At 39.5% G+C, this 72089-nt stretch overlaps 1 protein-coding gene and 1 long non-coding RNA gene across 3 annotated transcripts in view; both read left to right on the forward strand.

Moving 5' to 3' along the window:
- Positions 1 to 27695: 27695 nt before the first annotated feature.
- LOC141587035 (uncharacterized) lies at positions 27696 to 48946 on the forward strand. 2 transcript variants are annotated; one of them, XM_074408450.1, is made up of 12 exons: positions 27696 to 27843; positions 32062 to 32195; positions 32486 to 32667; positions 32780 to 33155; positions 33232 to 33371; positions 33460 to 33537; positions 33665 to 33959; positions 34213 to 34412; positions 35088 to 35164; positions 45418 to 45519; positions 46562 to 46748; positions 48578 to 48946. In XM_074408450.1, the coding sequence occupies exons 2-12, from the start codon at positions 32063 to 32065 to the stop codon at positions 48662 to 48664; spliced, it is 1857 nt and encodes a 618-aa protein (XP_074264551.1). In that variant the 5' UTR covers positions 27696 to 27843; position 32062; the 3' UTR covers positions 48665 to 48946. The 2 variants fall into 2 exon arrangements, with proteins under 2 accessions (XP_074264551.1, XP_074264552.1); XM_074408451.1 differs by having other exon boundaries at positions 27838 to 29513.
- A 19347-nt stretch (positions 48947 to 68293) lies between these two features.
- The window catches only part of LOC141658879 (uncharacterized), a 4081-nt gene continuing 285 nt past the window's right edge, over positions 68294 to 72089 (forward strand). The window contains exons 1-3 of the long non-coding RNA XR_012549499.1: positions 68294 to 68393; positions 68503 to 68654; positions 71983 to 72089. The exon at positions 71983 to 72089 is cut by the window's right edge and continues 285 nt beyond it. This is a non-coding gene — a long non-coding RNA (uncharacterized LOC141658879). The remainder of the gene's footprint in view (positions 68394 to 68502; positions 68655 to 71982) is intronic.

The following is a 72089-nucleotide window of genomic DNA, read 5'->3' on the forward strand; positions in this document are numbered from 1 at the left end:
GCTTTTAGAATCATGGCCTATTTTATTTTTATTATGTAGCGTATTATTACTATTAGAAATTGAATGAAATAAAAAGGTTAAATAGTTATGAAACCGTTGTGATTTTCTATTTATTATTCTTGTCGAATTCCAAATGCAATGCAAATGTCCTTCTATTTACATTTTAAAATAATGGGTTGTATCCTGTAAAGGATTGCCTATGTATTCATTTAAAAAAATGAAATCAAACCCTTGCGCGTAGTTCGAGTAAATGTAAAAGAATAATTGTTCTAAGCAAGAGCTTGTAATGAACTTAGAAAATAAGCATGAGCTTTTTGCTTACTCTGAAGGTGCAGTTTAGTTTATTTGATGATATGAGGATGACAAATTTGTCAAAATGCAAGAGCATAGTGACATTAGCTTATTTCAGCTTAGCCAGGGGCCGTTTATTTAGTGCCACAAGAGCGACACGTGAGGTTACGCGAGGCGCGTTTTTGTTCCTATTCTAGGCATAGTACCGTTTTAGTTGGTCAAGGTTTGTTGGGTTTGAAAATTCATTCCCATCTAGGTCTGTGATTCTAACCGCACCCCCTGGAAGTATGAACTTGACTAGAAATGGCCCGGCCCAATTAGGTTTGAATTTTCCTCGTGGGTCGATAGGTAAAAGAGCTCTAACCGACTTGAGTACTAAGTCTCCTTCCTTGATGTTTCTTGGCTTAACCCTTTTGTTGAAAGCTCGTTTGATACGTGCTTGATATGTTTGGACATTATGCAAGGCGCGTAGCCTACATTCATCCAGGAGGATGAGTTCTTCATATCTATCCCTCTTCCAATCGACACGGGATTTGACTTTCGAGTAAAATACGCAAGGATGGTATCTCTAGCTCGACTGGTTGTACAGCTTCCATGCCGTAGGTCAAATAGAAAGGAGTAGCCCCAGTGGGCGTCCTAACAGATGTACGATGTCCCCACAAAGCAAAGGGTATATTGCTTGGCCAATCTCGATAGTTGTCAATCATTTTCTTGAGAATTGTGACAACGTTCTTGTTTGCTGCCTGTACGGCGCCATTAGTCTGTGGTCTATAGGGCGAAGAGTGGTGATGCCTAATTTTGTACTTGGCTAGCAATTGCTCCGTCTCAGCTTGGAAATGTGATCCATTATCACTAATGATCTCATGTGGGCAACCGTATCGACAGATGATGTTGTTTTGTATGAACTTTGCCACATTTTTGGCCGTGAGACTAGTGTAGGAAGCCGCTTCTACCCATTTGGTGAAATAGTCGATTGCCACTAGGATGAAACAGTGACCTCCTATTCCTACAAGGGGTTATCTTCCCGATTATGTCAATTCCCCAGGCAGAAAATGGCCAAGGAGATGTCATCGTATAGAGCAATGAAGGAGGGACATGTTGTACATTCCCGAAGATTTGGCAATTATGGCAATGTCTTACGTATTTGATGCAATCGGATTCCATTGTGGTCCAATAATACCCCAAACGTGTGATTTTCTTTGCCATCATGGGCCCACTCATGTGAGGACCGCATTCTCCATCGTGGACTTCTTCCATTACTTTCCGTGCCTGTGAATGATCAAGGCAACGTAGGATTACACCAAGAGGTGTTCTTTTGTACAACTCTCCTTGCATGAGAACGTATTGGGAAGCTAGTAGGCGTATAGCACGTTGTCCCCGTTTGTCCATATCAGGTGGATAGGTACCATTGAGCTTGAAATTCAGGATTGCTTGGAACCAGGGTTCCTGCGCGATTTCCTCTTCGTCGGTGATTTGATGGACATAAGCTGGCTCTGACCGTCGTTCGATGCACAAAGGCATTTCCACCATGTCATTTGGCATATTAATCAAAGATGCGAGATTTGCAAGAGCATCTGCAAATTGATTTTCTTCCCGAGGTAGGTGTAAATATGTCACGTGGTCAAAGAATTGGGCAACTTGGTCTATTCTAGCTTGATAAGGTGCTAGGCTTTCGCTTCGAATTTTCCAAGATCCTGTAACTTGATTGATGATCAGTGATGAATCCCCATGTACTCGGAGGTTTTTAATGCCTAAGCTCACTGCCGCTTGTAATCCGATGAGACAAGCTTCGTATTCTGCAGCATTGTTTGTCACCTCGAAGTCGAGTTTGACAGAGATTGGTGTATGCTCGCCTTCAGGAGAAATGAGCAAAACTCCTATTCCAAATCCCCTTAAGTTTGATGCCCCATCAAAGTAAAGGTCCCAGGAGTCTACATCAGTTTGGAGTATATCCTCGTCCGGAAATGACCAAGTGTCTATTGTTTGTGCATCATTGATGGGATTTTCTGCGAAGAATTCGGCAACAATAGCGCCCTTTTTTATAACTTTTAGAGGCACGTATTTGAGGTCAAATTCTGAGAGCATCAAAGTCCATCTTGCTAGGCGTCCGTTGAGGACGGGTTTCTCGAAGAGGTATTTGACTGGATCCATTTTGGAGTATATTTTGATGGAGTAGCTAAGCATGTAATGGCGTAGCTTCTTTGTTGCCCACACAAGAGCGAGGCATGTCTTTTCGAGTTGTGAGTATTTGCACTCGTACTCCAAGAATTTCTTACTAAGGTAGTAGATAGCCCTTTCTTCACTTCCTACAGTTTGAGCTAGCATGGCACCCATGGTCATTTTTTGATTCTTGTGAGATATAAACCAAGAGGTTGATCTCGTTGAGGTGGCATGAGCACGGGTGGTTTAGCCAATATTTCTTTGATTCGGTCGAATGCCTTTTGACAATCATCATCCCACATGGTGTGGTTTGTCTTCTTGAGCTTCTTGAAGATGGGCTCACAAATCATGGTGAGTTTCGATATGAATCGACTTATATATTGCACTTTTCCTAGGAATCCTCTGACTTCTTTTTCTGTTTGAGGTTGTGGCATTTCGATCAGAGCCTTGATCTTGGAAGGGTCTATTTCTATACCTCGTTGGCTAACGACGTATCCCAGAAGTTTGCCAGACGTTACTCCGAATGTGCATTTCTGAGGATTGAGCCTCATGTTATACTTTCTTAGCCTTGCGAAAAATTTGCGAAGGTTCGCAATATGCCCCTTTCTTTCCTTGGACTTGACAATCATGTCATCTACATATACCTCAACTTCTTTGTGCATCATGTCATGTAAGAGTGTAGTTGCGGTACGCTGATATGTAGCTCCGGCGTTGATTAACCCAAACGGCATGACCGTATAGCAATAGGTTCCCCATTGAGTGACAAAGGCGGTCTTATGCATGTCTTCTATGGCCATTTTAATTTGGTTATAACCCGCATACCCATCCATGAAGGATAGTAATGCGTGGTCTGCAATATTGTCCACCAATATGTCAATGTGTGGTAGAGGGAAGTCATCTTTAGGGCTTGCTTTGTTTAAGTCCCTAAAATCAACACAAACACAAATTCTCCCATCCTTTTTGGGTACAGGTACTATGTTGGCTACCCAGTCAGAATACTCGGAAACTTTGATGAACCCGGCTTTGAATTGCTTATCAACTTCTTCCTTAATCTTGAGAGCCCATTCCGTTCTCATTCGTCGAAGCTTCTGTTTGACAGGTTTGAAACCTGGCTTAATCGGGATTCTATGCTCGGCGATATCCCTGTCGATTCCTGGCATGTCTTTGTAGGACCAAGCGAAAATGTCTTTGAACTCGTTTAGGAGGTCTATGAAATCGGCCCTTTCGGTAGAGCTCAAGGTAGTCCATATCCTAAGTTCTTGGGGTTCTAGTTCGGTTCCTACATTGATGGGTTCGGTGTCCTCTATTACTGGTCCCCCTTCCCCTTCCTGTAGTATTTCTTTGGCTACGTAGGGAGGTATTTCGATTGAGTCTGGGTCTTGGTCATCCTCAGTATCATCGTAAAAAGAATTGCACTCAAGATAACACATAGTGTAAGCAGAACCTGATTTATTCATATTAAAGTTTGAGAAAAGTTGAAACAAAGAAGCCATCTGATCTGTGGTCAGTGGCGGCAAATTGACAGTAGTTGGGACATTTCCCGAACTACTGTGACTACTCGAGGCTAAGCTGGGAGAAACAAAGGGAGTGGGGATGACGACAGAAGGAGACTCCCTAGTGACTTCTCTAGACTCTAACTCTGACTCCGACTCCGACTCGAACTCATCGTCTTCTGGTTCTCCTTTGAACATCTCTCCTTCTCCAGTGGCGAGTTTGAAGAGTCTTCCTTGATTGTTGGTCCACTTGATTGATTTTCTCCATCCTTTCTGCTGACTTGCGTTGGTTTCTGTGATTAACGCGGTGGGGTTGAAGCGATCGTCTTGAAGTATCATGGTAATGATCTCATCCTGTGCGGCCCTAACAAATCGATCTTCTCCGAACAATAGACTAACAGCTTGTTCGTCCAAGCAAGGTGCTTGACGGGTTTTGACGGTAGGAACCGTTTCTGGAGGGATGAAGTAGCAATCGTGAAAGATCTCGATTCCGGCTAACTTCCTCTCGAGATAATGCCAAGGCTCGGGAAATCCGTGAAAGAGTTCTAGATTTCCTTCCTTAACAAAGTACCCATTTAGGGTAGGGAGATAGGGTCGCATTTGGACTCCTACGTGCTTACGGTTTTGAACTTGAGCAAGCATCTCGAGAACCTCTTCTTTAGTGGGTTTGTACCCTAGTCCAAGTGGTATCCTCTTTGAGTTGCCTTCCTTGTATGGTGCGAAGGTGTTTCTTCGAATAGGGTTCAAAGGTATTCCGGGGAAGTATCCCTGGGATTTGAGTATGTGGTTGACCACCAAGTTGGAGTAGGGATCATAGTATAAGGGTGCCAATTCGCTTTCTATGACACTTATGCTTTGGAAGCCCCCAAGTTCGTATACGGGATCTGCAAGGACTTGATTGTTTGGTTTCTTTTCGATTATTGCTTTGATGGGCGACGAAGTGATCGTCACCACTTTGCCATTTAGTGGGATCTTGATCTTTTGATGAAGGGTGGACGTCACCGCTTTGGAAGCGTGAATCCAAGGTCTTCCTAGGAGTATGTTGAAGGAAGCTTCGATGTCCACTATTTGGAAGTTAACCTTTCGCTCAATTGGCCCTGTGGCTATGGTTAGGTTAGCAAGTCCTACCACCTTTCGTCGTGTACCATCATATGCACGCACACCTTGATTGGTAGGGGTCCAATCCGACTCTTTCATGCCTAATTTGTATGCCGTTTTGAGGGGTATGACGTTGACCGCGGAGCCATCATCGACCAAGGTCATTGGCACATTCTTCTTTATACAAATGACAGTGATGTAAAGAGCTAGATTGTGACTAGCGCCAAAAAGTGACAAATCTTCGTCTGAGAAAGTAATAGGATTACTTAGCTTTGGTGATTCTTGGAAGACCAAGTTGACTACATCTTCGGGTGTCGAGTTATGTGCTACATTTAGTTTGGCCAAAGCTTGCAGTAAAGCTTGGCGATGTGGGAATGAACTTGCTACTAATTGCCAGACTGAAAGATCAGCCTTTGTCTTCTGTAATTGCTTGAGCAAATGATCAGTGGGATCTTCTTCGTTATCATTTGGTATGACAACGTTGGTTGGACCATTTTGAGTAGTGCTTTGATATGGACGTCCCGAACGAGTTAGGTGGTCCACATCTTGGTCTTCACCATTTTGGACTATTTCCTTGACTAGGGAGTTTTCGATGAGGTACTCGTCCTCATCATCGTCGGCCCAAACTCCATTGATTGTAGCTAGTTCCCTCATTCTCATGATTTCATCTTCTAGTCGTATGATTTGGTCGACTAATTTATCAACCACGGCGACTACTTCTTGCATAGTTGCGTTTTGAGAAAAGGTTAGTGGTACATGCTCCCTAGGTGTTGCGTTGGGATCGTGTAAAGCTGTCACCACATTTTCTAATTCCCAAACTTGCCTATCCACACTCCTTGCCCATGTGATGAAGTCGGAAACGGTAGGAGAGATAGTGGAGTAGAGCCCCTCATTCTCGATTGCGTGGATATCATTTTCGACTGGAGAAATGAGGTGTGAACAATCTAAGGTAGATTCGTCACTTGTAATCACTAGAACTCCAAGAGGATTCTGAGTGTTGTTGGGTTTGCCTCCCGGCGGTATTGGTAATCGACCATCTTCAATCATGTCTTGAAGCACATTTTTCAACTTGTAGCATTTTTCTGTGTCGTGCCCTTTGCCCCTATGGTATTCACAGTACGAGTTCTCGTCCCAGAATTTGGATTTCCTTTCGGGTTCGGGAGTAGGTCCAATGGGTTGAAGTTTGCCTTGCTTCATTAACCTTTTTAGAGCGTTGGAGTAAGTATCCCCAAGATTTGTGAATTTCCTTGGTGGGGTACTTTTCTTGGATGGCTCGAGAAGGTTAACTTCATCGATCTTGCTAGTGGAGCCGTATGAACGACTTGTTGAGCCTTGATATCCTCGACCTACCGTTTTGGACAAGAGTCCTTTACGGATGTCATCTTCAATCCTTGTCCCTAGTACGGTTAAGTCCTTGAAAGTCTTGATGTTTTGGTATCTCAAATGGTTGGCATAAATGGGTTTGAGATTATCCACAAACTTCTCCACAAGGGTAGCCTCATCCAGGCGTTCAACTAGTTGGGTACTAGTCTTCCTCCACCTACTTAGGAAGTCGGTGAATCCTTCTTTGTCATTTTGGGTAAGAACCTCTAGAGTGCGCATGTTAACTTGGATCTCGGCATTATCCGCATATTGCTTAGCAAACTCGATTGCGGCATCTTCCCAAGTAGCGACCTTATTGTGTTCTAAGGAGTAGAACCATTGCTTCGGGATGGTGTCAAGAGATGAAGGAAAGATCCTTAAGAACGTCTCGGGTTTGATGCCTTTGATAGACATGTAATCCTTGAAAGCACGGATGTGGTTCAAAGGGTTCTCGTGCCCTTTGAATTTAGGGATATCCGTCATATTGAAGTTGGTTGGCAATTTGGAATTGACGGCCTCATACTTACGATTATTCTCCCTGTAATTGTCATCCCCTTTAAGGTACATCAATTGCTCCTCTAAGTATTGGAGTCTTTTCTCGGCTACAATTAGTCCCATGGGAGGATTTTCGTCCCTGGATTCATCCGCGGAGTCACCTATTACTTCACTTTCATGAGGAGGCAACCTCCCCTCTACGGCATAGATCCGGCCCTCGATGGTCTCAAGGCAATCATGGACTTGGTCTTGGGTAACTTGGATTTGGGCTAACGCGGCTAGGATTCGATCATTACCATCTTGAAGTTGGTGGAGGTTTGTTTCGCTGGATCCAGGCATCTTGAAAACTGGATAAGAGATCGATGACGAATCAAAACACGATCGACCAATCTAACACACTTGCTAAAATAAGAAATGTTTTGACTCGTGAAGTGGGTGCGTGCCACTTGTGTTGAGTGAGCTTTGAAGAAAGGACAAAAATTTTGAAAATGTGTATCCTAGTCAACTATAGTGTAGTTGTAGGAGTGGACTCGAAGTGAGGTTTTGAAATGGGCTTGTGACCCGGATTTTGACTCGACAAACGGACGGAGTTTTGACTGGGTTTTGCGCTAATCAAATGGCCTTTTTCGAAATTTTGATTAAAAGAAAGGGATTTTGATTTTTACAAAAATCGTCATGGTTTTGTTTAGAAATAGTGATCACGTAAGGTACAAACATTCATACAAGCATTATAACGGGATGCTGAGTGCATTTAAAAGGGTTTTGGTTTAAAGGGTGGGTTGCCATACCGAACCCTCAAACCCGAAGTCTGTGGAGAGGCTCGTACCAAACAAGAGTAAGGCCGATTCCTAGTCCATTTCCTCAAGTAGTGAAGGCCCTTGATACAAACAAGAGTAAGCATCATGGTATGGATGACGTCAATCGCTATCCATCTTTAGGCCCAAATAAGAATTAGGACCGTTTAGACGGGACGATTGGTCGAATGGGTTGGGTTGGGCCTAGGAAGGCCGAATAAAACGGTCTAGGAAGACCGAGTTATGAAAACCGACAATTGTCTTGTACAAATTATTCCCTAACCTTGTTCAAGTTTCACCCTTGGCTACACGTAAGTGTAAGATCCCCAGCGGAGTCGCCAAACTGTGGACAGCGGGGGGCCCACGGGGGCGCTTGGGAGGAAGAGAACAAGCGTTTGCATTTTGTTGGAGTCGCCACCAATTTTTATGGGAAATTGGAACCGTTTGAATACCTCGTGCCATGTTAAGACATAAAGTAAAGACATGAACACCAAGCGATCGTTACCCTTAGCATTCTATGTCTAGAATGACTCTCGTGGATGCCAATGAACACGGATGTTCACAGAGATCTAGAGTAAGGGGTGAGGGTACGTATTAGGAAGCTCTTTTGATCGAACACCTAATCCCGCCCGCCTTGATAGCGGCCTCTACTAATGATTAGGGACATCATTTATACTTGATATATCGTCGATTATATGCATGCAATGCAACATCCAAATTTTAATCCTAACATGTGAGAATTAGGCTAAGTCGGTTAACGCGTAATTTAGCATACAATTAATGTCGAAGTAGGATTTAATGTTCAATTACATGTGAAGACATACAAATGATACAAGAAATATGATAAATAAAATTACAATAATTACAATGGAATAGGCGATTTATGTCGAAAATACCTTTAAAACGGATAATTTGAGAAAAAAAAGAATAAAGAAATGAATTTAACGAACAAAACAGAAAGTGATAATACGATTAATAGTTAATTATACGTAAGCTAATTAAACTAGGTCAAGTAACAATGGAGTTCAGGACGAACTCAACTCGAACAGGCAAGAGATCGCGCCCTTTGGAAGAGGTGCATCGATTCTTTGTCTTCCCAAGGGTGAATTCTGGCTGTGAAGCCGGAACTACAAATCGTTAATATTAATTGGTAAATTTCAAGATCGATTAATATATTTACTCGGATAGAAGTCATTAATGGGTTATTTACATGTGATTAAAGTCATAAAAACAATAAAACATGGATGAGACAGATTTAAGACGAATTATTTACATGGATGAACGATTAATTAATGACATGGGTGAATGAAATAGACTAAACATGATGAATTAATGACAAATTAATAATGAATGTGATGAACAAACAATGAATAACAGGTGCAAATATGTCAACGACGAATTCCAGAGACTCAATATTGATTGAATCGAACCTCTAAAACCCGAATTGAGTTTAATGACGAAAAGCCGCAAATATGGATTATAAGGGATTTAAGTCGGATTTTAATGACGAATTATATGTGAATGAATGACAAATAATATACATGTGAAATTAGTGATGATTATATCGAAGAATTAACAAGAACAAACGAAAAACGAATAAAAGCAAACAAATTAACAGAGGATTTAAGGAAGAAGAAAGGAAGCGAGAATCTGCGCGGCCTCACGAAGAGGCGCAGCGAGAATCGCGCTCCTTCAAGAGGCGCAGCGATTCTTTGCGTCCTTTCTCGACGGTTTGTCTTCTGAAAATCCGTAAAAAAGGGTTTTAAAACATGGTTTTAGAAATCGGATTTAAGAGGTATTTTCGACATAAACCTTACATTGATGATACAAAAAGGTAAATAACAATAATAAAAGAGAGATTTACACCCTCAGACTTACATGTTTGACGAAACGAGATGAACTTAGTTTACGATTAGTGATGCTCGACTCGAATGTAATGAAAGTGCCCTCGTAAGAGGAAAACGAATAGATTAATTAAGTTGATTGATGTGGAGTTGGTCAAATTGGTCGGTCATGCAAACGAGGCTGGTACTCAGAAGGATCCGAGCTTACGTGGTCGAATGTTCAAGCACGTAGACGCCAAAAAGTAAGAACAAAGGTCTAGAATGCAAAGGGAGAAGAGAAGGGCGGACACTCGCGTGAGAAATATGAGGAGCGAAGGCTCCTATTTATACTAATCACGTGAAGGAATTAGGGTTTCGGAGAGTCTTTGGAAGTTAATCTCGGAAAGATATGAAAAAGATACGAAAATTACGCAGAAAAGGACCTGGGAAGAGGCGCAGCAGTCATTGCGTCTCTTCGAACAGGCGCAGCACCTGCTGCGTCTGTTCCCAAGTGGTTTCCTCCCGCGGAAGAAAGATTTCCGTGTTTAAATTATGTAATAAAGGGATAATTCGGGTTTTCCTTAATATTTTGTGTAAATATCACGGGAAATTGTTTACCAAAGAATAAAGATTTGTGAAATATGGAATAGAAATATCCGGAACATTCCAGAACATTCTGACTCGGGATTTAACGGTTATCAGAAAATGAAGACGGTTTTAGGCCCGGACTCCAAATGTACTCTAATTACTGTCAAAACGTCCGTATTGGCGCGTAGATGACAACTAAGAGGTAGACATTAATATTTGAGCAATCACTTGATGATAAACTTACGAACTGTCACAAATCGTTCCGCGTACCAAACATGCGGCCCAATCATCACCGGGTGGTTTGCGAGAGGTGCAGAAATGAGGTATCTACAGCATGTTCTCAGGATTCCCACCTTGAATTGTCCCTTTCAAGTTGTGTTTTCTCCTGACATTTCAAACCTCCCGCCGGAATGCTCGCGCCTCTTCAGGACGGTCCAGGACATTTTGTGTTTTCTCACATTTCCTTGTTTTCGCGTTTTACGAAATCCGACACGGTTTCCATGACGCGGCTTTAAACATACGGATTTTTCTTTCTTTTTTAAAGGGGGAAGGGCTAGTCGCCCCGATCCGCGACGGATCGTTTCCATGTCAATCGAAATTCCGAAAATTTTTCACTTTTTCGCACTTTTTTCAGCAAAAAATAAAATCGAAAATTGATAACACGACATCAGTTTTCCTCAAAAATTCAAGCACTTACAAATCCGAGTCTTGATCTCACAAAAAATCAAAAATCAAATACACTCAAAAAAATCTATTCTAAAATTCACCCCTGGCGGTTTGAGTTTGAATTTTTTCGAGTAACAAATCAATTTCAACAATTTCGATGCAATTTAATTCCAGACACGAGTTAATTGCTCGAATTTTCAAATCAATCCTTTTGAAAAGTCCAAACGTGACGACTTGTCACGGAATTTTGAAAATATCATTTCAAATTTCGAATTTCAATTTTAACTTTGAGTCACCGTGATTAATTTCGCTTTGAAATACTTTCTACGTGTTTGCATATGTGCTACCTGTTGCCTATTTTCTACACTAACGATGCAGGAACTAGTGCGAAGCAAAAGGGGAATTGACAGCCGACAGCGCTCCTCCGAAACACAACACAAAAAAGCCAAAATCACAAAATAAACCATAATCCAAAAACACATATATACAAACCGCCTCACGCAAAATACATCGACACACGTTTGATACAAACGACTGACCATATAAACAGGAGTTAGTACCGACATCTATCATACAGACACTGGCCTAAAACAACAAACTGGGGGCTATCTGCCACCTACCGAACTAAGCACTCCCTATCCTCTCGATCAGAAAATAAAAGGAGCAACACGGGAAAGAAGGGAGTAACAACGGAAGCAGAGGTGGTTACCACGACGGTAATACCTCGCTCCTACTCCACGACAAAAAAAGAAGACAAGTCCGCGGACTTTGGATGATAAGGAGGCCAAGAACCATGATGCGGCGCACCACCCCGGTGTTGACCCCCAATCATCAGCCATCCTGTCTATGAGCCACAATGAAAAGGACAAGTCAGCCACGTCAGCCGCCTCCCCTCCTCTACGGAAGCATCCTCTACCACCACCTCGGCTCCAACAGCCTCCCCGGTCGCTTCTGCTCCTCCCAGATCATCCTCCTCCTTCAAGACCTCAACGACAGACCCTGTGGGTCCCAGACGATCCCCTACAACCAAAGGCAATCAAAGAACGTCAGCCAAAATTTCGGATTACGACGGCATAAAATGGACAAATCCAAAAAAAACTTGCAAAGCAGAACAAGGGCAATCCCGCCCAAACCCAACCAAACAAAACAATTTACAAAAAACGCACAAAAAAACGACTCGCCCTTCTTTTCAAGCAAAAGACGAGTCAAAACAACAACCACAACAAAAACGGCACCTCAGGACCCGCACAAGGTCCACCAACAAACCAAAATACATTCCCGGTGCAATGGGGTATCTTTCTACATCTCGAAAAGGCAATTTCTACGCCAATTTGAGCACAAACAGGTCAAAATTTCAAAATACGACCACAACGAGGCAACGTGATTTTATCACGTCTCAAATCGACCTAAACTACCAATAAGGTCCGTTTCAAAACAAACTGACTCAATTCAAGCCCAGACGGACGCTTATTTTGTCAGCCATAAGACCGTCACAGAAGGCAAAAATTCCCATTTTGCCCACAATACCAAACAAAGGTCCAAAATGGCAAACACGGTCTTTCCCGACTACAATACAACCTAGTGGGACCAATTACCCAAGCAAATAAACTTGGCATTGTGAAATGAGACGGTTTCTTCACCTCACTCACGTTTTTCGAGCATAAGGGACGTAAACGGGGACCAAAATGCAAACTAAAAGCACCCCTATACTCCTAAACAGGTTTCTAACCTAATGCAATCATCAATTTCACTCGAAATAGGCTCAATCAAAAACGCCCAAATCGATTTTAAGGGTATCAAATTTCGCCCTAATTCAATCAAAAAGACCAACAAATTCAAATGGATTCAAGAGGAAATAATACCTTGAGATGACAGGTTAATGATGGCACGAAATCAAGCAAGCAATAAGACCAACAATAGCGATTTTGTTTGGGTTTTATCGAGAGGATGAAGAAGGCGAAGTGAGAATGACAAGCAAGCCATTCTCGCGTCTTTTACAGAAAAATAGGGAAGCCCCCTTACCTCGCCAAGTAGCTCGCGCCTCAATGGGGTACTCCCTGCTTCATTCTGCGAAACTTTGGGCTTTGGCCCAATTTCCCATAACAAACCTTAAATCTTCGACGACGGCAATTAAAACCGTCATTTCAAAATAATAGTGAAAATTCAAAATTCACTATTTCTTCAAAATTCAGACGACGGCAATTAAAACCGTCATTTCAAAACATAATAGTGAAAATTCAAATTCACTATTCCTTCAAATGTCAACGGCGGCAACATAAACCGTCACTTCAAAAAAACATAATAGTGAAATTCAAATTCACTATTTCTTCAAATGTCAACGGCGGCAACATAAACCGTCCCTTCAAAAACAAATAGTGAAAATTCAAATTCACTATTCCTTCAAATATCGACGGCGGCAACATAAACCGTCACTTCAAAAACAATAATAGTGAAATTCAAAATTCACTATTTCCACGGCGGCATCAAGAGTCCGCTATTTCAAAACAAGCCCATCCAACGCGGCTATTCTCACGATCGATCAACCGACCCCACCATGGCTGGCAAGCCTTACAATGCACCGCGGCTGGTGAGCCCTCCTCATATACGCACCATGGCTGGTGAGCCTTATAACGCACCACGGCTGGCGAGCCCTCCTCATGTACGCACCATGGCTGGCGAGCCTTACTACGCACCGCGGCTGGCGAGCCCTCCTCATATACGCACCATGGCTGGCGAGCCTTACTACGCACCGCGGCTGGCGAGCCCTCCTCATATACGCACCATGGCTGGCGAGCCTTACAACGCACCGCGGCTGGCGAGCCCTCCTCATATACGCACCATGGCTGGCGAGCCTTACAACGCACCGCGGCTGGCGAGCCCTCCTCATGTACGCACCATGGCTGGCGAGCCTTACAACGCACCGCGGTTGGCGAGCCCTCCTCATATACGCACCGCGGCTGGCGAGCCCTCCTCATATATGCACCATGGCTGGCGAGCCTTACTACGCACCGCGGCTGGCGAGCCCTCCTCATATACGCACCATGGATGGCGAGCCTTACAACGCACCACGGCTGGCGAGCCCTACTCATGTACGCACCATGGTTGGCGAGCCTTACAACGCACCGCGGCGGGCGAGCCCCTTCATGTCCGCAGCACAGCTGGCGAGCCTTTGTCCGCAAGCAAGATACAACCCAAGGACGTATCCCGAAGATGACTCGAGTGTGACTCGTTATCAAGCTGGCGAGCCTTTGTCCGCAAACACGCGAGGAAATATCCGAAGATGCCTCAGGTATGACTCCTTCTTATGGCTGGCGAGCCTTTGTACGTAGTCTAACGGACTTTAAACGACCCTCACGGACAGTCGACAGACTCTAAACTGTTCCCGATGACAGGTCCTTGGCTCGTACCCTCAAGTCGCCTTGGCGTCGCCCTTCCCGACGGCAGGTCCTTGGCCCGGATCCTTTCGAGCTGCCTTGACGTCGCTTGGGTCTCCAGGTTGTAATCTTCGATTGACCTGGGGGCTCTACTTTGACTTTCGCCCTGTCCAAGCCTCAGTTAAAGTGGGGGCTCTGTAGATACCCAGTATCTACTGAGACTCCAACAAACACCCGATGGTTATCGGACTGCAACATGCTTTGGAATCGCGGCGTTTGATCGACAGTTTGTGTACAACTTTACGTCGGAAAACTTAAAACGATTTCGAAAATAAACATTTCAAAACTTTTCAAAAGTACCTAGAGTATTTAATGCATGACGACGGGGTCGCAATGACACTAACTAGAGTCAAAACCGACACCGGACCAAAAACCGACTCAAAATTCAAATCCCGACTCCAACAACGAGTCAAACCGAGTCAAACACAAAAAACAAAACCATTCAAATGCTTCTATGTTAAGATTTCCCGGGATCATGCATGGTCAAGTACCAAACATGTGCATACAAATCCTAGGATAGAACAAATCATGATTGCATTTGTGTGAAAGCGACAAGACACCTCGAAGACGTGCAACGTGGCTCGCGCCTCTTTGAGCAGCCCAGGTGGCCACGTCACTCAAAACTCACACAACCACTCATTTTCTTATAAATACCCCTCAAATGCAACCATTTGAAGGTTACGCGAGTGTCCGCCCCCTCTTTTCTCCCTTAAAATTCTAAACTCGACTTCCTAAGTCACAATCCGACACGTGTTTACGACCTACCGATCGTAAACACAAGCCTTACAAATTGTTTGGTACCGTCATCATGAATTAAATCACTTGACCGACCATTTCGACCACTACACCATCACTATACTTAACAAAACACTCTTTTTACTTACTAAAACGGTTTTAAACCGAGTCTTTTCCGACCAAACGAGTTGATACACTTACGTCGGTTTCTCGCCATAAGCCAAGCATGTAAGTATGAGGGTGTAAAAATCCTTTTTTATCATGTCTTTACTTGTTTCATGACTATAACATGCTAAATCATGCATAACATGGCCCAAAACATGGGAAGAATGAGCCAAAACCGGACTTTTTGGTTGAGGCAGCGGCTACTTACGTAGCACATAGGCTCGCGCCTAAAGCACCCTGCCCAGCCTTAAGTCCAATCCGTGTTTGGTCTCTTCTTTTCCTCTATTTTCATTTTCATATTTGTAATCGGTTTTTACCATTCCAAGTATTTTCAAACCATTTTCTACAAGTTTTAACCATAAAATATTTTTCACCCTTGGTTCTTAATACCATGGCGGTTTAATCCGTGTTTCGGTGATAATATTTGGTTAATTACATTTAAAAGGTATTTTAAAGCCTTTTATTTCATTTCTTTACATTTTGGAAGGTATTTTAAAGCCTTTCATCATTTCTTTACATTTTCAAAACAAATATATTAGTCACCAACACAAATTCATCCTTGGTTCTACATACCATGTCGGATTTTAACCCGAGTACGATGATGAGTATCGATTAATTATATTCAAATGAACTTAAAACAATTAGTTCATATTCATTTTCAAAACTATTCATGTCAAGCTTACAAAGTCGAACCCGACATCGAATACAGTCAAAACAATGACGATTATTCAAGTCTCGCTCTTCAAATCAACACAAATACGGCCTAAACGGTCCTTTCAAACCAAAAAGGGTTCAAATACCCATCTTTCAACACGTTTTATAAACGTTTTTCAATGGTCAGAACACGTCATATACCGTTGACTGACCCGCGCCTAAACAGGCCACTTCTTTTCCTATTTTCAAACCAGGAGAGACCCCCTTACATCGCCAATAGGCTCGCACCTATTTTGGCTGCCTGATGCAGGTCTGTCCTCCTTCCAGCATTGGTCTAGGACGATCCCGACTCCGGCTAACCCGGATATAGGACGGATCAGACGACTAATTTGCTCATTCAAAAACCGTATTTGCAAAATGCCTTACTAAGACAAATGGATCACGTTATGCGCCATAAACCTAATTTGGTAAATGGGTGTTTAATTTCCGTCTTACATGCAAATCAACCGTAAATCCAACTCGACATCCTATACTTGATACTTGGATTAAATCAACCGACTTATACAGCTCTCACATGTTAGGTTTAAACTATTGGATGCGCATTCATGCATTTAAACCGTTTTATCAACTTTTGTATTCAACCAACCAAGATCGATCAGTAGAGGCCGCTACCGCGGGCGGGATTGGGTGTCTGATTAAAGGGCTTCCCAATACGTACCTTCACCTCTTACTCAGAAACTTTGGATAGTGGACGACCTTATCCAGGGCGTACGAGAGTCATTCTAGAGATAGGATGCTAAAGAGGGACGATTCCTTATCTTTAGTATCTATGTCAAACACTGCTTTGTGCTTCGTTTGACTGAGGTATAAAGTGGATTCGAACGGGTTCCAAGCATCCCACAAATGCTTGGTGGCAACTCCGAACATCTCTAATCGTTTCGAGACCCTTGCCGAGACGAAACCGACCGATCTAAAACGATCCGGTAGAAAGCATATTCTTACGCCGCCGAGCATGGCTTTCAAAAGACCGTTGTACGTCCACAGATCGGCTGGGCGTGCAGGTGGGCCCACGTCCACAAATGGTCACATTTCTCAGACAAATCACTAACAGCTTACCATCTACCGTGCTTGTGTCTTCTTTAGTCATCTTCTTTGCACCAAGAGCAGCTGCCATTTTGACGACTTTACTCAGCATATCTGCTAAGCCACCATCTTCAGATTCCGACACCTGCTTCTCCTCCTTACCGCTGTCTTCCCTCTCCTCGTCGCCACTGCCTTCCCCCTCACCACTGGCTTCCCCGTCCTTCTCATCACTGGTTTCAGTTTCCTCTGAAATGTCCTCTAATTCATCACTTTCTTTCTTTTCATCCCTTTCCACTGGCTCTCTAACAGAAATACCACATTTCACCTTCTCTTTACCCTTCTGCATCGGCTGCTTCCCTTTTATTTTCTTCTCATCTACATATCCATGAATATTGGTATTAATCAATTTTATCAACCAAAATAATTTCTTTAACAGAATGTGACATTAACTGACATTATTTCAACCTAAACACCAGTTACAAAACCAATTCTGGCCTCGTTTTACCCATTTTAATTACATTAATGTCACCAGTCTTTACTAAATAAAACCGACTCCATTTAACAGAATGGTACTTCACCTGACATTATTGCAACCTAAACAATAGTTACAAAACCAGATCTGCTAATGTCACCATTCTTTAGTAATTAAAAATCAACATTTTCTGTTAACTCCATTGATCACATCTACTCATGCATGCATGGTTAATCAACAACATTGAACAATAAAGACCATTTTTTTTACCTAATCTGACCTCACACAGCATTGAACAATAAACAACATTCAACAAATGCAATAATATCATACCTTCCATATTTTTCTTCGGAGGTGTTCTTCTCGCCATTTGTTTCTTGCCCATCGAAGTTCAAATGTTGAAGAGATGAAGCTTATGACGGAGATGTCGAAGCTTAAAGACTGCTAAAATGGCGACTGAAATGGAAAAAGGACGATTATTGTAGATGATAGAGAAAGAGTGATAACAAATATAAAAATGGATGTGAGAGTGATGAGAGAGGGTGAGGTATAATAATATCCCTGACACCAGATGAAATATTGGGTACTCCCCAATTTTTTTCTATTTTTTTTGTTTGCTTTCCCAAGACTTTAATATATTAATAATAGGTAGACATGTCCCACTAGTATCCATATTACTCAATATGGTATTGATTTGGCCCATCTTCACCTTGTGACGGATATATTCCGTCACAAGGGAGACTAATTGTTTATTTATTACTCCTTCCTCTTTGTTTACCTATTCCATTTATGGGGTCTCATTTAATTGTTTACATTTTTATATTGAAAATATTTTTGAGGGTAATTTGATCATCTACGTAATCTCTTCTGTCAAATTTTACATTGATTTGTATCAATTGGATTTTTTCACGTCATTTTTTTTGTCTAAAATACTTGTAAAGTAAATTTAGTTGTTTTTTTTTGTGTAAAAAATTTACGTATTGGGACCTTAACTCGAAACTCTATTATGAACTCATTGCTTAGACCCGCGACCTATTACCTGTATCCTGTGATTTAGACTTGTGACCCGTGGCTTGTAATATATCTCTAGTACCAGTAGTTGTAATACTATGGTTTTATGAGTCTTTGGGTACTCTATCGAGTGGGCCTTACTCTGTCGAGTAAGGGTGTTTTGCTTTTTAAAATAGTTTCTGACCTGTTGGATACTCGATCGAGTAGCCTTCGTTCTCGATCGAGTAGGCGGCACTCGATCGAGTACGTCAGTTACTCGATCGAGTAACCCGGTTTACGGGTAATGTTTTGTCGGGTTTTGTTAATAATGTGAATTGGTATATAAACACTTCCGTCACTTTCATAATACGCTTTTACAAACTTAATTACTTTGAAAAAGAGATTTCAACCTACGTACTTCGCATTCGTCGCATTATTGACAAATCCCGGAGCTTGGAAGGTCGGAATTCATCTTTCTTTATATCTTTGTGATCCTTGCGTCGAGGGTAAGGTCTACGTACCGAATTTGTTATATTTAATTAAGTTTCGTTAAACCCTAATTTTGGGAATTGGGGATTTGTGTTAGTTTTGTGTGGTTAGTGATATATGTGATGTTATGTTAGGAGGAGGATTCGTAGAAGAGGCTTTTTGATAACAGCTGTTGAGATCGTCTGACTGTATTGCATTCCAGGTAGGGTTTCCCTACTCAGTATTAGTCCCATAAAGTGTTGGTGGTGATTTGTGATTGTTGATTGTTGTCATACGAGTATTGTGACGGTTGTTGGTTTTGATTGCTGATTAGTAGTTGTGATTGTTTGTATCTGTCTGTGTTCTTTGGGGTGCGTCCCTGGCTGAGTGGAGTCACTTGCGGGAGTGGCTTCACGCCCATTATTCGCCTTATCTGGAATCCGCCACAGAAGGGATGTGCACATTAATGGATTTAGGTTTATCGCTCGATGGAGATGAGCGGGGCTTAGGTGGGAACGGCTGCGGTCCCCCACTGGCGGCGAGGAGTAACCTGTTGCGATGGGTACTCTGGCAGGGCTATACACTTTAGTGTGTAGTCAGTATTGTGGAGTTGGTGATGAAGTTTAGAGTATATCCGTGACGATTGAGCTGTGTTGGTTGTTGTATTGTTGATTTATATAAATTGTGTGATTAGTACAGACATCGTTTATTGTTTTAAAAACTGTGGTGATCCATTCGGGGATGGTGAGCAGTTGTTGAGCAGGTATGAGTCGACATACATGGGCTAGCTGGGATGTGTCACCTTCAGATGATAGAGTCTTCCGCTGTAGCTTGAATAGTTTGTCAGACATTTTATTTAGTTGATGAGATAGTTGTTTTGAGAACATGTAACCCGTATTTTGGGCATTTGGTTTTGGATTGTATTCTTTCACTAAACTTATACTATTTGAATGTCGTTTCGTTATTGTCTTATGATTATCATTACCTCGGGAAACCGAGATGGTAACGTCTTTATACCTGAGTGGTCCTGGTAGGGCACTTGGAATATGGGGGTGTTACAAAATGGTATCAGAGCGACGATCCTGAAACCTGTAACTAATGAATCTAATGAATATAGGGAGTCAATTAAAATGAACCCGGGGTAAAGGTTGTAGGAGCTAATGCAAAGTCTTGGGAGACGTCCTAAAGTCGCAACCTCGCCCTAAAATTTTGAACCGGTCACATGGGGGGATATATGTCAACGTCGTATGTGGTGTTTGTTAGCTTGTATGTGAACGTAACAATATATGTTGTGAATTGTTGGATGTTGGGAGTAGGAGATTGAAATTGTGATTGAAAATTTGATGGGGTGTGCATATATGTTGGTTTGAATAAAGAAGCATGATGGTTATTTATTATGTGGCATTTGATAACATGAAGTAGTTTATTTTGTTGATTATATGAGGAATTGTGTAGAATCGCATGCGTAGTTATATTATAATGTTGAGATTATGAAGTTGCATAGTATGTTGGGTTATGAGAGATAACATGCGGGTAGTATGTACGAGTCAGCATGAATCGATCGAGTGGGGGGCACTCGATCGAGTAGGTAAGGTACTCGATCAAGTGGGTCTGACTCGATCGAGTGGGTATTTTGACGTTTTTATGATCAGAAGCGTGTTTTTGGGTACTCGATCGAGTACATAAGGGCACTCGATCGAGTAGGGGGTCACTCGATCGAGTGGCTATGCTACTCGGTCGAGTATGTTAGAGATCAGAAGGTCTGTTTTGGGTCTGGAGTCAGGGCACTCGATCGAGTATGGTGGGCACTCGATCGAGTAGCCTCTACTCGATCGAGTAGGTTTAGGCACTCGATCGAGTGGGTTCTGGGCAAGATGTTTTCGTGTTTTGGGTTATGGTATGCATGTTTATATCTACCTTTTCTTATATAGTTTCAAGATGCCACCAAAGAAAACCGCTTTGTATGCGAGAGCTGAGAACATGAACATCGACGATATAGTTAAGATGTTGGAGCATCAAGATGCTCTTACGGACGCCCTAAAGAGAGTGGGGAAGGATAAAGAGGTTGATCACTCTAAGATCAGTCTTTATATAGCGAGGTTTAACCCAAAAGAGTATAAGGGGACCGGGGAGCCAAATCTTCTTGACAATTGGCATCGCGAGATGGAGAACATTCTAGATCTGGTACATTGTCCTGATGAGATGAAAGTAGAACAAGTTGCGTTCTACTTGAGGGAAGCGGCTGGTGAATGGTGGGATAAGGTGAATGTGAGTGCTAGGGAGATGTATACGAAGCAGGGTCTACCTGCTATACCTTGGGAAGAGTTCCGGAGGGCTATGAGGAGAGAGTTTGCACCTGAGCATGTGAGGAGTAAGCTGAGGGAGGAGTTTGATGGGTTTAGGATGACATCTGACATGTCGGTAGCTGAGTACTACATGCAGTTTAATGAGAAGTCTAGATATGCTGAGGACATGGGTTTGAGTGAGGAGAACCTAGCGCTGAGATTTGAGAGGGGGTTGACCATAGGATTATGGACAAGTTACTCGTGGGAGTCCTTACTGATGTTAAGGAAGCTTATGAGAGGGCTGGGAGAGCTGAGAGGTTGGTGGAGATGGCCCGGGAGAGAGGTAGTGAGAAAAGAAAGGCTGAGAGTGAAGGTGGTGGCCAATCTAATTACAAGAAAGGCAACCACAACGGGCTAGAGCGTTTTCTTCGGTTCGGGGTTCGATCTTGGGGCTTCCTTTGGGCGTGGTCGTGGGAGCGGTAGTGGTAGTTGGGGGATGACTTGCTTTGGCTGTGGCGGTGTAGGCCATAAGAGACATGAGTGCACGAGTGTACCGGGGGCTTTTCAGAGACCGGCTCAGGGGAGCTATTCTCAGGGACCGGCACAGAGTTATGCGAGCAACAGACCGGCTGGGTCATGGTCTAACCAGGGTGGAGGTAACCGCAATGGCGGTAATTCTTATCAGAAACCAGCTACGAACAACAACAACAATCAGGGGTCGGGTGCTAAGCCGACCACATCACCAAGATCTTGTCCGGGAGGTGGACGGAAGACCGATGGAAAGTCATTTTTATGATGGACAAGAAAGCGGTGAGGACGATGCACATGTTATCACTGGTACCTTTCTTGTTAACGGTATTCATACCTTTGTTTTGTTTGATTCGGGGGCATCTCAGTCGTTTATATCTTCGAGTCATGTTAAACGGTTGGGTCTGAGGGTATATGAGTCTGTAAGTGAGAAAGTTTTTATACCTTCGGGTGAGTCTGTATCATGTGGGAGGTTGTATAGGGATGTACCTATGATAGTTGGGCAAGTTGACCTACCTGTAGACTTGCTAGATTTTCCTTTAGACGGTTTTGAGATGATAGTCGGGATGGATTGGTTGGGAAAGTACAAAGCTAAGATAGACTGTCATCAAAAGAAAGTGTCTTTGAGAGGTCCTAAGGGCGTTAGTGTGTCTTATCGCGGGTTTGTGGTCAAACCCAAAGTTAAGTTGATTGCAGCTGTGACCTTGAAGTCCTATCTGAGGAAGGGATGCCCTTTGATCTTGTGCCATGTGAGAGATGACCGGATAGAGAGTCCGACAGTTGATCAGATACCAGTGGTGGGTGAGTTTGCAGATGTCTTTCCAGAGGAGATTCTGGGGTTGCCACCGAAGAGGGAGATAGATTTCACGGTTGAGTTGAAACCGGGGACGGGGCCAATCTCTAAGGCACCGTACCAGATGGGTCCTAAAGAGATGGAGGAGCTCAGGAAACAGTTAGATGATCTGATAGAGAAGGGATACATTAGACCTAGTGTATCACCGTGGGGAGCACCAATTCTTTTTGTGAAGAAGAAAGATGGGAGTTTGAGGTTGTGTATAGATTACAGGGAGCTGAACCGAGTGACGGTGAAGAACAAGTATCCTTTGCCAAGGATAGACGACCTGTTTGATCAGTTGAGTGGTGCATCAGTCTTTTCCAAGATTGATTTGAGGTCGGGGTACCATCAGGTGAAGATTAGAGAGGTGGGCATACCGAAGACGGCTTTCACGTCGAGGTATGGCCATTATGAGTATGTGGTGATGCCTTTTGGGTTATCTAATGCACCGGCTGTGTTTATGGATTTGATGAACAGAATCTTCAGACAGTTTTTGGACAAGTTTGTGGTGGTGTTTATCGATGACATCTTAGTCTATTCCAAGACTAAGGAGGAGCATGAGGAGCATCTGAGGGTTGTGTTGCAGACCTTGAGGGAGCACGAGCTATATGCTAAGTTGTCCAAGTGTGATTTCTGGTTAGAGAGAGTTGCTTTTCTGGGGCATGTGATCTCTAAGGATGGGGCAGCTGTGGATCCAGCAAAGATTGAGGCAGTGACAAAGTGGGAAGCACCAAAAAATGTTGCTGAGATCAGGAGTTTCTTGGGTTTAGCTGGATATTACAGACGGTTTGTGAAGGATTTCTCCAAGATTGCTAGACCTATGACAGCTTTGATGAGGAAAGAGAACAGGTTTCGTTGGGATGGGAGTTGTGAGACGGCGTTCCAAACATTAAAGGAGAGTTTGACCACAACTCCTATCTTAGCATTGCCTGAAGGGATTGAGAACTTTGAGGTTTATACAGATGCCTCAAAGAATGGGTTGGGATGTGTGTTGATGCAGAACGGTAAAGTGATTGCCTATGCTTCTAGGCAATTGAAGCCTTATGAGGAGAATTATCCTACACACGATCTAGAGTTGGGTGCAGTGGTGTTTGCTCTCAAGATTTGGAGACATTAACTTTATGGGGCAACCTTTAAGGTATTTTCTGATCACAAGAGTCTCAAGTACATCTTCACTCAAAAGGAGTTGAACATGAGACAGAGGAGGTGGATGTAGCTGATTGGCGATTATGACATGGATATTATCTACCATGAAGGGAAAGCCAATGTTGTTGCAGATGCTTTGAGCAGGAAGAGTGTACATTCTTTGTGTACAGCTTTATCTTTGATGAGGTTGAGAGATGAGGTGGGGAAGTTTGGGATACATATGATGCAGAGAGGGGATGCCATGGGAGATTTGACAGTACAGCCTGACCTTTATGATGATATTCGAGAAAAACAGGTGTTGGATCCTAAGATGGTAGAGTGGAGAGCTGGAGTAAAGAAAGGGACAGTGTCCAGATTCTCTATTCATTCAGATGGTAGTTTGAGGTTTGATGGGAGATGTGGTGTCCCTAATGATGAGGAGCTGAAAAAGACAATCATGACAGAGGCACATTGTACACCGTATTCGGTACATCCAGGTGGTGACAAGCTGTACAAAGATTTAAAGAACACGTTCTGGTGGCCTGGGATGAAGAAAGAAACAGCTGAGTTTGTGGCCCATTGTTTGACATGCCAGAGAATTAAAGGGGAACAACGACGACCACAAGGTAAGATTCAGTCTTTAGAGGTACCTGAGTGGAAGTGGGAATCCATTTCTATGGATTTTATCGTGGGTTTGCCAAAGAGTCAACAGGGTAACAACATGATATGGGTAATAGTGGATCGACTGACCAAGTCAGCTCATTTTGTGCCAATGAAAGATACATGGACTAAGGCACAATTAGCTATGGCTTACCGGAAGAATGTGCTAAAGTTGCATGGAGTCCCTAAGGACATAGTATCTGACAGAGATGCGAGATTTATCTCAAAGTTTTGGAAAGAGTTGCAGGAATCTTTGGGAACGACGTTGAAGATGAGTACAACATTTCATCCTGCGACAGATGGTCAGACAGAGAGAACAATCTAGACTCTTGAGGATATGTTACGAGCTTGTGTGATGGACTTTGGTGGTAGCTGGGAACAGAGGTTGGATTTGTTAGAGTTTTCTTAAAACAACAGCTATCACACTAGTATTGGCATGACACCGTTTGAGGCCTTATATGGGAGGGGATGCAAGAGTCCGATTTGTTGGGATGACAGTGCTGAGACAGTGGTTCTAGGACCAGAGATGGTACATGAGATGGTTGAGCAGATTAAGATGATCAGGGAAAGGATGAGAGCGGCTCAGGATAGGCAAAAGAGTTATGCAGATCTACATCGCCGGGATATAGAGTTTCAGGTTGGGGACAAGGTTCTTCTGAAAGTATCTCCTATGCGAGGGGTTATGAGATTTGGGAAGAAAGGCAAGCTGAGTCAGAAGTTCATAGGGCCTTATGAGATCTTAGAACGGGTTGGAGAGGTTGTTTATCGTTTGGCTTTACCAGCTGCGTTGGAGAGGGTGCATAATGTGTTTCATGTGTCCCAGTTGCGCAAGTATGTGAGTGATCCGTCACATGTGTTATTGTCCTATCTTGAGGTGCCTAAGCAGATTCTTGACCGGAAGGTTAGGAAGACTAGGGGTGGTGAGACAGTTTTGCTTAAGATCCTTTGGTCTAATCATGAGGTTGAGGAAGCTACATGGGAGGCAGAGGAGGCCATGAGAGAGCGTTACCCTTTTCTTTTTGATCAGGTATGTATGGTTACGGGGACGTAACCTTGTTTCTTTTAGGGGGGTAGAAGATGATCGCAAAGAGTTTTTAAGAGTTTTTACATCTTTTTGTGTTGTGTCGGTATGGTTAGTAATGGTTTGAGTCGAGTGAGTTGGTTGGTAACATGTTTTATGTTGAGTTTTGGTTTGGTTGTTGTGTCGGGAGCGTGGTGTATGTCTTTTCTTTGTTGTGGTTTGAACTTCGGGGACGAAGTTCTTTTTAAGGAGGGAAGACTGTAATACTACGGTTTTATGAGTCTCTGGGTACTCTATCGAGTGGGCCTTACTCTGTCGAGTAAGGGTGTTTTGCTTTTTAAAATAGTTTCTGACCTGTTGGGTACTCGATCGAGTAGCCTTGGTACTCGATTGAGTAGGCGGCACTCGATCGAGTACGTCAGTTACTCGATCGAGTAGCCCGGTTTACGGGTAATGTTTTGTCGGGTTTTGTTAATAATGCGAATTGGTATATAAACACTTCCGTCACTTTCATAATACGCTTTTACAAACCTGATTACTTTGAAAAAGAGATTTCAACCTACGTACTTCGCATTCGTCGCATTATTGACAAATCCCGGAGCTTGGAAGGTCGGAATTCATCTTTCTTTATATCTTTGTGATCCTTGCGTCGAGGGTAAGATCTACATATCGAATTTGTTATATTTAATTAAGTTTCGTTAAACCCTAATTTTGGGAATTAGGGATTTGTGTTAGTTTTGTGTGGTTAGTGATATATGTGATGTTATGTTAGGAGGAGGATTCGTAGAAGAGGCTTTTTGATAACAGCTGTTGAGATCGTCTGACTGTATTGCATTCCAGGTAGGGTTTCTCTACTCAGTATTAGTCCCATAATGTATTGGTGGTGATTTGTGATTGTTGATTGTTGTCATACGAATATTGTGACGGTTGTTGGTTTTGATTGCTGATTAGTAGTTGTGATTGTTTGTATCTATCTGTGTTCTTCGGGGTGCGTCCCTGGCTGAGTGTAGTCACTTGCGGGAGTGGCTTCACGCCCATTATTCGCCTTCTGTGGAACCCGCCACATAAGGGATGTGCACATTAATGGATTTGGGTTTATCGCTCGATGGAGATGAGCGGGGCTTAGGTGGGAACGGCTGCGGTCCCCATCAAGCGAGGAGTAACCTGTTACGATGGGTACTCTGGCAGGGCTACACACTTTAGTGTGTAGTCAGTATTGTGGAGTTGGTGATGGAGTTCGGAGTACATCTGTGACGATTGAGCTGTGTTGGTTGTTGTATTGTTGATTTATATAAATTGTGTGATTAGTACTGACCCCGTTTATTGTTTTAAAAACTGTGGTGATCCATTCGGGGATGGTGAGCAGTTGTTGAGCAGGTATGAGTCGAGATACATGGGCTAGCTGGGATGTGTCACCTTCAGATGATAGAGTCTTCCGCTGTAGCTTGAATAGTTTGTCAGACATTTTATTTAGTTGATGAGATAGTTGTTTTGAGAACATGTAACCTGTATTTTGGGCATTTGGTTTTGGATTGTATTCTTTCACTAAACTTATACTATTTGAATGTCGTTTCGTTATTATCTTATGATTATCATTACCTCGGGAAACCGAGATGGTAACGTCTTTATACCTGAGTGGTCCTGGTAAGGCACTTGGAGTATGGGGGTGTTACAGTAGTATTATGTTAGTTAATTATATATGTAATATAACTTTAACAATGTAGTAGAAATATCATAAATAGGAGTATTATATTAGCTAACTATATTTGTAATATATCTTTGATGATGTATAAAAAAGCGTTATTATAACATTTAATGATATATGGTAATTGTATCATGTATATATCATTAAACTCGTGCAAACTACTCAGGTCAATTTTTATATTTTTGATTATATAATAATGGATTTTTTAACGTGTACCTTTGTAATTCTAAATAAAGTAAAAAAAAATCAAAAATTTCTTTACTAAATGTTTTATTAATAATTTAATACTTACATTTATCATGATTTTCTTTACTTAGACAAACCGATGTAATAATAAATCTAATGCCAACTTCATATTTGAAGGATGTTCTCTGCTTTTAATGCAAAATCATTCCCGTTGCTTGTGAATCATGAGTTTTTAATGAGACTATTCAACATAGGCCAAATATCACACATAAGATAAGATACAAATAAAATGCAATGAAATTTGTAAAATTTTATCGCATTTATAAAAGTGAGTGTTATTTAACCCGTTTTATACTGTCATTCTTTAAAACGAATATAATCATCTTAAGAAAAATCAACTATAAATAACAGAGTTTTTCTATCATGTACCCAATATACACATGATAAGTTGAAAATTAAAAAGGCAAACCGTACAACTTGCACAGATTTAAGATTAGGGTAAAAGATCAAAAAAATGTGTACTCCTAGATAAAAAAAGGGCAGCCCATATAGTCAGCTTATAACTTCTCACTACCCTTTCCGGCTTTCCCACTTGCTCTCCCACTTAAAAATTAAAATTAGAAGAAAGTGCATTTGCCGAGACGGCATAGATGCGGGCGTGACCTCAGAGAATTTTCACTCACTATCTCTGCAACATTACGCGATTCTCCACCATTTCCACACGCATGTAAACTTCTTCCTCTATCTTCCTCCTTTGTCTTATGTTTTTTGTGCTTTTCTAAACTTTTGTTTTACCTCTGATTGTTATGGAATTTTTTGTTTTTTTTTTCATATATTTTGTCGAGTATGAGTCCTGCATTTTCCTTAGTCGTCTTACATTGTTTGCAGACCAATAATTTACATTACATTTTTAGCGAATTTTCTGTTCTGGATTTCTGCTGTTTTTCTTATTGATGATTTTACATTCAGAATATTACATTTATGTTGATGAATTTCTTAATTTCGGTTGTAATTTGGAAATTGCTGCGTTACTTTTTGTTTTGTGTTCCTATTTTCTTATTAATTCCTGGTCTCACTCATTTGTTTACCTTTTTGTTCTTTCCGAAGGTATTTTAATCAAAGATAAACAAATGAGTAGGACGGAAAGAGAGTATATATGTGTGTAGTTTTCTTGAGTGAATGTTCTTATATTACCAATTCTTTCCAATCTATTGCATTTTCATGAACAATCCTTAAATAAATAGAATCCTGCATCATTGCATAAATTATTGGAATTTTGCTTTCTGTTTTTTCTCTTTTAAGTTAAAATGATAGTTCAAGTTTGATTAGCTTTTTTTTTCTTTTCTGGACTTGGGTCTTTTATTGTTTGCTGAAGCATTACGACAATGGTAGATGGACATAAAAATCACAATTGATGCAGAAGAGGGCGAGATGAAAAATCGAAAAGAGGGCAATGTAAAAACTGAATGTGTGGCAAAAGGAAGCTATCATATGGCAGATGATGCAGAAACAACCCCATACCAAAAGAACCACTCTCTACTCTAAGAAATCCACCAAACTCCATTTCCATCAAACTGTTTGGAAAGTGGAAATATAAATTCACGATTCCCCTATTCAAGGAGGTGCATTAGTGTAAAATCTTTCAAAATTTGATTTTTTGAGGACATAAATTTGTCTTACTATTCAGGATACGTATTCTTTTTGCTCGGTTGTTACATATAGCAGTCAATATAGGTGTACATATAGTTACAGATGTATAGAAACTTCTTTATATACATGTCATTGAGCGTTTATGCTTATAATTTAGCAGTTGAATCAAAATTATCACTACGAATTAACAAGATGAGAACTGACACTTAATGACAAGTATATGGATATATCAGTAACTAAATCTAACCACTAAAACAAATCGGTGCTTGTAATCTTGTATCTCAAATTGCTAGACAATTCTATGCTCTCGAAAGTTCAGTTTATGTAACATAGAATTATTCTCGCGCACTTCCTTGAGCAAGGTCATCACAGTTGAAGCCTTCAACTTCCCAAAGAGTTTGGTGGGCCTCTTGGGGTGAATATTAAATTTGGTGGATTTCTTATAGTGGAGAGGAATTCTTGTGGTTTCTGAGACTTGTTTATGGGCATCCTCTGTCATGCTAGCTTCCTTTGCCAAGCCTTCCCTTTTCAACTCCTCATTTTCATATTTTGTAAGGAGAAAAATTCTAATGAAAATATGATAATAATAGGTAGCACTTGGTAGTGAGATGGTTTTGAGTTAGATCTGCTGAGTATTTCTTTCTCAATGGAGATGTAATGCCTTCTTAATAGAGAAGACAACGCCTGGCAATCACAGTATAATTGATGGCAAATCACAGCATCCCACAGGCTTCATTGCTATCCTTTGTATAGTACATTACTGTTTACCCACCAAAGGCTTTGTATATGATTTTATAGCGTGGTTTATATGATATATAGATGTAATCGTCTATGATATTTGAAATGTAGACAAGTCACATAGGCTGATGAAACAATTCGATCTGTATCAGGTAAATGTTACTGGACAATAGAATTAAGTTGACCAAACACCTTCATTATAGTTCAATACCACCAAACAAGTGGGAAATTGTGGTGGATTGGTGGTAGCAAGAGTCACTAGCTTTGTCATTTACCTTGATTATCTCTTAGCTTTCGGAACATGGATTGCATTTTTTTGCTTTAGAGTGTTCTTTTTTAAGTTCCCTTTCAAATCCATTACGTGGATGGATTTCATAGCTTTGCCGTTTTCCTTAATTTTTGTTGCTTTTTATCATGCATTTACAATGATTTTATTTTTCTTGTCAGAGTATGAGTCTCAATTTCTACATCTTTTTTATTTTATTACTAACCTCCACTCCACTTTGATACAACAACAACAACATCAGAGCCTTAATCCCAAAATGATTTGGGGTCGGCTGACATGAATCATCCTTTCGAACCGTCTATGGGTGAACGCACGCCTCAAAATGCGAATAAAAAAGGGAAGATAAAAAAACAAAAGGGAGAACGAAAATGTAATGGAAAGTCAAGGTGAACTTAGGGGTTTTAAAATCGAATTCCGTCTTTCTTTTATAAAAACTTAAAATTTAAATTGAGAGAAAAGGTTAAAACGATTTTTAAAAACCGAAATAGAGTTAAGGATCCGGAATGAACCAGGTAAAATCCATAAGAAAGTGGTTGTTGAAAAAGTGTGTAATAAAGGAGAGAAAAATAAATAAATTAATTTCTTTAAATTAAATAAATAATAAAAAAAAAAACACTAAATCTGTCAAAAAAACATCAAATACTAAAAATCCACATGTATCATTTCCCTCCATTGTGCCCTCTCCGTCACCATACTCTCCTCAAGCCCCAGAACTCTCATATCGTGCTCTATCACTCTCAACCATGTCTCTGTCTCGGTCTTCCTCTCGCCTCTAGGGACCTTTTTCTTCTCTCCAAGTCTCCGGCCTCCTAAGCCAAAAGCGTCCATAGGTCTCCTTCTCACATGGCCAAACCATCTTAGTCGGTTTTCCATCATCTTGTCCTCTATTGGCGCCACTTTTACCTTTTCCCTAATCACCTCATTCCTTAACCGATCTTTCCTTGTATGTCCGCACATCCACCTCAACATGCGCATTTCCGCCACACTCATCTTTTGAATGTGACAATGTTTCACGCCCAACACTCGGAGTCGTAAAGTAGAGGGCAGCAGAGCCTAATTGCCGTGCGATAAAATTTTCCCTTTAATCTTTGGGGCATATCTTTATCGCATAGAAACCCCGAAGCACTCTTCCATTTCAACCATCCCGCTTTAATTCCGTGAGCCACATCTCCGTCTAACTCCCCATCTTTTTGAATAATAGATCCTAGATATCCGAAGAAATCCGAACCCTCAACAACATTCCCATCGAAAATAATACTCCCCGCCTCTCGTCGATCTCAACCCCGCCACCTTAGTGAACGACACCTCAAATACTCGCCTTACTCCCCGCTCGGCTGAACCCACGAGTCTCTAAAGTCTGCCTCCACAATTCCAACTTTCTCTCCACCCCTCTTTTGTCTCATCAATCAACACAATATCATCAGCAAACATCATACACCAAGGGATGTCGTCCTGAATATCCCTTGTCAACTCATCCATAACTATAGCAAAGAGAAAAGGACTAAGTGCGGAACCTTGATGCACCCCGATGGTAATAGGAAATTCTTCCGTTCTCCCAACATTAGTGCGAACACTTGCACTAGCCCCCTCATACATGTCCTTTATGAGGTCAATATATTTTCACGACACACCCTTTCTCGCCAAAGCCCACCAAAGTACTTCTCTTGGTACCCTATCATATGCCTTTTCCAAGTCAATAAAAACCACTCCACTTTGATCTTCCCACTTTATTAAAATACTCCTCACATATTATATTAGAGAAGTGGAAAAATCAAAGTGGAAGGGAGTTTAGTATTATTTTTTAGGGGTGTGGTTGGGGCTTGACATACCACAGGATCACTAGTTCTCAGGTGGTGGATTTTGAGATTGGCAAAATGAAAGAAAAGGGGGTTGTGTCAGAAAAAGAGTTTCCTATCTAGGATGATTTCTTCAAATTGTCTCTCTTTAATCTCATTTACCATTTTGATGTGCCTAACCTTGAAGGAACGTTTAGAACCAACCTCTCGATTTTGTGAACTCAGGTGCCTCTTGGCTTTATTCCTTATTTTTACCTTTTCAGTTGTCCACTGTGAATCTGGGTTTAGTATGATATTTCCCGCTATAAAATTTTATGACCATCTTTTAGACGAGTCAAGACAAGGTTATTTATCACACTGCTTCACAGTTTCAGCCTACTACAGCAAGATTGTCTGCTTACTTTCTGTTCCGCGTATTGTTTATCATTTGCTCTTTCAATTCACTGACTTGAGCTTAATGTTGTTTGGCTTACAGAATGGGTAATCGGAAGAGAACGCTGAACTCTACTCCAAGTCTATTTAGAAATTTGGATAAGGCTGATCTAGGCGGTGTCATATTTGGCTGCAACGATAAAACCATTAACGAATGTCTCTCTAAGCAGCTTTTTGGTGTGTCATTACTTTACTCGTCTATAGCTTTGAAGAATTATGCCTATTTATCTCTTTACCTACCAGGCTACCATTTAACTTTTCCTTTTTTAAATTCGTGTCTTAATCTTGCAATTTTATTCCCAAATGCTTTATGATCTTGTATCTGAAAGGCCTTTCACTTGTATAAACTCCTTTTGATTATTTGATACTTACCTTTACAAGTAACATATCTTGGGCTGTACATTCTATTAAGACTGCTCTATTACTTTTGTTGACAGTTAATGTGTTATCCCTTGATCTCTTAACAGGTTTACCTTCTCAACACTTCACGTATGTAAAGAATATTGATCTTGGCTTGCCAATGTTTCTATTCAACTACTCGAAAAGGGCACTTCATGGAATTTATGAGGCTGCTAGTACTGGTCAGATGAATATTGATCCATATGGTTGGACTAGAGATGGTTCAGAGCGAACTGCATTTCCTGCTCAGGTACTGTAGGTTTGCTAGCTGTTTAATATTAACCATTTCATTTGCTGCAGACTGACGTGTAATTAGGTTCAATGAAGCTTTCCACCCTCAATTGTCATATTAATTGATACAGGTTCTTATACACACCCTGAAGAATTGCCGCCCTTTGCTAGAGAATCAGTTTTCACCAATAATTAAAGGGAATTACTATACTCCAAACCATTTCCGGTTTGAGCTAGATCATGTTCAAGCCAGCAAGTTGATCGCCTTGTTCTCAATGCAAGTGCTTGCACCATCTTCGTCTGTGATAAAAAATACAGGGAATCGGAAGATGTTAAATCCACGACAATTAAGATTGCTAAATGGAGAGAGTGATGGTACCATGTCATCTGATGCAATTGTTACTCCTAACTTTGATGATGATTCAAATGAGCATTTGATTCTTACAGACCCCTCTATATCTAATGGGGAAAAGCACCATTGCCTAAGCGATGATATGGAAGTAATTGGTAAGAATGACATGGAGCTGATATATGAAAAGTTACAAAAGTTGGCTGTGAATTTTAAACCGTTACTCTATTTCAGAAACCCAAGTTTATGAGCCTTTAAATGGCAATACGATGCATTTTGAGGCTGGTGGTTCACAAGAGAAACAAAGTGTTGAAGATGATAATGTCAAGGATAGCTCTTTATTGCCACCAGATTATCAGTCCATTATAACTCAGGTTGTTAGACAAGATTTATCTGATGTCATGATTTGTACATACCTTATCACCACGAGTCTATATAGTTTGGCTCTTTGCTATTTTACAGTTGATGCTAGAAGTTCAAGAGCTGAAGGCATTTAAGAAAGAATCCATTGATAAGATGGGACAACTGGAGCAAAAGCTGGTAAATCACCCTCCCTTGTATTCTAATATGTCGTTTTCTTGCTCACTTATTGATATTCCTTTTGGTATCTCGCATTTATGGACAATTTGTTTTCTTTCTTGTACATGGTTCATTGTGATTTTCACAGGTCAAGTTAGAATCAGTTAATCTTTCACAAAGTTATGATGATGGGACGGTGGTGCATATGGAGTCGGGCAGTGACCAGCCACTGGACGCAGATGATTTTATATATTTAGCAGGAGGTCATGATGGGAAATCATGGCTGGCATCTCTAGAATCCTATTATCCATCAAAAGATATTATTAAACCTCTGTGCCCTATGCACTCAGTTCGCTCGTATGCTTCTGTGACGAGATTTAATGGTGAAATTTATGTAATTGGGGGTGGTCCTGGTGGACATGAGGATTTGTGGTATGATACAGGTAGGAGGTGTTTACCGATCCCTTTGTCTTTTCTTTTCTTTTCTTTCTTTTTTTTTTTTTTTTTTTTTTTTTTTTTTTTTAAATTTTTTTAATTTACTATGGGTCTCCAAACCAGTCTCTTTTTGTCAACCAACACAAGGGTAAGGTCTGTATTGTCATGTTAGTAGCTCTGAGAGCTGGCGCTGGGGTAATGTCTTAATGTTTTTTGATTTGTTATGTTAGTAGCTCTTGATATGGCTGTGTTTCTTTGCAGCTGAATGCTACAATCCTGTAAATAATGTTTGGACTTCACTCCCATGTTTGAGCAAGAAGAAGGGGAGCTTAGCTGCACTTACATTGCATGACAAAATATATGCATTGGGTGGTGGGAATGGAGTTGATTGCTTTTCTGATGTCGAAATGCTTGATCTCGATGTTGGGAGATGGATATGTGCTAGATCAATGTTGCAAAAGGTGAACTTGTTGAAACTGCACTTTCTCTTTTCAGTTGCCACTTGCCACCACTTATGGGCTGTTTGGTTAGGGGTCTAAAGGAAAGGGAAAGGGAAACAAAGTTAATGATCCCTTTGTTTGTGTTTGTTTGACACAAACAAAGGAAATAGAATTCCCTCCCTTACCCCCAAATCCCTCTAACTCCTTACCCCTCAACTCCCAAGGGAATGGGATTCCATTACCTGAGGTGGACGTCGGCGGAGCACAATATTGAATAGAGAACGACTGGACGGTGGAGCACAATATTGAAATTGAGGTGGACGTCGGCGATGGGGGCAGGGTCGCTGGTGACGTCGACCGGCGAGGGTGGGGGTGTAGTCTTGGCTGTTTTTGATAGTTGTGGTTGAATTGAGTGGTGGTTGTAGTTTGTGTTATTCCCTTTGATGAACGGACCAAACAATTAGGAAAGTTGTGGTTAATCGCATTCCTTTCCACTTGTTTCCCTTTCCGATTGCCTTTCCCCTTCCCTTTCCCTAATGCGAACCAACCGGCCCCTTAGTATATTGAGGACAGTTTTTGAATTTGAACTCGCTGGCATCCTTTGATTTCTCAAGTAAATAACAATGTGTATATCTGTTCATACTTCATATTTATTAATTTTGTTGTCAAATTTATGCAAATTCATTTTTTGTGTAGAGGTTTGCTCTTGCCGCAGTTGAGCTTAACGGTGCTCTTTATGCTGCTGGTGGCTTTGACGGGAAAGATTACTTGAGGTAATGCCTTTATGGTTTTCCATTACTACCCCATTGATGTGTGCGGTGCGCCTCAACGGCTGCCTTATTGCATGGTGATGAAACATCTACAGGAGCTAATCTCTTCATAACCTGTGTTAGCTTCACTGGACTTAGATCCTGTGTTGTTTCTACTCCTTTTTGAGGTTATGCCCATGTCCGCCAGGAAGGATAGGAGTATGAAATCCTTATCTGACACTTCTGCTGAGATTAATAGCGAGGTTTGCATGGCAAAAGTGGAGAAATAGACCATTATATAATAGACTCCTGCCGAGTTAGGTTTTGTTCCTTTTTACTTTGGCTCTAAAAATAAGGAATGGGTAAAATTGTGATTGATTCACCATTCTACCCTCACCTTAAGTAATATACCACTCACCACCCACCAACCCCATAACCATTACATCCACGCATATCAGTCCCAACCCCAAGCCCCCAACCTAAGTCCCTCTCATGCCATCCCCAAACCTCCAACAACATCAACCTCGGCCCCAACCTCAAACGTTACTGACACGCCTAAAATGTCGCACTAAAAGACGGCCAAATTAACAATTTATATACCACTAAACACACTAATTAACACTAATTATAAACTAGTAAAATAGCAAGCAAGGGATCGAACCCAAGAGAAGATGGGTTTTGCAATAGTGAAATTAAAAGAGTAATTAGAATAATTAAGACAAAGTAACAACAATTATATAAAAAGGGGGGGTTTTGGGTTGAGTTTCAATTGTAACAAAAGCAAGGAAATTCGAACAAGAGTGCAAAGCAAGTAATCAATCAAGAGTTTAAAAGATGGAATTTAATCAATTTGAGAAAGACTTAACCCGACCCAAAGTTTGGCACTTTAGTTGACAAAACCCTTCAATCAATCCTTCAATTATATATTATCACTCTATTGTGAAGATTAATCTTCTAAATCTCCTAAATAATGGCCAAATGACAAGGAAATCACACTTAATCAAATAACCCAACTTATCAATTCTACCAAGTAGAAATCACATACATTGGTCAAATTAACAAGAAGATATGAGCACAAGAGATTCAATAGAGGTAATTAGACACAATGAAATCACAATTAATGCCTAATTACAAGTTAATCCTTTACTTGCTAATTAAGCCAAGAAGAAATCACATTCATTAGCATAATAACAAGGTGTTGCAAGATGAGATTACAAGGAAATCACACTTAATAATCCCAACAACAATAAATAAAGGAACTTGATTAATTAAGCAACAAGGAAATCACACTTAATTACTCAATATAAACAAGGATTCCAAAATTCAAACAATAAACACAAAAGGATTAACAATGATAATGAAAATTAAGGAAGGATTAAAGGGTCTTACAACCAAAGATTAAGCCTTGAGTCGGATTAAGATAGGAGATTAGTTCTCCATAATTAGATCTAAAACCCAATTCAAAAGATGAAAATATTCCCAAATTACAACCTTGATTAATTAAAGTGAACAAAAGATCTTAAAAACCTAATGGTGTTCAACTATTTATAGTCCTAAGATGCGGAAGATTAATGGGCTTTAAGTTAGAAGCAAATCCGTAATCAAAACATGCTAAAACACGCTGAAACCCAGATATTTCGCACCGTGCGAAATATGGGTCCTGGAATTTCGCACGGTGCGAGTTCCCTGCTGGACAACATTTTTTTTGAAGGCCATATCTCTCTCGTTACTTGGGCAAATGAGGCGTGTGACCTACCGTTGGAAAGCTAAGAACATAAGCTTTCACCTCCACTTGGCCTTGCATCGATACGAGCTCTAGAACTCAATATATACCCATTTGAAGTCGATCCTTATGCAAACGACGCTTCAAATCTTCAATTGCTTCATCCTTTCACTTCTTCATGTCTTAGCTAGTCTTCCTTCTTGATTGTAGATGTTTTGTACCATGGTAGACTTCAAGACATGCCTTTGCTTCCGATCATTGCTCAAAACTCCATTACTTACTCGACATTAAGAATATGGTAAATGTGACGTAAATCATGTGAAACCACGTCCCAAATGCCGCTTTATTATGCATAAAATAAGCTAAATAGATAGTATAAATACGAGCTTATCAAATACCCCACACTTAAGCCTTTGCTCGTCCCGAGCAAACTATTATAGAACCAATCAATAAACAAAAGGCTCACAAAATAAGTATGGGTAAGCTCAATCGATCCATCCCTCTTCTCTTACACCTCATCCTACTTATGTCACCCTCATCACATTATCAACATGGTCACTATTCCATTACAACATCATCACAAAAGTAAGTGACCCAAAGCCTCCATAATGAACGCTCTTCACTCACGCGCCCTCCTTATGTCTTCCCTCATCTAAGATGATCCTAATTTCTACCAATTCAATCTCATTTTCATAATCCAACATAACATCCTCCTTATTTCTCCCCCTTATCACTCCATCCATTTGAAACACAAGGTTATCTAGCATCAAACACCTCAAAACTCAATAATTAGACAACCTCAAAATCCTCCAATAATACTTCAACACAAACAACCAAAACTCAACCACACAATCCATGCATAAGACAAGGCAAAGCAATCCAACTCCAAACAACAAGTATGCCAAGCACTAGTATCAAAATAAGCTTCCAAATCCCCCTCCTAGTCTCTCCTAGTCTCGGCACACTACTAGCCTACCCTTACAACCTTCTTTACCACCTCCACTTATGTCACCAACACCGTGTAGGAAGTAGTAAAAATATGTGACAAGACTTGAGAGTTTCAATCATATTCATTTTCCTAAATCTCTCATTTTGCCTAAACCGCCCGCCCTTGCGGGTTTTCGGTTTAGCTTTCTCCTCACTCTATCTCTCGTGGCTCACACTCATTTTTTCGTTTTGCCCGGAGTGCCCTTTCGGGTTTTCACTCCGATCTCGGCCACTTTCCCATTTTTGCCTAGGATGCCCTTTCGGGTTTTCACTCCTAGCCGGGTTTTTCTTGTCTTTCTTTTTTTTTCTTTTTTTTTTTTTTTTTTTTGAATTGAAATACGATGCATGTAATGAAATATAATACAAGATATTATCAACTCATGTCCACCCCACACTTTGTTTTTCACTTTGTCCCCAAAGTGAAGGTGAACATCACAATCAACCTCAATGAAATGACTTGAGGCACCCTCTTTCTCTTCAAATTAGAACAAGTTCAACTCCATCTCACAAGCTCACTAACTTACACCACCAACACCCTCGACTCTCGATGATGAGTTCAAAGACTCACACCTTACATCCTCCTCTTCATCTACTTCACTTGGTATTATCATGGTGTACCAAGCACAAATCATGGGCAAAATGATAACTCAACATACTTCACCATTTTTCCAACAAAACTCTTTCATATTTGAACTTTTGATTGTTTCTTTTTCATTGTTTGATTTGGGGAAGTGAAAGTGGGAATTCCTTTGTAGGTGATTCCACATGATTGAGGTAATGATATGGAAATAAGGTGTTTAGACATTTAGGCAAAGAAGAGTGGTGATGTATGTAGTGATTGTGTCAAAAATGAACTTGGGGATAATGGAGCACAAGGATAGCTTGATGGGCTTGATAAGGAGCATTGGTGGAATTGTCAAGCATGATAATTTTTACTCTCAAGCAAGGATTTATCAAAAGATTTTAATAAATCACTTGCACCATTTCACAAACACCTTGTGTGCACTACTCAAGAACTTGAGTTTTACACACAAGTAACCACTCATAATCCATTATTAGGAAAAGACAATAATAAAAACATTAAAGAAGAAGTACGGGTTGCCTCCCGTAAAGCGCTTTTGGTTTCCGTCGTTTGCTCGACGCCTTTTCAAGTTTCATCTTCTACCAATGGTCAAGAGCGGAGCAACTCAATGCTCTTAGTAACCTATCAAACATGTTAGCCCACAAACAAGAAAAGTGACAATAATAGAAAGTCAATACATACCAAGCATGAACAATGAAAGCATATGCATATGACAAGTGATTCATTGAAGCATGTTCGAAAAACAATTCAATGTCACGATAAGCCTCCTTGAAACAAGGGTTAGACTTGGTAAAAACCAAGTAAGAGTGAAAGGACACAAGAGGTTTTTTAGGAATTAGAATGGGTGGCTCTTTCATGTAAACTAGGGGAGGTTATTCTTTGTGTGGCAAAAATTCAACAATCATCATGTTCTCTACCCTCTTAACATTCTCTTTAAAATTCATACTCACTAACTTCTTAGCCAAACAAGGGTCACAACCAACATCTTCAAGTACCACAACATTCTCGTTTTCTTCCAATTCCTCCATGGGTAGATTTGCCTCCTAATCTTGTAAGGTTGTCTCTAAATCACAAGACAACATACCCCAAATCTTCTCCAACCATTCCATTAGTTAAGGCAACATCCAAAGTGTCACCTCCACACAATTCATAAATGGTTTGAACAATAGGTTCAAATATCTCAAGAAAACATAGAGAAGAAGTCTCGAGAGGGTATTTTATTGCCTCATATATGTTGTGTTTGAACATTTGACCCTCAAACTCCATGGTAAGACACCCACTAGACACATCTATCATAGTGTTGGAGGTTTTCATGAAAGGTCTTCCCAACAAGATTGGTGTTAGTGCCTTTTTCGGGCTCCATGTCAATCACATAAAAGTCGGCGGGAAACATCATGTCACCCACCTTGACCAAAACATCCTCAATGATACCTTTGGGGTAGATGTTGGACCTATCGGCCAATGAAATGACTACACGAGTCGATTTCAATGGCCCCAACTTGAGAGACTCATAAAGGTAATTAGGCAAAACATTAATAGACGCACCCAAATCAAGCATGGCTCTTTGGCATTCAAACTCACCAATCTTGCAAGGGATGGTGAACATGCCCGGATCACCACACTTTTGTGGTAAACGCTTTTGAAACATAGCCGAGACATGTTCACTAGCCCTCACTTTCTTCATGCTCTTTGCCTTGTTGGTCCTCTTTGTAGTGCACAATTCTTTCAAAAATTTTGCATGCTTGGGCACCCTACTAAGAAGATCAAGAAGAGGAATGTTTACCTCCACTTTACGAAAGATATCATAAGGGCTTGAAGTTTTCTTGTCAATTATCCTTGCATCATTCAAAGCACTTGGAAATGGAGCTTGTGGCTCATATTCCGGAAGAGGTTTATTGATCCTCACTTGTTTGGGTGTAGATGTTTCCCCATGTTCTACCACCACTTCAATTTCATCTTCAATCACATCTTCCACTTCATGAACAATAGGAGGTGGTCTTGATTTCTTAGGAGCCTTGGGTGCCTCTACCATTCCTCAAAGAGACCGCTTTTGCTTGTTCCTTGGTGGGTGGAGGAATGGTGTGAGAAGGGAGGCTCCCTCCTTGAGTGGGTTGAGAATTGAGTGTATTGAGGATTTGACCAACTTGGGTCTGAAGGTTAACAAACCTAGAGTCGGTGAGTCGGTTTTGTTGAAGCACGGCGGTTTGAAATTCCCTGGTATTGTTTTGCATTGCCATTTGATTCATGGCAAGTGTTTTCATTATGTCTTCTAAAGATGATGAAGTTTTAGGAGGGGGTTGTTGAGAGTTTTGAAACTCCCATTGATAAGTTTCATTAGCCAAGTATAGAAAAAATTCCCACTTCTCTTCATAGCTAAACATATATCTAAATTTCCCCTCACTCAAATGATTAACACCGTTTCATCATTCAAACCATTAAACACCACATGACATAACTCCCAAGTTTGATATGGGTATCGACATCTAGAGACATACTCACCCAACCTATCAAAATACTTGTGAAATGGTTCATCCTTAAATTGAGGAAAATCAAGAGAAGCCATTAAAACAAACAAGAGAGCAATAGAAACTAGTTAAACTAATCCTAATATTTACAAAAACACACAACTACTCTAAAAACACCAACAAAAACACTAGCAAAACCGTTACCTTCCCTAAGAATAACGGCGCAAAATTTGACACGCCTAAAATGTCGCACTAAAAGACGGCCAAATTAACAATTTATATACCACTAAACACACTAATTAGCACTAATTATAAACTAGTAAAATAGCAAGCAAGGGATCGAACCCAAGAGAAGATGGGTTTTGCAATAGTGAAATTAAAAGAGTAATTAGAATAATTAAGACAAAGTAACAACAATTATATAAAAAGGGGGGGTTTTGGGTTGAGTTTCAATTGTAACAAAAGCAAGGAAATTCGAATAAGAGTGCAAAGCAAGTAATCAATCAAGAGTTTAAAAGATGGAATTTAATCAATTTGAGAAAGACTTAACCCGACCCAAAGTTTGGCACTTTAGTTGACAAAACCCTTCAATTATATATTATTAGGGTTGAGCAAAACCGGTTACCCGGCCCAGTTTTGCAAACCGGTTCGGTCCCCGGTTTAAAAAACCTTAAATTTCTTAAACCTCACCCGCACCTCTTTTAATCCGGGTAACCGGTTTTTGTGAAATTTTCAAACCGGATTTGAAAACCGGTTACCCGAACCGGTTTTCGAACCCGGTTTTTGGTTGAATGCTCTTGAATGGCACAATAAACATGCTGCCAATTTGACTTTTGAAGACATTGGTTGTCAAATGTTAAAATTACTTCATAAAAAAGTCATACATATTAAAGTTCAAAGAGTCATAGACATGTAAACGATGTTCAATACTACAATTAAAGAGTCACACATCTAAAATTACTTCATAAAGAAATAGCGTTTTGATGTTTTGGGCTTAAGTCTTGGCTTGGGTGTGTTTAATTCATAGATGAAATTATATTTTTGAGAAAAACGTCAATCCGGTTTTAAAAGCGGTCTCCGGTTTGATTTTATTTAGACCCGCACCCGCACCTCATTTATGCTTAAAAATTCGGTTCGGGCCCCTTTAAAAAAACCCGAATTTTTCGGTCTCCATTATTCGGGTTTCGGTCCGGTTTCGGTTTAAAAATGCGGTTCGGTTTTTTGTGCTCAGCCCTATATATTATCACTCTATTGTGAAGATTAATCTTCTAAATCTCCTAAATAATGGCCAAATGACAAGGAAATCACACTTAATCAAATAACCCAACTTATCAATTCTACCAAGTAGAAATCACATACATTGGTCAAATTAACAAGAAGATATGAGCACAAGAGATTCAATAGAGGTAATTAGACACAATGAAATCACAATTAATGCCTAATTACAAGTTAATCCTTTACTTGCTAATTAAGCCAAGAAGAAATCACATTCATTAGCATAATAACAAGGTGTTGCAAGATGAGATTACAAGGAAATCACACTTAATAATCCCAACAACAATAAATTAAGGAACTTGATTAATTAAGTAACAAGGAAATCACACTTAATTACTCAATATAAACAAGGATTCCAAAATTCAAACAATAAACACAAAAGGATTAACAATGATAATGAAAATTAAGGAAGGATTAAAGGGTCTTACAACCAAAGATTAAGCCTTGAGTCGGATTAAGATAGGAGATTAGTTCTCCATAATTAGATCTAAAACCCAATTCAGAAGATGAAAATATTCCCAAATTACAACCTTGATTAATTAAAGTGAACAAAATATCTTAAAAACCTAATGGTGTTCAACTATTTATAGTCCTAAGATGCGGAAGATTAATGGGCTTTAAGTTAGAAGCAAATCCGTAATCAAAACATGCTAAAACACGCTGAAACCCAGATATTTCGCGCGGTGCGAGTTTCCTGCTGGACAACATTTTTTCTGAAGGCCATATCTCTCTCGTTACTAATGAGGCGTGTGACCTACCGTTGGAAAGCTAAGAACATAAGCTTTCACCTCCACTTGGCCTTGCATCGATACGAGCTCTAGAACTCAATATATACCCATTTGAAGTCGATCCTTATGCAAACGACGCTTCAAATCTTCAATTGCTTCATCCTTTCACTTCTTCATGTCTTAGCTAGTCTTCCTTCTTGATTGTAGATGTTTTGTACCATGGTAGACTTCAAGACATGCCTTTGCTTCCGATCATTGCTCAAAACTCCATTACTTACTCGGCATTAAGAATATGGTAAATGTGACGTAAATCATGTGAAACCACGTCCCAAATGCCGCTTTATTATGCATAAAATAAGCTAAATAGATAGTATAAATACGAGCTTATCAGTTACCCCTGCCAACTAGCCCACCTCACCGACACCCCACCTACCCAAATTAGCACATCACCACCCACAGCCACTGTGTCACAACCCCAACTTAACCCACTACCTTCTCCACCCTCTCCCCGTCCTCGACGACCCCCTCCCCCGTCATCGCGGCCAGACATGGTGGTTTTCTTGAAGGGAAGGGCGTGTCAGTTTTGGTGGTTGTGGGCTGGTTTGGGTTGTGGATGGTGGAGAGAGGGTTTGATCGTCGTCTGGATTGTGTTGTGGATGGGGAATGGGTGAGGTTATTGGTGTTCATGTGATTAATTGAGTGGTAATGGCTGTTAGTAGTGAAAATGAAAGATGTATTTTAATCTTATTACATGTTAAAAACTTTACCACATGGAAATACGGAACAAAAGTCAACTCAACCCAATAAGGAACAAGGGAGCAAAATCCCAACTCAGAGGGACTATTTGATTTTAACCTTTTTAAGCATATGCGTCAAACATATCTCTATTTCACGTTAAAACTCTACATATAAGATACTTCATTTTTTTTAATACCGTACCACTTGAAAATGACTATCTTTCTTAAGATAAGAAAAATTATGCACTATACAAAAGTAGAGAGAAGATAAAGTAGGTCGACCACATGAATGTGAGAGAAATGAAATACCAAAAAAGAGTAGAGTGGAAGAAATCAAAGAAATTGACCAAGAAAAAGTAAGTGCAAGAAATCAATGAAAATGAGGAATAGTTTTTATATGTTTGTCTTGAAAGCATGTTCCGACACCCTGTACCTTTACCCTTATGTTAGGATAGAGTTTCCGTGTCTCGAAATTTTTGTCTCGGCGAGTCCAACTTGGAACTTGGATATGTACTCTTATTCGCCACCCCGTACACGAGCCTGATTAATATGTGATGAACTTCTTTTCAGTATTCTTTCATGCCTATTGTACTCAGCTTGCATTTCCTTATACAGATATGCTTATCCGACTTTCCCATGATAACTGATAAGTTTTGCAGTAGTGGAGTAGCCCTCAAGTTCATGGATTTAGCTTTTCTAATTTATTCTATTCAAAATTTCTCAAGCTCAACTTCTCAATTAGATAAAAAAAATCTGATAAAAGGATGCTTTAACATGCATTGAGGAAACTGCTCACTTGCAATAATTTTCGTTTTTTTTTTTGCACTAACTCTCCGGTGGGATCAAAAGCAAATGGGGTCTGTGCGTAAATTACAAATCTTCTCTTGTTGGTTTCTTTCCAGTGCCAGTTTTGATTATTCTTTGTTTTGTTGAAAATATTTTGTTAGTTCCGTTATTAAAAAAATGATCAATGGTGACAAGTAATTGTATCATTAATCATCAGCATAAACAATCTCCTTTATGCACCAACTGTATTGTAAGCCATCAAGCTGTACTCATAATCATTCAACTGTCCTATTATTATCAACATAATAATATAACTAATAACAATGATATTTTTGTGAGCCTTTAGTTTCAAATTTTGAAGCGCCCCTCGTGTAGATGTATTGTTTCCCTGCTGGTTTCATCGTCATTCTGCAGTTATGATGTGTATTGTTAGGGTAGCTTTTACCAATGTTCTATGGTTTTTGGGAAAGATGTCTATAATCTTTTTGTCCATGTTCTTTGCTCTCCCACCTTTTATTACTTGACATCAATATACATTGGTAAAAAACATAGATAACATACATACTCAATTTAGCAATATCGATTGTTCAAATCAATTTTATAGCACATTGGATAAAACATTGATATGAAAAAACCTTCTAGAGAGAGTAACCTGATTGTGCAGAACTTTTTCCATGACACAAGGATGTGAAGAATTAAGTATTTAATATTTGGGAACTCAGTGCCTCGAAATTTTTGAAATTTTTAACAAGATAGAAGTTACTATCAAGACCTACCCATCAACATCAACAACATTGAGGTTAACCCAATGCCTCAAAGGCTCTCGCTAATTTCGAAACTTGTGCATGAGATAGAAGGCTAAGGAATAATCCAACAAATATGACTTATATTTCTGTTGGTGGAAAATAACAGCTTAAAATCTGAAAAACGCCAAAGGAAAATACATGAAATGGAAGCTAAGAAAAATACCTGACTTGCCACTTTTCATTTCAGTTCTGCTGAAAGATTTGACCCTAGAGAACATTCTTGGAGCAGACTTGGAAGCATGAATTCAAAGAGGGGATGTCATGCGATGGTTGTGCTCAATGAAAAACTGTAAGCAATTTTTTTTCTTATAATTTTAATTGATTGGATTTAGAACTTGTGACACGCTCTTTTTAATATTCCCTCTGTTTTTTTATGCATGAAGTGTTTTCGTTTTTTGAGACACTACTTTTTACAAAAATAATAGTTTAATTAAAAATAATAGTTATGTCATGAAAATATTAAATTTCTTACCATATGTTCTTTCATGAGTATACATTTCATAAAATTTACTCCTGTATTTTGATAGATAATGAAAGAAAAGTGAGCGTCTTGAAATGTGCAAATGACTTGTCTAAAAAAAAAAAAAAATAGATGGTGGTTATTTTCGGCAAACTAGTTGTTAATGGCTTAATGCATATTCCCACTGTACCTGTCCTGGTTAAACTTAGTATTCGAAATATGTGAGGGAATTTTGAAAGTTAGACGAATAAACTGGGATGGGGGAGTATTCTTTTTTTTTTTTTTTTTGTTAATATGTCGTTCTCTCATGTTCTCTTTAGTGTCCTCATAATATACTTTCTTACGAAATTATTTTCGATTAGAGTATGATGGTGTAATGTTTAAGATTATTGGTGATCTTTGTCGTTTATGCTGAGAATTGACTACCAGTCTACCACCTCATTTGAGTTTATAATTTTAGTTTTCGATATTAACAAAATGAAAAGGAGTTTACTACTTTATAAAACCAAGTAATGTTTGAATGTAAGAAACTGACATGTGAGGAGTAGAGTTTTTGCTCGCTGTATAAGGCCTAGGGGTTCTCCTTCTGTTTCCAATTGGTTGTAGGAAAAATAGGAAAAATGGATTTTCCTTGGCTTGTGAAGCGGGTACTCTCTCTCTCCCCCTTCCCGTATGGCCAGGCCCATTTCGAATTCTATCTATGGGAAATTGCTAGTCTCTTTCCCTTGAATTCCTCCATCCAAACACATTTACTATGTTATCACTAACCTCTTAGAAAAGGGAAGAAGTCTAGTGAAGCCTGACAACAAACATGAATTTTGCTCGTCAGTTCTAGTCAATGGCTATTAAATGATTAAAACCTGTCTGATAGGTATGCAGTTGGGGGTTTTGATGGAAGTGCAATGGTGGAAAGTGTTGAAGTATATGATCCTCGACTTGGGACGTGGATGATTGATGCACCAATGAATTATCAAAGGGGATACGCTGCCGCTGCAGTTCTAAACAACAACATATATGTGATTGGAGGATTGGATCACAGTCAGAACATTGTAGACAAGGTACTTTCTCCTTCTTGTAGTGGTGGAGTTTGAAATTAAAGGATACTAGTATTGGTGCCCGGCTTCGCCCGGACTACCTCTACTTACCATTAATTTTTTTTTTTCATTAAATAAAATTACTTAAAGTTGCATAACCCATAAATTTATCATTAATATATTTTTCTATGACATATCATAAAATTACGATGAAATAAATTTTGAGACAAATTCACTACTCCCGTTATTAATATTTTACTCTTATTAATGAAACAATAGTAATAACATTTCACTACTTGCCCGTAATCATTGTTACTTTCACTACTCTCGTCGTAATTAATGTTACTGTCACTACTGTCGCATTAATATTGATAATTTCACTACTCCCGCCGTAATTATTGTTATTTTCACTATTGCCGCATTAATATTGATAATTTCACTACTCCCGCCGTAATTATTGTTACTTTCACTATTTCCGCATTGATATTGATTATTTCACTACTCCCGTTGTTGTTTCTACCACTTTCACTAATCTCGGTGATAATATTGTTACTTTTACTATTCAAATGAGTGATTACTATTATATAACTATATCCAATGTTATTACAATTCTTTTCTTTCCTGACAAAATTACTTTTACTACTTAGGCATGCAATTTTAAGAGGATTATATATTTATATAAATATATTACATATATACATTAAATCAAATCGAAAGAATTATGCAATATTATATATTATGGAATCTAACTTGAATTATTTATAACCTACTTATATTATATTTTTGTATGTTAAATAATTAACATCTCTATACATCTAATAAACTATAAAGTTTAATAAAATTACATATATTTTAAATTTAATATATAATTTTATGATGATAATAATTAATACCATAAGTGTGCATGTTTATACTAATTAGTTATTTTATTTTAAGGAAATTGACTATCTCCTAGTCTTCTATTAATATTTAGGAAAATTACCAATATCTTCTTTCTTTTAGTCTCCTTGTAATTGACCATCTTAATTAATTATTTTATTTTAAGGAAATTGACCATCTTAATTAATTATTTTATTTTAAGGAAATTGACCATGTTTTAGTCTCTTATGTTTAGGAAAATTACCAAACTTCTATATAATTTAATTTTAACCCACTCTCTATAATATTTGCATTGAGATCCCTTAATCGGGTCCATCACACGGTGCTAGTGATTTAAAACTATATAGTATAATTAATTTGTATAACTTTCTTTAATTATATTGAAGTCCCTTGGTTTCTGGATTTAATATATAGTATTGATGAGGTCATTTTTATACAATAATTGTGATTTGTGTCTTTTTAATCTGGGTCTTTTAGGTTTAGATAAATTCAGGTAGGGAATAATTGGTAGTCTTGGACTCTTGGTACCTTCCTATATTTTTCATTTTTGGTGAATAGTTTACCTTTCTATATTGAGTAAAAAAAAAGCAGTGAGCTATACAATCTTTAGCTAAGTACTTTCTCTGTCCCAGTTAATTGCTTGCATTTTTGTTCTTTGTAAGCGGTATTTTTATTAAAGGTCAAAGGATTGCAATGGAGAGAGTAGTAGTTGAGAGAGAAGTCCAGAAATTGCTGGGCCCAAAACCCCTCTGGGGCACTAGCCTAAAGTTGGCGCTGCTGCTAGTTGATTGACTGACTCTCTTCTTGGCGAGATTTTTCATAACCATTTTTGCTATTCATGTACATCTTTAGTTGTGCATGTTAAAGCCCGGTGCTGTATGTTTATCTTAATTCTTAAGGGCTGTTCTTCCTACCGACCTATACGGGTAATTGAGCAACTAATCACTATGGCTTAACATATGGTGTGCTGACAGGTCGAACAGTACGAGGAGGGTTGTGGTTGGCAAGTGACAGGCCTCAAAGCTATCGGGAAAAGGTGTTTTGCTTCAGCTATAGTCTAATAGCTTCGTTACTGTGGCAGTGAAGCCTACATTTCGCCCTAGTTCTCCTGTAATTTTTGACTGTGACTAGAGAAGCGTACGACCTGCGTCAGTAACGGACTTTGCATCATCAAATGTGGTCAGGTTTTCGACGAAATGAACGAATAGGTTTTGTGAGAGTATGACGAGAATATAGAGGTTAGAGGAGGAATGTACTTGTAATTTATTTACCTTTTAACATTAAAACTAGTCTAATTTCCCGTGAAATTGATGGGTTCGTTTATGACATGTGCCTTAAGTGAACTTAATCTCATTCATAATTCATATGCACCTATATAAGTGCTATAACAGATGAGGGTAGCTCATTATGATACGTTGCACACCCACCGTGTAACACGAACCCACAATTTACATCTAAAATGGATATAGTGGCATCATATACAATTCGCAATATTTTGCTACATAGAGGTAATTGTCATCATTAAAGCCTATGGTAGAATCGTACAATGGATTGGGATTTACTTGAAGTTACCCTCAATAAGATGGGGTTTCCGAAGAAGTTTATTGGGTCAGTTCTAAGTTGTATTTAGACAATAACATATAAAATTCTAATTAATGGTGTATCACATCATATGGCACCCAACACAGTGGACAACAAATAAACTTATATCGACCATGATTAAAATACGTTGTTCTCTTTTATGGACAAACATGAATGAAACATTGATCTTTAACTAATTGATTTATAAAAAAGGCCAAATGACCATATTGGTAAAAAAAGTAGCAAGTATGTGACATATTGGTAAAAAAAAACTATACATGCGACAAATTGGTAAAAAAAGTGAAGTGCAAGTGCCAGATTGGTAAAAAAATGTATCGCAAGTAAATCCGCTTATTGTCGTTATTTTTTACACGCCTCGGTTTAATTACTAACGTGGAAACGGGTAGTTTTAGAATTTATTATGTGTTTAACAAGGAAATCACAAATACGATTGTTCATTATTATCACTATGGGAGATAACGACGACCTCACCGAACTCGACTCTACGCTTAAGAGTTGGGTGACTCGATATGACCCAATATCCCAAACCAGACAGGACTCGACCCGACTTTAGTCATGTCAAACACGACTGACCCGATTCAACTAAAGGCGCCAATCGGGTCAGTCGAGTCAGGTTTGGGACGGATAAAGTCGGGTCGAGTCTATCAGGTTTGGGTCATATCAGGTCACCCTACACTTGAGCGAGAGTCGAGTTCGGTAAGGTCGTTATCGGATCAGGTCATTATCATGGTTATATCTTTGTATAACCATATCAGTTACCCGATTGGCGTCTCTAATCGAACTTGTGTGATAAAATAATATTTTGATCTTAATTTTTAAAAATATTTATCATGGTTAAATCTTTGCATAACCATATCAAATGTTTTCATTGATTTACCAAATATTTTTATATACAATCTTTAAATTCGGTTATTTAAACGGATAAATAAATAAAAAACTAAATTCACAATTATATTAGGCTCGTGTCATGAGCTCGAAAGCTCCAGCTCGGGTTAAAGCACGCGAGTATGATAACGAGCTCAAGTTTTTCAAGCTCGGATAAGCTCGAGAACGGCTCGAGCTCGAGTTTTGTTTCATGAGTAAAAGTTGAGCAAGTCCAAGCTCCGACTCGGCTCGTTATCTCCCCTAGTGATAATAATGAACAATCGTAGGACTGACGTAGGACCGCATTCCCGCATGTCTGGTTGGACATGGTGGTTCCACATCCGGGCCCTGGTGGGGACTACCGCCACCATATCCACACCTGGGTTGGACGTGTTGGTTCCACGCCCGACCCATATCCTTTTTTTACGCAGCCTTATTTCACGCTTTTCGAAGAAATTGGCCATAATGTTAGTGCTACTGTCTTCTTGCTTCTTCGTTATCAAGTCGTTATATAAATCAATGGATCAATGAGAGAAGCATTGGTCCCCTTAATCAAGTTGTTGATATCAAATAGTGCTAACCTCGTTTGTTCTTCCTCTTTTTTCATCAGTATCAGTTATTTGGTGTGAGCTATTGCTGAGTATTGGTATGGTGAGTAATTTTGTGGTATTAGTTTTAAATCCTTGCAAAATTACACGTGTTTCGTGTTTATACATGTTTTATACTACTAAATTCAATTAATGGAGAAAAATAAATGCTAAATACGTAAATCCCGCTGTATAAACGAAACAACAACAACAACAACAACAACAACAACAACAACAACAACAACAAAAATAACAACATCAGAGCCCTAATCCCAAAAACGAAACGATTGTCAAAATTTAGAACCGTATACAATACGATTCAACAATCAAAAATATGCAAATTATCAACGTCTATAATATTACAAATATTGGAAAATTTCATGGTAAAATACATTAATTATTGTATTAGATGTACAATTATTACTATTGCAAATCGAAAAATTCAAGCCTTGTTTTCCTGTGACCCTGGAAATCGCCACATAAAGCTGTCTATGACTAAAAACCGGTCTTGAAAGATAGATGATGGCCTAAGATAAAAATTATCCTGACTCTTATTTATCTTTTATGACGAAACACTTCCTTCTTTTATACTCCCTCCATACCACACAAATGATAACATGGTAAAAAATGGGGTTTTTAAGAAAAAAAGGGTAAAAGCAGGGGTAAAGAGGGAAAAAAATAGGTGGGGTATGTAATTGCGGGTTGACATGTGAGGTATGTAATGTCATTTTTGTGTAAATATAAAAAAAGTATAAGGATAACTTGGTAATGTTGTGGGCCAAATAAGGAATGTTACCATTGCTGTCGTACGGCCATGTTAGGTAAATGTTACCATTGGTCTGGTATGGAGTGAGTATACTAATCCCTTCCCTTATATAAAAGAGAACAAGACTACATACTATTCCTAATGAATAGTATTATGAATAGTCGAAATGCTTGGGTCGGGTTAGGGTGTTGGGTTAGCGGGTATGTGCGATGGGCTCAACTTTTGAGCTGATTATTAAGCCTCCTTGCGGAATGGATATTGGGCCAACCTCTCAGCCCTTTATTCGTTTTTTCTCTACTCACTTCCACACACCTTCACCTTTTCCCTTCACATTCACTCTCACATACACCGAGTTTGATGACCACTATAACCTCAACCTTACAATCACAGACATCGGAATCAACGTCGGAAGACAGGGCATCAGCGACTTTCAGGTATTAGGGTTCTCACCACTATAAAACTCTCTTACTTTTATTTTGTGAGTATCCATTGTCATCCATTTGCTTGGTTTTGTGTTGGGTTTAGACTCTTGATTCTATGATTTAATGCTATTTTTAGGTTTTAATTTAGTTTAGTTCAGTTTGGTGTAATCAAACCGTAATTGCTGTCTAATTTGTCAATCATTGTGATTTTACATTTGATTAGCTTATCTTAGATGAGTTGTTATATTTTGATGAAATATTACATCTTTCTCATCTGGGTATTCTTATATTTCAATTATCTTATCTGGGTTGTAATTAATTTTGATTAATTTCGTCAAATTTCTGCTAAATCATGTAAATTTTCATTATATTTTTGTATTTTGAGTGTTTGTTGAACATGTGATTTTAGTTCTCGAGTTGTTATCTAATTCTCATTAATCAATCTCGATTTTTATGACTCCTTCCGTCCCAATCATTTGCTTACCTATCGTAAATTTCATACTGTTTTTTCTTTGTTAGTGTGTGACACGCCTAAAACGTCGCAATAAAAGACGGCCAAATTAACAATTTATATACCACAAAACATACTAATTAACAATAATTCTAAACTAGTAAAGTAGCAAGCAAAGGAATCGAACCCAAGAGAAGGGGGGTTTAGCAATAGTGAAATTAAAAGAGCAATTAGAACAATTGTGACAAAGTAACAACAAATATGTAAAAAGGGGGGTTTTTGGTTTGGTTTTCAAGGACAACAAAAGGAAATTCAAACAAGAGTAAGCAACAAGTAATCAAACAAGTGAGTTTTAAGATGGAAATTATCAAATTTGAGAGAAAACTTAATCCGACTCAATAAAGCGAGGCACTTTAGTTAATAAAACCACAAGATCAATCCTTTAATTATATTATCACCCTATTGTGAAGATAAATCTTCTAAATCTCCTTAATAATGGCCAAATGACAAGGAAATTACACTTAATCAAATAACCCAACTTATCAATTCTACCAAGTAGAAATCACATACATTGGTCAAATTAACAAGACGATAAGAGCACTAGAGATTCAATAGGGGTAATTAGACACAATGAAATCACGATTAATGCCTAATTACAAGTTAATTCTTTACTTGCCAATTAAGCCAAGAAGAAATCACATTCATTAGCATAATAACAAGGTGTTGCAAAGATGAGATTACAAGGAAATCACACTTAATAATCCCAACAACAATAAATTAAGGAACTTGATTAATTAAGCAACAATGAAATCACACTTAATTACTCAAATTAAACAAGGTTTCCAAAATTCAAACGATAAACACAAAGGATTAACAATGATAATGAAAATTAAGGAAAGATTAAGGAGTCTTACAACCAAAGATTACACCTTTGAGCTGGATTAAGAAAGGGAGATTAGTTCTCCAGGCTAGATCTAAACCCAATAACAAAGATGAATAATTCCCAAAATTACAACTTGATTAGTTAAAGTGGCATAAGATGTCTTAACCTACTTGAAAATATCCTATATATAGTCTAACGTAACATAATAATCATGTGCTTAACAAAGGAAAAGCCCGTAATACAAAACGGCATGAAACCCAGAAAAGTCGCACCGTGCGAGTTTGGTCCTGGAATGCGTTTTTCTTTCGTGCTTTGCTTGATCCTTGGAAGGCTTTCTCATGGTATTTCTTCAATGCTTGTTCATCACTCTTCCTTGGACACTTCCATTGTTCTCTTGACATCTCATTCTTCACTAGAAATCGTGCTAAATGATAAGGTATTCAGAATTGGTTAAATAACGTGAAAATCGTCAAAAACCGTCACCAAATATTACCAAATGAGCTCCAAATGATGCCAAAACAATGTAGAAATAGGAGCTCATCAAACACCCCACACTTAGCCCTTTGCTCGTCCCGAGCAAACTAGAGTAAATCTAATCACCACCTAGGCCAAGAAGGTATGGGCACTCCTAATTCCCCTCTCTTCATCTCAATCTTCCTTCTTATATCATCCCTCGACTAAAGCACATGGTCACTTTTCTTCATAGCTCCAACAAGTGAGTAAGCGACCCAAATTCCACCAATACTAACCTCTCTTCCCTCACTCGTCCTCCTTATGTCATCCCTCTTCTAAGATGATCCAGTCCACCAATTCAATCATTCACCTTTTTCCCAAACTCATCACATCCTCCTTATTACTCCCCCTTATCACTCCACTTAGTTAAACACAAGGCTACCATAGTCAACAAAGCCTCTCCTAACCTCTCAAATAGGCAACCTCAAATACCTCCATACTTCAACCTAACTCCAACAATTCACAACTCAATCTCACCAACAATGCATAAGACAAGTCAAAACAATTCAACTCCAAACAACAAGTATGCCAAGCACTAGTAACAAAGTAAGCTTCCAAATCCCCCTCCTAGTCTTGGCACACTACTAACCTACCCTTCCGGCCTTCTAGAGCTCCACCACTTATGTCACCAACAACAAAAGGAAATAGTCATGTATGTGACATGATTTCAAGGCTTCAAAGAGGTCAGCAAGATTTTTCAATTTTTTTCCTAATTCTCTCATTTTGCCTAAACCGCTCTTTCTGGTTTTCGGTTTAGCTCTTTTCCTCACCTCTACTCTCGTGGCTCGCACTCTTTTTTTCATTTTGCCCGGAGCGCCCTTTCGGATTTTCACTCCGGCCTCGGCCACTTTCCCACTTTTGCCTAGGATGCCCTTCCGAGTTTTCATCCTAGCCGGTTTTTTTCTTTTTCTTTTCTTTTTTTTCAATTTTTTTTAAATTGAAATACGATGCATGAAATAAATATATTAGAATATATACATGATTTTACCAACTCGTGCCCACCCCACACTTAAATCTTCACTTTGTCCCCAAAGTGTGAGGTGAACACACTAAACTCACTCAAGAGTGTGAGCTTGAGGCACCTTGATGCGATCCCGCTAAGTTTTCACAAATTAAGATGTGGTCGTTGGGTCACGGTCGAATCAAAACACAATTTATAGCTTCACAAACAACTCTACAATTAGTAAAGAGGCAAGTAAAGGTCGGATCCCAAGGGACGGGTATTGAAATGAGATTTCTATTGCAACTAGTGGTGTCTAAGGGGTGTCACAAATTGGGTTGATGTAGAAGGTCACTAAACTAAAATAGCAATGAAAATAAACAAGCAAGATGAATTAAAGGGGTGTAAACAATTGATTAAAGGCACTAGGGTGTCATGGGATCATAGGGGAATCATGGGATATGATCATACAAACATGTTCTCAAATTATAAGCAAGCAATTATTGTTGTGATGGATTGAGTTGGGTTATATCTTACAATCCTAGGAAAGTTTGGGTCCCGGAGCCGAATCGATTAGATTGTACAACACCTACAAGTCGACTTAATCTTCCCTACTCAACAACATGCATGGTCTAATGAGACTCGAGTTGGGTTATGTCTTACAAGTCTCATTGAAAAGATAGGAGATGATAGTAAATGCAAGGATTCATAGGCTTAGCATTTCATCAAATAACATGTGCATGAGTTGAGATCAAAACAAGCAAGCAAATAAAACATGAAAGCATATTAATTTAAGCATGAATCATTCCCCATATTGGTTTCCCCTAATCACCCATTAACCCTAGCTAAGAGACTACTCACTCATTATCATGTTGATCATGCTAGCAAGGTTGTCAATCATACCAACAATATGAAACATGATGAATAAATGAAAGTAATTAACAATAATTAAAAGGGATTAAGAGATTATACCTACTAATGATTCCAATAATAAAGCAAAGATAAAAGAAGTACTTGAATGCTTGATTGAGAGGTTGTCAATCTCCCAACAATAACCCAAATAATCTTCAATTACCCAAAATAAAGGATGAACAAAAGAGAGATTAAAGAACTAAAACTTGGATTAAAACTTGATTAATACTTGATTACAATATTAAAGAGAGATTTGATTGATATTAACTACACTAATTATTGATAAGAAGAACATGCTCCTCTAATTAGACTAATGGGGTATTTATAGTGGAAATTAGGGAGGATGCATTAGGGTTAACTAAGGTCTAAACTAGTAATTACACTTTTTAGATTGAGCAAGGAGGAGCCGGTATTTTCCGAGAGAAGGGCTTCTTTCTTCGTAGCTTGGAGAAGACAATCCGTGCTGTGCTGAAATCCGGGCGGAATAGGGTCGGGACGGGCGGATTCTGGCGTTGGAATCCGAGCGGATTCAGGGGAATCCGGACGGATTGTGGAGGTGGAAGCCGAGCGGATTAAGGCAAAGCCGCTCGGATTGTGCTGCTGCGGGACGGACGGATTGGTGACAATCCGCTCGGATTGTCAGTCAGCAACAAATCTTCTTCTTTTCTTCCCTTTTCTTCACAAATTCCTTGGGGATTTCCTTGGGGACTCAAGGATCCTTTCTCAACTTTGCTCTTCTACTATAACATGTACAAAGGCCTTCTAATCTTGTCTCTCCTTGATGCTTGGTCATTGAATTCGATCAATTTAGTCTCGTTTTGCCATGAAAATGCAAGATTCTTACTCCTTTCCTACCAAGGGATCAAAATCTCAAAGAATATGCAAAACAAAGAACTAAAGATAAGAAATGACCCAAATAGGCACTAAAAAGCATGGGAACAAGGCTAATTCGGGGGCTAAATATGCGCCAATTATGGTCACATCACACCTCCATGCCCCGGAGGTCCTCCCCTTCTTCTTGATTCTCTTCTTCTTCTAAATCTAGCCATTTCGGCTCTTGCTTCATTGAATTGAGTCTCATTATACCCTTGGTATCGGGTGGGGAATTGTTGCATGTATTGAGCATTCATGGCCGCCACCATATCAAAAGTTGCGTTTTGGGTAAAACGCATCTCTTCAAAATCCTCTTGGTAGTGGTGGTAGCGGTTTTCGGTGATTCCCCATCGAGCATTCTCCGTAAGTTGCATTTGAGAAAGGGTAGACTCAAGGTTTGTGACACGGTTTGTGATGTTCGATTGCCATGTTTGGAAAGCCGGGTAGTTGAATTGAGGACCCGTGAAAGGATATTTTTGTTGTTGTTCTTGAGGCATTTGAGGTGGAGTGAAATGGGGCTCATCAAAAGGAGCATTTGGCATGGGTTCATCATATGGTGCATCATCATGTGGCATGTCACCAAAAGTTAAAGCTCCCCCACTTGTGGTTGCTCTCCATCCTCATCATTATGCGGTTCAACTACTTGGGCTCTATCAACCCAAAGGTCCACAAATGCGTCGTCGGGAGGCATATAGAAGTCTTGTGCACTCCCCCAACCCAAGGGTGAGTTGGGGGGACGGGTTAAGTACATGTAGTACTTGTAGTTTTGGCCACCCATGCACCAAATTACCAAGGAGGTGATTTTGTCGACCACCTCAAGCATGTGTGCTTTTCCCAAAAATTTGTAGTCCATGAGACCACTTCCGTCAAGTTCATAAGCATTAGGTGGAATTGGTACACCCGTCTTTTCCACAATCAATTCAATCATGCCCCCAATGAAAATGGTCCCCTTTGGTTCCTTTTGTAACTCAAGGCAACCGCTCAGAAATAAGTCAACCCAATCCGGTATTCCCCTCCCCTCCGGGGTCATGGATCATAGGCATTATATTTGTTGGTAGTTCATTTTTGTAGGTTCGGTCATGACCAAGAAGTTGGTGTTTATGTGACGGCTCAAGAGGCGCAAAACCGGGTTTTGAAGGTTTGTGTTTTTTGAGTTTCCATGCCTCACATCCCCCGTGATATCATTCTAAAAGGCACTCATCTTCTTTTTGTCAAGGGTCTCTTTGATGGGGGCTTTGGTGATATGGAGGGCCTCTCTTACCTCATCATAAGTCAAGGTGTGGGTAAGCCGGTATGCCCGGAATTTGATCCCCGGGGTCTTATCCCTTCCCAACTTTACCTTCTCCAAAGAAGAAAGAAATTTAAAGGTAACACCTCTTCGGGTGTGTGCGGCCATGTTAGTGTAGGCCTCAAGCCCGACCTTTTCTAAGAGCATTTGGGCCATGGAAACATTCCCAACCCGATAAGAACGTTTTGGTCAAGGAATTTAGTTTGTGCTACGGTTGACACCGAAGCAAACTTTTTCCAATTTGTGAGGGCTTTGTCTCGGAGACCCTCCTTGCCCGAGTACTCATTCTCATCATAAGCCGAGGCTCCCTTGGGTCCTTGTGAGGAGGAAGCCTCGGTAGCTTTACCTTTTCCCATTGTATAACAAATTTTTCTCAGAAAAACACAAATTTGGAAAGGATTTTTGGGTGAGGCAAAAGAACAAACACCTAATATGCACTAGAAAGATGATGTGCTAATTAGTTGTTTGTTGAAAGTAAAACACCTCACAAGTTTAGAAATTGTTTAGGGACAAACTACAACACAATTAAACAACCAAATTTCGAATTTGAATCAAGCAAATTCGAGATTAAGGCAACTATGAATTACAAGAATAAGAATAAGGTTTATACCTCCCTTTGATTCTTGTTTGTGTTGTAGGATGATGATTACTACCCAAGAATGCCTCAATTAGTCCCTTAAATCCAATTTGCAAACCCAAAAATCTCCAAATCTTCAATCCAACAAAACCCTAGGTTGAAATTTGTGACGGATTGGTGAGTTTTCTGCAATTACCTTGCCCAAATTGATGTTGGGTAATGAAGATTGATGAAATTTGAAGGTTACTTGCTTGAATTTGATGATTTGTGAAGGTTTTAGGGAGTGATTTTGAGTGGGTTAGGGTAAGGATGAAGAGAGAGGATGAATATGAAAGGAATTGGGGAAGAACAAATGAAGGATGTCGCGAAAATTTGAGCTGAAGTGGGTATAACGCGATTTCTCGCACGGTGCGAGAATTGCTCTTGGAAAAGTCGCACGGTGCGACATTGCTGCTGGAAGTGACTTTTTTGTTGCTTAATTCTTCAATCTAGCCAATTCTTTTACACATATTTCTTCCTTCCTTTCATCACACATCCCTTTGAGTTGATAACCTATACACTAAAACACACATTAAAACATCCTAACATGCTAAAACATTAATGAAAATGCAAATGATTTAATTTATAATGCAAGAATTAAAGGATGCAATTAATTTAAACATGCAAAATGCAATAAAAACAATGAAATGCGGAATTGAAATATGCAAGGGAAAGAAATATTTACAAACTTTTGCCGTTTATTTAACGTCGATGGCTCGACAAAGTTGCATCTTCATTAATTTGAATAAATTGGATAAATAAGGTGGAGTGTTTCCACTTCACCCACTTCAATTCCTTCATGATAGTGCTTAAGCCTTTGACCGTTCACTTTCAAAACTTTCCCGGATTTTAAGCATTTGATCTCAATTGCTCCATATGGAAAAACGCGAACCACCTCATATGGTCCCATCCATCTAGACCTCAATTTCCCGGAGAAAAGTCTAAGCCGATTTTGAAAGAGTAAGACTTTCTCTCCCACTTGAAACACTCTTCTTGAAATTATGTTATCGTGCCATGCTCTTGTTCTTGCTTTGTAAGTGGAAGCATTTTCATAAGCATCATTCAGAATTTCTTCCAATTCTTGAAGTTGGAGTTTCCTATGAAGTCCCGCTTCACTCATTTGCAAGTTGAATGACTTGATCGCCCAATAAGCTCTATGCTCAACCTCCACGGGTAGATGACACGGTTTCCCAAAAAGTAAGCGGTAAGGTGACATCCCGATTGGCGTTTTGTAGGCCGTGCGATAGGCCCACAAAGCATCATCCAACCTCAAGCTCCAATCCTTGCGATCGGGATTCACCGTCTTCTCAAGGATAGCCTTAATCTCCCTATTAGAAACCTCGGCTTGACTGTTGGTTTGAGGGTGATAGGCGGTTGATACTTTGTGAATTACCCTATACTTTTTGAGAAGAGCTCCAATGGCTATGTTGCAAAAGTGAGTTCCACGGTCGCTTATCAAAGCTTTTGGGAAGCCAAACCGAGAAAAGATGTTGGTTTTGATGAATTCTCCAACTACCTTTGCATCGTCGGTCTTGGTGGCTTTAGCCTCCACCCACTTGGAGACGTAGTCCACCGCCAAAAGTATATAAATATTGCCACAAGATGCGGGAAATGGTCCCATAAAGTCAATACCCCACACATCAAATATTTCACAATAGATCATGGGTGTTTGTGGCATTTCTCCTCTTTTTGAAATGTTGCCAACTCTTTGGCATCTATCACATGTCTTCACCATAGTATGAGCATCTCGGAATAATGTGGGCCAAAAGAAACCGCTTTCCAAGACATTCCTAGCCGTTTTCTTGGCTCCAAAATGCCCACCACAAGCATATTCATGACAAAATTTAAGAATTGGAATGATTTCGGTATCCGGGACACATCTCCTAATGACTTGATCGGCACAAAATTTCCAAAGGTATGGGTCATCCCACACATAATATTTAGCATCACTCTTGATCTTATCCCGTTGGGAGCGAGAAAGACCCTTTGGAAACTCTTGTAAGACCAAGAAGTTGACTATATGGGCATACCATGGCTCAATGGAAGACAATTCTAGAAGTGTGTCATCCGGAAAGGAGGCTTGTATTGGTGATTCCAAGACTTCTTGAGGCTTCTCTTGCACAATTCTACTTAGGTGATCCGCCACCGTGTTAGTTGTGTCCTTCTTGTCTTTGAGCTCAACGTCAAACTCACTCAAGAGTAATACCCATCGCATCAAACGGGGCTTGGACTCCTTCTTGTTCACCAAATGCCTTAAGGCGGCATGATCCGTGAAGATGATGACCTTGGCTCCAAGAATATAAGGTCGAAATTTCTCTAAGGCAAACACCACCGCAAGAAATTCTTTCTCGGTAGTTGTATAGTTTCTTTGAGCTTCATTCATCATTGTCGACGTATATTGAATAACATGAGGTGCTCTTCCTACCCTTTGGCCAAGTACCGCGCCAAGGGCATAATTACTTGCATCCGACATTAATTATCTCAAATGGTTCATTCCAATTGGGAGGTTGAATTATAGGTGCCGAAATAAGCTTCTCCTTGAGCATATCAAAAGCTTCCTTGCATTCTTCACTCATAATAAATTCACAATCCTTTTGAAGTAGCTTGCATAAAGGAGCGGAAATCTTGGAGAAATCCTTGATAAAACGCCGGTAGAACCCGGCGTGACCTAAGAAAGATCTCACTTCACGCACATTAGTAGGATAAGGCAAGGTACGAATGGTATCGACCTTGGCCTTATCAACCTCAATCCCTATAGAGGAGACCACATGTCCCAAGACTATTCCTTCATCAACCATGAAATGACATTTCTCATGGTTGAGAACGAGGTTGGTATCAATACATCTTTGCAAGACCCAAGTGAGATGACTCAAACAATCCTCAAAAGATTGGCCATGAACGGTAAAATCGTCCATGAATACTTCAATAAAGTCCTCAACATGATCCGAAAAGATGCTCATCATGCACCTTTGGAACGTTCCTGGTGCGTTACAAAGACCGAAAGGCATCTTTCTATAGGCAAACGTTCCAAAGGGACATGTGAAAGTTGTTTTTGTTTGGTCCTCGGGTGCAATTGGAATTTGAAAGTAACCCGAGTAGCCATCCAAAAAGCAATAAAAAGCTTTTGCCGCTAACCTCTCCAACATTTGATCCATGAAGGGAAGCGGGAAGTGATCTTTTCGGGTCACGGCATTGAGCCTACGGTAGTCGATACATACTCGCCACCCATTTTGAACTCGAGTGGAGATCAAAACACCTTCATGATTCTCGACTACCGTTAGCCCGGATTTCTTTGGGACAACTTGGGTTGGACTAACCCATTGACTATCGGAGATAGGATAGATCATACCTACATGAAGGAGTTTGAGTACCTCCTTCTTCACAATATCCATCATTGTAGGGTTCAAACGCCTTTGTGGTTGTCGAACGGGTTTTGCTTCATCTTCAAGAAGAATCCGGTGCATGCATAAAGTGGGACTAATGCCTTTGATGTCGGCCATTGTCCACCCAATTGCTTCCTTGTGTTGCTTAAGAACTCGGATGAGAGCCTCTTCTTTCCCACTAGTAAGCTTGCTTGAAATAATTACCGGTAACGTTTCTTCATCTCCTAGAAATGCATACTTCAAGTGGCTTGGTAAGAGCTTCATTTCAACATTAGGAGGCTTGACAATAGAGGGAACGGGTTTCTCTTTTGGTAGCTCTTCTAACAATTTGGAAGCAAGGAAGCAAAAATCCTGGACAGAGGAGAACTCGCACGGTGCGAGTTCTGGGGCTGGAAAACTCGCACGGTGCGAGTTCCCTGCTGTTTTCCGGATTTCTTCCTTTTCTTCCCATTCTTCCATTGGGGGGTTTTCCTCTAGGTCCTTGATTGTTTCCTGCAAATTACAAGACAAAGCATACCCCATATCCTCTCCAACCAATCCATTAGTCAAAACAACATCTAATGCATCAACCTTACACAATTCATACACGGTTTGCACAATTGGTTCAAAAATTTCAAGAAAACACAAAGAGGAAGTCTCGGTTGGGTATTTCATTGCCTCATGTATGCTATACTCAATATTTTCCCCTTCAAATTCCATTGTGAGGCGTCCACTAGACACATCAATCTTGGTGTTGGAAGTTCTCATGAAAGGCCTTCCCAACAAAATGGGAGTAGAGCCTTTCTCGGGTTCCATTTCAATTACATAGAAGTCGGCGGGGAAAAGCATATCCCCCACCTTCACCAAAACATCTTCCACAATTCCCTTAGGATAGATATTGGACCTATCGGTCAAAGAAATGACCGTACGAGTCGGTTTCAAAGGCCCTAACTTGAGAGACTCATAAAGGTAAGTGGGCAAGACATTAATAGATGCACCTAAATCAAGCATAGCATGTTGACAATGCAAGTCACCAATTTTGCAAGGGATGGTGAACATGCCCGGATCACTACATTTTTGTGGCAAACGTTTTTGAAAAATTGCCGACACATGTTCACTAGCCCTTACCTTTTTCATGCTTTTTGCCTTATTGGACCTCTTAGTAGTGCACAACTCTTTCAAAAACTTTGCATGCTTGGGCACACTACTAAGAAGGTCAAGAAGTGGAATGTTTACCTCCACTTTACGAAAGATATCGTAAAGGTTTGAAGTCTTCTTGTAAATTATCCTTGTGTCATTCAAAGCACTTGGGAATGGAGCTTGTGGCTCGTATTCCGGAAGCGGTTCATTGATCCTCACTTGTTGAGGTGTAGATGCTTCCCCATGTTCCACTACCACTTCAATTTCATCTTCAACTACATCCTCCACTTCATGAATAATAGGAAGTGGTCTTGTTTTCTTAGGAGCCTTGGGTGCCTCTACCAACTCTCTACCATTCCTCAAAGAGACCGCTTTTGCTTGTTCTTTGGTGGGTGGAGGAATGGTGTGATAAGGGAGGCTCCCTCCTTGAGTGGGTTGAGAATTGAGTGTATTGAGGATTTGACCAACTTGGGTCTCAAGGTTAACAAACCTAGAGTCGGTGAGTCGATTTTGTTGAAGCACGGCGGTTTGAAATTCCTTGGTGTTGTTTAGCAAGGCTTGGCTTTCTTTTTGCATTGGCACTTGATTCATAGCAAGTGTCTTCATCATCTCTTCCAAGGAATTTTGTGATTGGCTTGATTTTGATTTGGCTTTTGAAATGAGGAATTTGAGGATCCCTTTTTGTTTTGATTTTGATTCCCCCCCCCAACCCATATTTGGATGAGATTTCCACCCTTCATTGTAAGTGTTGGAATAGGGGTCAACTTTCCTAAACCTAATAGCCCTCACCGCTTCAATTGCCTCCTCCGTTTGCAAAGATGGACACCCATCGGTGGGATGAGTTGGATCATTACAAAGACCGCAAAATTTCACATGAGAAGCACTCCCACTTCCTTTTGTAAGTTCCTTGACCAAATTGGTAAGAAAATCAACTTTTTCCTCCATATGGTTGGAGCTTTGCCTTGAATAAGATGCCCCACTTGTCTTCCTAATTCTCCTCCCAAAATTCCTAGAGCTTCCTACCAATCTTTCAATCAACTCATTTGCTTCTTGGACCGACATATATTCAATCCCTCCTTGGGTAGCGGCTTTAATCATCCTAGCATCATCCTCAAGTAGACCACCACAAAAGTTCAAGAGAAGATCGTGATCGGTATACCCATGGTATGGGCAACTAGCAAGAAGTTGTTTAAACCTCTCCCAATACTCATACAAGTTCTCCCCATCCATTTGTTCAACATTACTCCACTTGTCTTCCTAATTCTCCTCCCAAAATTCCTAGAGCTTCCTACCAATCTTTCAATCAACTCATTTGCTTCTTGGACCGACATATATTCAATCCCTCCTTGGGTAGCGGCTTTAATCATCCTAGCATCATCCTCAAGTAGACCACCACAAAAGTTCAAGAGAAGATCGTGGTCGGTATACCCATGGTATGGGCAACTAGCAAGAAGTTGTTTAAACCTCTCCCAATACTCATACAAGTTCTCCCCATCCATTTGTTCAACATTACTTATTTCTTTCTTCAATTGAGAGGAGATACTAGCGTGAAAATACTTTTCTAAGAAAGCCTTCTTCATTTGATTCCAAGTGGTGATGCTTCCGGTGGGAAGATAGTAAAGCCAATCGTTTGCCGCGTCCTTGAGTGAAAAAGGGAAGGCTCTTAGTTGAAGTTGCTCATTGGTAACCCCATTAGGCTTCATGCTTGAGCAAACCACATGAAATTTGTTTAGATGCTTGTTGGGATCTTCCGTGCTAAGTCCATGGAATTGGGGCAATTGGTGAATGAGCCCGGACTTAAGTTCAAAGGTGGCATTTTCCGCCAAGGCCGGAAAGGAGATAGACAAGGGTACTTGTGTAAGATCCGGGGTGGTAAGTTCTTTGATGCTTATAGGCCTTGGTGGATTCTCTCTCTCACCGTCTTGGTGTGGATGCTCGTCCTCACGATCACCCATGATGATTCTTATAGGTACGGGTTCGGTTTCAAAGGAAATGATGTTCTCTTCCTCTTGGTCTTGTTGAGTCACAGGGTTAACTTCTTCAATAACCGGGGGGGTCTCTTCTAATACCTCCTCCTATCCAAGCTAGTGATCTTTGAATCTCCGGATTGAATGTAAAAAGTGGTTCACTTGAATTCCTAGTATTAACCATAAACAACTCTACACAAGAGCACACAATTAAAAAGGTTCACACAAGTGATGAACAAGACACTATCAACAAGAAACAAAGATTAACTAACACAACTATCCTAAAAACACCAATAAGAACACTAGCAAAACCGTTACTGATATGTTCATTTTATATATGCTTTTACCCCTCATTTTAGCTCGGTTTTTATTGATTATCATACTTTAATTAGTATATTTTTGAGCTAATTTTGTGTTCTAGGTGTATTGTTGTGTTTGTTACGGTTTTGTAGGAATCTAAGCATTTAGAGGCTTTTTCCTATGATTTTGTACACCAAGTTCACTAAGCTAAACAAGGCTAAATATTGGACTAAGTATGTGAAGATTACTTGGGTTTTTGCATGAAGATTAGTGGATTGAAGTAAGGAATTACAAATGAAGCCAAATGCAAAGTCAAGCCCAAAATGAAGGTCCATATCAAGGTTGCAAGCATTGGATGCCAATAGAGCTTAGGATGCTAGGAATTTAGAACATTAACCGGGTGATTAATCGCACATTTAATCACCAAACATTGGATACCTTAGCAATTAAGAGGAGAGTTAAGGCAAAATACCGAGGATCATATGACCCCGATCGGGGCCGCCCAACCCCGATCGGGGTTGCATGCTCGTAGGTCCTTACGTTTTTCTCCTCCTCTCCTATAAATAGGAGAGGTATTCCTAGGTTTTAAGCATCCCATTTTTACGTCCAAGTTTACTACAAATAGCCTCAAGCATTATAAGTTTTCTCTCATTAGTTTTCATTTCAAGTTTAAGTTGTTTAAGCATTTCTTAGTTAATCATTCAACACTTTGTATTTCAAGAGATTCTCAAGCATTTGTTATTCAATCTTTTGGTTCTAGTTATTTGTTCTTCCATACAAGTCTTCCTTATTAAGGTATTTCTTATTACAAGTTTACAATTTACATCATTGCTTTAGTTATCACATAGTTTTTATAATTGTTACTTTAGCTTTGTTCTTTTCATATGTTATATCACCCAATTAATATAATTCATACAACCATGTTTAATATTCTATACAATTTAGTTTGCATTTTATATCTTAGTATGAGTAGCTAAATTCTCTAGTCTAAAGGCTAGGGGAGCCATGCAAAATCAAACATATAATATGATTAAATAAAGTTCATAATAATATTGATCAATTGCTTCCATCACATGTTTACTTTGTTACGCTTAATCTTTGATTATCGGCCGTAGTCGTAGATTAAAACTTGTTTATTCGTTCTAAAGTCGAGAGGCACGGAATTGAATTAGACTAAGCATGTATGGTAGGACGACCTAGTCATGGACGAGAGTTTTTCTAGGACCCGGTCTATGGTTGATGCTAATGCCGTAAGGTGGGTATCTTTAAACCTAAGTAATTGACAAAGATTTTTAGTACCAAGTTTATCATGTTCATATGTTTACCTTTGCATGAGTGACCCGACCCCTTTAGACTATCTTTTATCATATTATTTACATTGCAATTTTCATTAATCATCAAACCAAACAAACTAAAACCAAATCGTAATCGACCTTGATAAAAATCCACCCATAGCAATTCACGACGTAATTCCCGTTTCCTTGTGTTCGACCCCTATTACTACATTAACTTGTGTCTAGGGAAATTATTTTTGCATAGGTACGCGATAAGCCTATCAGTTACCTTCCCCGGCAACGGCGCCAAAATTTGACACGCCTAAACGTCGCAATAAAAGACGGCCAAATTAACAATTTATATACCACAAAGCATACTAATTAACACTAATTCTAAACTAGTAAAGTAGCAAGCAAAGGGATCGAACCCAAGAGAAGGGGGGTTTAGCAATAGTGAAATTAAAAGAGCAATTAGAACAATTGTGACAAAGTAACAACAAATATGTAAAAAGGGGGGTTTTTGGTTTGGTTTTCAAGGACAACAAAAGGAAATTCAAACAAGAGTAAGCAACAAGTAATCAAACAAGTGCGTTTTAAGATGAAAATTATCAAATTTGAGAGAAAACTTAATCCGACTCAATAAAGCGAGGCAGTTTAGTTAATAAAACCACAAGATCAATCCTTTAATTATATTATCACCCTATTGTGAAGATAAAGCTTCTAAATCTCCTTAATAATGGCCAAATGACAAGGAAATCACACTTAATCAAATAACCCAACTTATCAATTCTACCAAGTAGAAATCACATACATTGGTCAAATTAACAATAAGATAAGAGCACAAGAGATTCAATAGGGGTAATTAGACACAATGAAATCACGATTAATGCCTAATTACAAGTTAATCCTTTACTTGCTAATTAAGCCAAGAAGAAATCACATTCATTAGCATAATAACAAGGTGTTGCAAAGATGAGATTACAAGAAAATCACACTTAATAATCCCAACAACAATAAATTAAGGAACTTGATTAATTAAGCAACAAGGAAATCACACTTAATTACTCAAATTAAACAAGGTTTCCAAAATTCAAACAATAAACACAAAGGATTAACAATGATAATGAAAATTAAGGAAAGATTAAGGAGTCTTACAACCAAAGATTACACCTTTGAGCCGGATTAAGAAAGGGAGATTAGTTCTCCATGCTAGATCTAAACCCAATAACAAAGATGAATAATTCCCAAAATTACAACTTGATTAATTAAAGTGGCATAAGATGTCTTAACCTACTTGAAAACATCCTATATATAGTCTAACGTAACCTAATAATCATGGGCTTAACAAAGGAAAAGCCCGTAATACAAAACGGCATGAAACCCAGAAAAGTCGCACCGTGCGAGTTTGGTCCTGGAATGCGTTTTTCTTTCGTGCTTTGCTTGATCCTTGGAAGGATTTCTCATGGTATTTCTTCAATGCTTGTTCTTCACTCTTCCTGGGACACTTCCATTGTTCTCTTGACATCTCATTCTTCACTAGAAATCGTGCTAAATGATAAGGTATTCGGAATTGGTTAAATAACGTGAAAATCGTCAAAAACCGTCACCAAATATTACCAAATGAGCTCCAAATGATGCCAAAACAATGTAGAAATAGGAGCTCATCAGTGTGATATTGATGTTTCTGACAGTTGATTGAGTAGGTGATTACGCATTAAGGGTGGAGCAGTGTGGATTGCAATTGCTGCAACAATTGGAAATTTTCTTCAAGGATGGGATAATGCTACAATTGGTATTTTTTGTTTTTTTATTCAATATTATCATATAAATTTTGTTGCTTTTGTTTGTTTGTTGTCTTTTACAAGTGCAACTGGTGATCAAGCTAAATTCGCATATTCAGGAATTATTTCTAATCGCGCTTTTCTCAATGTGCAGCTCCATGGTAATAGAGGTGCAATTGACATCACACATACAATATCTTTCCGTTAGGTAGTGATGGCTACCATCAACCTATCATGCAACTTACGGAGGTTTGTTGTAAAAACTCTTACTGTAGTTTGTACTAAACCTTGATGCATGACAGTTGCCAGCATTTGATAGCCTCTCTGTTTTTACCGTTTGAGTTTCCATTATGTGTAGGCCTAAAGCTTACTTGATGCAGATTAAGGTAGCAGTTGTAGTCACACGACACAGTCGTGGCTTACCTTTTCTGGATGAATTCAAGAAGCTTTAGAATTCCAAGGCCCTTCTTTGACATATTTGACTGGCTAGGTTTTTGCTTTGGATTTCAGGTAATTTGCTTTTTAGCAAGCCTTATGCATTGTTTAGTTTTATCTCTCAGTAATCTTGACACGCTTAAGATCAAATGTTATCATTTATAGATAGGAAATTTTGATGATTAAAGGGAACATTTGATTGTAAACTATGGGGATGAACCAAAATGAAATATGTAAACTATTGACTGGGACAACGACGAGGTAGTAATTAAGAAGTTTTAATAAGGTTATTTTGGTGAATATTCGGTGTTTTTACATTATATTTGGGTGAACCCATCTAATTGAGTCATTCATTGCCTATATGTGTTCTATACAATTGTGTTTCAAAAGCCATATCATACATATGGAAAGGGGAAAATGTGTTGTTTTTTCGGACAAATAATGGTAGGAGGTCAATAAATGGAGGGAGTAGAGTAGACTTGTTTTTTTTTTTTTTTTAAAACAGAGAAGAGATTAACTCACCACCGTCTATTTTTGGTCATTATTGAAAGCGTTTTTTGTATGATGAGCCAAGCAGTCGATATGTTTGCGCAGAGTAGACTTTCTAATTCTTTGAGTATAAAATAAAAAAGATTCTTGAATAACAAAGAATCTGAACTTTTAAGGGATGGAAAAACAAAATTCAGAACTGAAGTAACAATTGAAAACAAATATAAGAAAATGAATCAACTCTTTGAGAATTTTCAATACTTCTGTAACTGCACACTTGAACTGACTGTTGTTGATCTTCTAGATGATCGACTTTGAGACTCTTTTGTCAACTATTTTCATCGAGTTGCAGTCTTCTGAGAAAATAATCGACAAGTTTGATTTCTGGCTGAGTGTTTTTGAGCGTTTTTGTATACTTGCCAGAGTCTTGTATTTCAGCTTAGTTAGCAGCTAACTGAGTGTATTGAAGGAGGAAATGGTTGTAAGAATGAGGTTGAGTTGAGGAGGAAGAGGACATTAGAGGAGGAGGAGGAGGAGGAGGAAGAGGAGGTTCTACCATCATTGGTAGGAAAAAATTTACCTTCCTTTGCAATATTTTTGTTGGCAATGTATTACCTTTACATACGAAGTAAAATGGATGAAAGGATTTGTTGCCATGTAACTATCTTGCCTTCCTCAAATCATTTTGATTTACATAATTAGCAATTGTGCGACATGACCACATAAGGGCGGGGGAGAGAGAGGGATGAGGGATGGAGGGAGGAGAGATGAAGTGAGTGGGAGAAAGATGAATGAAAAACAGTTTGTGTTTGATTTTTCTCGTATTAAGAGGGATAAGGGAAAAGGGAAAAAAGACTTGGTGTTTGGTTTTGTTTAGATGGTGAGGGAGGGACAGGGGAGTGCGTTGAGAGGGATGGAAGTAGAGGAGTGGTGAGCACATGTTCTATGCTTTTCTCACCATCTTCACATGCGGTGTACCTGTATTGATTCTTGCTTAAAGTACAGCTAGCTGCATGCTTATCAGAGAATCAAGAGAGAGTTTTGTACTTAGTTTTGTTCATGTTGCTTTCACATGTGTGATGTACCCATAATTGATTCTACCTTATATGGGGCTACCTGCATATCTATCATAAGACCCCAAATGACATGTGTTTATATAGGATAAGATTCATACCCTTATTTTAAGAACGATGTTCATGCTAATACTTAATATATAGTCGTTGAGGATAAACCTGTTTAGAAATGCAATAGGATACAACGATTATCTCTTTGATATTTAACTTCCAAGTTCCAATGTTCTGTTAGGGACCTCTGTTTTTGCCATGATTGGTACCGTTGATGTTAGTATTTTTACTTGCCTTTTAAAAAACTTGGAATATCGTCTTTTCTAAATCATATAGATTCACTTAATTTGTAATTTAGTGACAGACCTATGTGAGGAGGGAGCAGAGGGAGAGAGGAGAGGTGAAGGAAGCGGGAGAACGATGGAGACAAAAAGAGTTTATGCTTGGTTTAGCTAAGATTGAGAGGGAGAGGGGGGGAGATGAGACTCCATGTTTAGTTTCTTTAGATTAGGAAGGAGGGAAGATGTATAGTGGGAGAGGGTGGAAATGAGGGGAAGGGTCATTGTTTTTCAGATGGCCTTCGCCCGTATGGTTTACCCGTGATGGATTCTTTATTATATAGGGCTATCTTCTTCCATATCAGAGAATCACAAAGGAAAGGGGAGAGTGAGGGAAGGAAAAAGAGGTTCTACTTGGTTTTGCTCAGTGAGACTTTCAAAGAGAGATAAAGGGAGGGATGGAGGGAGAGAGGCTTTTTGGTTGTTTTGTTGAGATTCAGAGAAGGGGAGGGTTAAGGTGAGGGAGAGGGTGGGAGTAGAAGAGTGAATGAGATAGTTTGTGCTCGGTTTTGTTTAGATTACATTCGCATATATGGTGTATCAGTGAATGATTCTTGTTTGATTATATGGTAATTTTGCCAGCTCTGCTAATGTTCTTTTATAGTTTTGCTTGAATTGGGGAGTGTTGATATTTAGGTTGGGAAATGCGGTAATGAGAGTCGGTAGTGCAACTACCGATTGTTTAAGTTTTTTTTGGAGGGGTGTGTGCGATGCGAAGAGTAGGTTGGGGAGGTCAGGACATCTCTTTACTTTACTGGCATTTGGTTCACTGAAAATGCTTGGCAATGCAAAGAGAAGGCATGCAGTTGATAATCGTCAGAAACTGTAAAACTATATTTTACTATTTTTTAAGATATAAGCTTAGATAAAGGCGGGCAGGGGATGAGTTAGGTGCAAAGGTTTATGGGAGAGAGTGAGAGACAATACCTATGGAAGCTAGAGATAGTCATAAAGGGAGATAGTATTGTACTCTGAGATTTGTCTTGTGGAAGAGTTAGGTTTGAGACTATCTCCGCATTTACAGAACTCCTCAGGTTTGATTATTTAATTTGCTTATTTTCATCTTATAATCATCATAGTTTTCAGATTTTGTGGTGAACTCTATACAACGGTCTCTCATTTGATTTGTTTATGATGATAAAGTTTGCGAATTTTAAAGTAAGTTGGAATAATTAATGTAATGAGATCCATTAGAGATTACACAATGGTATGCCTTAAGCATCCATTATAGACCCCAATCCACAAATCATTTTATCTCGCTAAAGAAATCAAGAGCTAATATAAGACTAAGCTGCCTAGAGGTGTTAAGGCTACATGTAGTTAGCTCTTCTTGTTTATACTACAAATACAAATTACCCTTCTTTTTTTCCCTTCTACAGGATTCATGTAAGTACTGTATGTTTTCTGCGGCAGGAAAATTTGTTTAGTTAAAAAATTGTTTGGTTTAGTTATTTGATCTCTTGTAATGGCAATTGAATTTGTATGAGTAAGTTGATTTGTTGCATTTTTCAGGAAGTACAAAATTGCTTTGCTATTTCGAATGATCAAAGAAGAGCATCCTGGTGATTGCTTTGCTATTTCAAATGATCGTGTCAAAGGCTCGTTTAAGGTCACTCGAG

Source organism: Silene latifolia, chromosome 6 (assembly GCF_048544455.1).
Source record: "Silene latifolia isolate original U9 population chromosome 6, ASM4854445v1, whole genome shotgun sequence".
Classification (NCBI taxonomy): domain Eukaryota; kingdom Viridiplantae; phylum Streptophyta; class Magnoliopsida; order Caryophyllales; family Caryophyllaceae; genus Silene; species Silene latifolia.

Bases quoted from the DNA above. Each gene is read 5' to 3' on its own strand.
- LOC141587035 (XM_074408450.1), top strand. From the start codon at position 32,063: ATGGGTAATCGGAAGAGAACGCTGAACTCTACTCCAAGTCTATTTAGA. The intron at 35,165-45,417 runs GTAATGCCTTTA...TTTTCATTTCAG, and splicing joins GACGGGAAAGATTACTTGAG to TTCTGCTGAAAGATTTGACC. The intron at 46,749-48,577 runs GTACTTTCTCCT...GTGTGCTGACAG, and splicing joins GTCAGAACATTGTAGACAAG to GTCGAACAGTACGAGGAGGG.